A 60,948-nucleotide genomic window follows, 5' to 3' on the forward strand; every position below is an offset into this window, starting at 1 on the left:
TAGTATGGACCTAACAGAAGCAGAAGATATTAAGAAGAGATGGCAAGAATACACAGAAGAACTGTACAAAAAAGATCTTCACGACCCAGATAATCACAATGGTATGATCACTGACCTAGAGCCAGACATCCTGGAATGTGAAGTCAAGTGGGCCTTAGAAAGCATCACTACGAACAAAGCTAGTGGAGGTGATAGAATTCTAGTTGAACTATTCCAAATCCTGAAAGATGATGCTGTGAAAGTGCTGCACTCAATATGCCAGCAAATTTGGAAAACTCAGCAGTGGCCACAGGACTGGAAAAGGTCAGTTTTCATTCCAATCCCAAAGAAAGGCAATGCCAAAGAATGCTCAAACTACACACAATTGCACTCATCTCACACGCTAGTAAAGTAATGCTCAAAATTCGCCAAGTCAGGCTTCAGCCATATGTGAACCGTGAACTTCCTGATGTTCAAGCTGGTTTTAGAACAGGCAGAGGAACCAGAGATCAAATTGCCAACATGCGCTGGATCATGGAAAAAGCAAGAGAGTTCCAGAAAAACATCTATTTCTACTTTATTGACTATGCCAAAGCCTTTGACTGTGTGGATCACAATAAACTGTGGAAAATTCTGAAAGAGATGGGAATACCAGACCACCTGATCTGCCTCTTGAGAAATCTGTATGCAGGTCAGGAAGCAACAGTTAGAACTGGACATGGAACAACAGACTGGTTCCAAATAGGAAAAGGAGTTCATCAAGGCTGTATATTGTCACCCTGTTTATTTAAGTTATATGCAGAGTACATCATGAGAAACGCTGGACTGGAAGAAACACAAGCTGGAATCAAGATTGCCGGGAGAAATATCAATAACCTCAGGTATGCAGGTGACACCACCCTTATGGCAGAAAGTGAAGAGGAACTCAAAAGCCTCTTGATGAAAGTGAAAGTGGATAGTGAAAAAGTTGGCTTAAAGCTCAACATTCAGAAAACGAAGATCATGGCATCCGGTCCCACCACTTCATGGGAAATAGATGGGGAAACAGTGGAAACAGTGTCAGACTTTGTTTTTCTGGGCTCCAAAATCACTACAGATGGTGACTGCAGCCATGAAATTAAAAGACGCTTACTCCTTTGAAGGAAGGTTATGACCAACGTAGATAACATATTTAAAAGCAGAGACATTACTTTGCCAACAAAGGTTCGTCTAGTCAAGGCTATGGTTTTTCCAGTGGTCATATATGGATGTGAGAGTTGGACTGTGAAGAAGGCTGAGTGCCAAAGAATTGATGTTTTTGAACTGTGGTGTTGGAGAAGACTCTTGAGAGTCCCTTGGACTGCAAGGAGATCCAACCAGTCCCTTCTGAAGGAAATCAGCCCTGGGATTTCTTTGGAAGGAATGATGCTGAAGCTGAAACTCCAGTACTTTGGCCACCTCATACGAAGAGTTGACTCATTGGAAAAGACTCTGATGCTGGGAGGGATTGGGGGCAGGAGGAGAAGGGGACGACAGAGGGTGAGATGGCTGGATGGCATCACTGACTCGATGGACGTGAGTCTGAGTGAACTCCGGGAGTTGGTGATGGACAGGGAGGCCTGGCATGCTGCGATTCATGGGGTCGCAAAGAGTCGGACATGACTGAGCGACTGATCTGATCTGATCTGATAGCTATATATAAATATGTATTTGTTGTTGCTGTTCAATCTTCCAGTCATGTCAGACTCTTTGCAACACTATAGACTGCGGCACTCCAGGCATCCCTGTCCCTCACCATCTTCCAGAGTTTGCCCAAGTTCGTGTCCATTGCATCCATGATACCATTCAACCATCTCATCTTCTGATGTCCTCTTCTCCTTCTGCCTTCAATCTTTCCCAGCATCAGGGTCTTTTCTAATGAGTTGGCTGTTTGCATCAGGTGGCCAAAGTATTGGAACTTCAGCTTCAACATCAGTCCTTCCAATGAATATTGAAATATATGCCTTTACATTATATAAAATATATGTTATACATATGTAAAAGTGCCTATGTACATATTATCCTATGATACATATGTATCATAATCTTAAATTTATCTCTGTTTGTAACTATTATTAAAGCCATTTTAGTCCTTTTTTAAAGACATGACCAAACATAGATTCTGGCTCTGTTTAGTTCATAAAAAATGTGCTATTTCTATCAAACATCTAATATTATTTGGCTGATATTTAAATTTCTCTATTAGCTACTAAATATTCTGTTAAATGTTGGGAGGCAATAAGAAAAGAAGAAATGCAGTAATATTCTTCCATATGTAGTTTTTATTTTCTGAATAAAATTTATTATTTTTGTGATGTGCTTATTATTCTCTTTGTAATAAATCCATACTACAAAAAAGTATAAATAATTAAATAAGTCAGACATTATCTGAACTCCTGTCACTGTAAAGAAGCCCATTCTCTCTTCTAATACACATCCAGATATTGCTGACACACATACACACCAACTAGAAATATGCACGTGTGAAATGTTATATGAATATATGGATGCTATCTCTCTTTGTTTCACAAAAATAGAGTTATATTTATACATACATTTATGTACTTATTAAATGCCTGAAAAGCTTGGGATTTCCTCACTGGCGTGGCTCTAAAACATTGTCCTGAGAGACTGCAGCATCACATGGTAAACAGGCGCCCGTGCCTACTATGTTCCAAATGAGAACAGCTTCCCTTTGCTTTGCTAGTGTTGTCTTTTGCAGTATTAAAAAAGCTTTTAATAAACATCCTTGAACAAACACGATTAACCATCATTCTTGGGCACATATTTTTATAAGGCTTCATCACTTTGATGGTTGGCAAAACTAATACAATTATGTAAAGTTTAAAAATAAAATAAATTAAAAAAAAAAAATAAAGTAAAAAAAAAAAAAACTACGTATTTTTTAAATCACTGTTCCCAAAATACAGAATTTATTCCAGATGATTAGAATAAAAACAGCATAATAAAAAGACTGCTTACACAGTGTATTCCTTTCCTAGATCTATTGTAACAAATTATCACAAATTGAGTGGTTTAAGTAACAAAAGTTGAGTTTCTCACATCTTTAAAAACCAGTGTACCAAATCACAGTGTTGACAGGGTTTTCCTCCACAGACTCTAAAGGGATAGTCACTCCTCACTTCTTTCAGCTTTTGGTGGTCCCTGACCTCCTTCGCTTCATGGCTGTGTCATGTGTCACTCCCGGTTGCTTCCTCCATCTTCACGTGATATTCTTCTATGTGTTGCTGCGTCTCTATTTTTAACTTAATCTCTCTTCCCACCTTATAAGAACTAAGAACACTGATCATAGGATATAGTGCCCTTCCCTTAAATTAAGATAATCTTATTCGAAAGTCCTTAACTGAATTACACCTGCAAAGGCTTTTATTTTCCTAATAAGTTCAGGTTTGCAGGTTGTAACCTGACATATATTTAGAGGGATCAACATTCAACCCAATGCAGTTTATAGTTTAAATTCCTAATATTCCTAATACTAAGGAAACACTACAAAAGTGAAACATGAAGCTACAAGCCGGAGGAAATGACGTCACTAAGAACAGTCAGCATTGAGGTAACAGAATCCTTTCAGGGTTTGTACTCTGAAAGGGTTATGGACACTTGCAAAACAGACAAAGAAGGAAAAACTGCAAGAAAGCACTCAGATTCCCCTACTCCCACCAACTTGGATGCGGTTGTTATTTTCTCATCGTCTAAATCCAATCGTAAGTACAGAAAAAGACAGTGAATATTCCTGAAGGAATTGTAAGTTTCAAGCAAATTTCTTACAGTCACGACCATGATCATTGGTTATATTGCAGTTAACTATCATTTTATTGCTCAGGAAATCTCTTAACTCACTCTTTCCCAGTGAGAGGAAAGACAGGTCTTCAGAATAGATCATTGCCATGGAGATAATTTGTGTTTTGATAACGCAGAAACCCTTAACTCTTTGAAACTAAGGTCCTTTCACATAATGTGAGATGGCAGTGATGATACTAACTATCAGTTTATAGGAACATAGAAATAAACTAGATTAATATTTTCTGATGTATTTACATGGGAAACATAGAAACAAATTGCTTCTGTAATTTCAAGCCTTCACGTCAAGTTGATAATTTACTTAGTAGTTTTCTCAGTGCTACAGTGATATCTTTGTTCCTCAGAGTAAATATAATGGGATTCAACATTGGGATCCAAACTGTGTAGAAAAGAGAGATCAACTTCCCAGTTTCTTCAGATTGATTTGGTTTGGGCTGTAAATAAGTGGTAGAGGCTGTGCTGTAGAATAAGACCACCACTGTGAGGTGAGACGAGCAAGTGGAGAAGGCTTTAGCCCTCCCTCTGGCAGATCGCGGTTTCAGAATGTTGGAGATGATTTTGCCATGGGAGACACCAATCAACAGAAATGGAACCATGATGAACACCGCTGCAACTGCATAGACTGCTATCTTGTTCACAAATGTGTCCCCACAAGCAAGCTTGAATACTGGGGGGAGGTCACAGAAAAAAATGATTAATTGTGCTAGACCCACAAAAGGGCAGAGAGGAAACCTGCCATGTTTGCCCCATTACAACAGGAGCTCCACTGACCCAAGAGGCAGTGACCATCTGGACACAGACTAGGGGCTCATGATCAGACCATAGTGAAGAGGGTTACAAATGGCCACGGAGTGGTCATAGGCCATCACGGCCAGGAGACACTCTAAACCTCCAAAAAGAAGGACCAAACACATTTGTGTAGCACAGGCAATGAAAGAAATGTGCCCTTTCTGGTTCAGAAGGTCCATGAGCGTTCTTGGGATAGTGACAGTTACATAACAGATTTCTAAAATGGAAAAGTGGTTGAGGAAAATGTACATGGGGTTCTGGAGAGTAGGGTCAGTTCTTGTTATCAGTACAATGACACTACTGCACATCAGGATGATCAGATAGAGCACTAAAAATATCCCCAAAAGAATCCGTTAGAAATTAGAGATATCGGAAAACCCCAAGAGGATAAAGTCCATCACTGTAGTGATATTTGATTTTTCTGTTCTTAATTTGTACTCCATCTGTAGATATGGCAAATTCAAGATGGTTAATTCATTAATGCTTTTGAGCAACGTTTCCCTTCTGTTAACTGGATCAGATGCGTGAATCTATTTACATAGTCTATGCAAGTACTGCTGCCTTTGCCTTGCTCAGTTTCTAAGAAATGAGATTTGAAAACTTAGCAATGAACTGACGTGCAGTTAAAATCAATTAGAGAAATAAAATCCGTATTTTTTACACTTGGATGTACTGATACAAGAGGGCTTCCCTGGTATCTCAGCAGTAAAATAATTTGCTTGAAATGCAGGAGATACAGGAGATGTAGGTTTGATCCATGGGCAAGGAAGATCCCCTGGAGGAGGGGATGGCAACCCATTCCAGTATTCTTGCCTAGAGAATTCCATGGGCAAAGAGCCAGGTGGGCTACGGTCCATGGGATCACAAGGAGTCAGACATGATGGAAATGACTGAGCAGCAGCAGTAATGATACCAGAAACAATATGATGTATGCATTTTTATTTAGAGCTATTGTGCAGCAATAGTATTAAATTGTTTCACCCCTTTTAAGAGTGAAATTATATATGACACAGCCTTACTATTGTTTTTCTTTGGGTTCATCAATTTCTTTTTCTGTACCTATTGACTTTCAACTCAAAGCTTTTCACTTAAAACTTTTGCCTAATTTTTATTCATAACATTTTAAGCCCTCCCATTTCTACTCCACTGAGAACTGACTTTCTTAAACTCAGTCCTTGTTATTGGGGGAACAGATATGTGTAATCATATTGTTCTCGTCTGTGTACCTCACCCATCAGTTATGCTACACATGGAAAGCATGTTACATCATGGGGTCCAGTAACATTCGCTATTCATACCCACTGTATGCTGCATTACAAATACCAATTAACCTTTAACTCAGTCCATACATATGACTTCATGATATTTGGAGTTCCCTGATAGCTCAGTTGGTAAAGAATCCACTTGCAGTGCAGGAGATCCTGGTTTGATTCCTGGGTAGGGAAGATCCAATGGAGAAGGGACAGACTACCCACTTCAGTATTCTCGGGCTTCCCTTGTGACTCAGCTGGTAAAGAATCTGTCTGCAAGGCGGGAGACCTGAGTTCGATCCCTAGGATGGGAAGATACCCTGGAGAAGGGAAAGGCTACCCACTCCAGTATTCTGGCCTGGAGAATTCTATGGACTGTCCATGTGGTCACAAAGAGTCAGACATGACTGAGTGATTTTCACTTTCATGATATTTTAATATAGTCTGTTCTTAACCTATGTGATTCTCTGATCCATTGTCATCTACTTCTCTTACAACCAAATAAAATACTTCCTATATAATTCCTTTGTAATTTTATCTAATAAATGTAACTTTATTTAAACCCTATGATTATTTATTTTAGGAATGCAAATGGCAAAAGCAATAGATGGGGAAACAGTGGAAACTGTGTCAGACTTTATTTTGGGGGGCTCCAAAATCACTACAGATGGTGACTGCAGCCATGAAATTAAAAGACGCTTACTCCTTTGAAGGAAGGTTATGACCAACCTAGATGGCATATTCAAAAGCAGAGACATTACTTCGCCAACAAAGGTCTGTCTAGTCAAGGCTATGGTTTTTCCTGTGGTCATGTATGGATGTGAGAGCTGGACTGTGAAGAAGGCTGAGCACCAAAGAATTGATGTTTTTGAACTGTGGTGTTGGAGAAGACTCTTGAGAGTCCCTTGGACTGCAAGGAGATCCAACCAGTCCCTTCTGAAGGAAATCAGCCCTGGGATTTCTTTGGAAGGAATGATGCTGAAGCTGAAACTCCAGTACTTTGGCCACCTCATGCGAAGAGTTGACTCATTGGAAAAGACTCTGATGCTGGGAGGGATTGGGGGCAGGAGAAGGGGACGACAGAGGGTGAGATGGCTGGATGGCATCACTGACTCGATGGACGTGAGTCTGAGTGAACTCCGGGAGTTGGTGATGGACAGGGAGGCCTGGCGTGCTGCGATTCATGGGGTCGCAAAGAGTCGGACACGACTGAGCGACTGATCTGATCTGATCTGATCAGTTTAATTTCTAGAAGACTGCTTCTGTTCGGTGATCATCTGGGTTTGTGTTTTAAGACTACTTTTTCTGTAGATGATTTGTCCTCTGAAGCTCCTTCTTGGCATAAAGGTTCCCCTCTGTGGGGGTGGAAAGATGACACTTAATTATCTAGTATCAATAGTGGAAAAATGACACTTAATTATCCAGTATCAATAGTACTTTCTGGAAAAAAATTAAAACTTTCAATTTATTGCATTCCAGACCATTAGTAATTGCTGTAAGTTTGCCTTCCTTAATTTTATTCCCATAATTCATTCCGATCTCATCTTTCACATCTTTAGAAAAGTGTATAACTTACTAATACACAAACGTGATGTTGTTGTTCTTTCCAATATACTGCGGGGAGGATTAGATCCCTTTTCAGAAGTGGAACGCTGTTCCTAGATAAACTTTTGTAGAAATTAAAGCATGTTGTATCTGCTGACAAAAATCTAGGTACTTTTATTCATGTTAGGATATCTAGTTGGTCATCAGTGTAGGTATCTAGCAGATTCAAAATGAAAGGCACCTTAAAAATAACCTAGAGCCTGTTATGCACAGTGAAGTAAGTCAGAAAGAGAAAGATACCTATATTAACACACATGTGCACATAAATATATATGTGTGTGTGTGTGTGTGTGTGTGTGTGTGTGTGTGTGTGTTCGAGAAAAATAATACTGAAAAACCTATTTGCAAGGCAGGAATATAGACGCAGACATAGAGAACAGACTTCTGAGGGAAGGAGAGGGTAGGACAAACTGAAAGATTAACATTGAGACATACACACCACCACAAGTAAAGCAGATAGCTAGTGGGAAGTTTCTAAATATATAAAACAGGGAGCTCAACCTGAAGCTCTGTGACAACCTGTGGGGGGACGGGGTGGGGTGTGGGAGGGAGGTTAAAAACAGAGGGGATGTATGTACACCCATGACTGATTTACTTTGTTGTATGGCAGAACCAACATAACACTGTAAAGCAATTATCCTCCAATTAATAATTTAAAAAAAAATTTAAACCCAATTATTTAAGACAGAAAAAAAAAAAAAACCCTCCTACAAAATGCTTTTTCTATTTCAGCTACTTCCAGGCAGGTATGTAGCTAAAATTATCAGGAATGAGGTTACAAGGCCAATATCCACTTCTGCTCATAAGCACATTTTTTCCGTTTAGAGATTCTTTGACAATTTGAAACACTATTCATGTTTCTAAAATAGTGTTTCTTTTTTGTCTTTGACTTTTTTGTCTTGACTTATGAACTCTTTTTAGGACTGATGTTGTACCCATCATGACAAATGTAAATAAACATGTCATATTTATTTACAAATGAGAATTGCACTGATGACTTGTTTCGACTAAGTTTTACTTACAGGATGGAAAAAACTGCATGTCTGTCACCAATCACCCATGTGAGTAAACTGATCTAATCCTTAAATCTATAGTTAGGATAGTGAATTGAATGTTTCTGTGTTCAATTCAATATCATCACCTGCCGGGGTCCAGCCCCGGTGGATCCAGGGAATTCAAAGCGGGGACGGCGTCGGCGAGGATCAGGAAACAACTGCTTAATTAAATGTTAATTAAGGATATAAAGAGTAATAGAATAAGGATAGCTCAGTAGGAAAATTCAGTGAAGAAAAGAGGCTGAAATAAGGATAGCTCAGTAAGGAAATTCAGTGGAGAAAAGAGGCTGAATAATTCAGCCAGAGGGTGAGAGAAAGAATGACATGGGGAGACCAAGTTTCGGTGAACAAAGCCCGCACTTTATTTTCCAAAGTCGTTTTTATACCTTAAGTTATGCATAGAGGATAATGGGGGAAGGGGTAGAGTCACGCAGCAAGCCAGGCTTTCTTCCTGCAAACTTGTCATATGCAAAAGCTTAGGTGATTTGCATCATCTTCTGGCCCGGAGGCCTGTTAACATTTTAAGACCCTTTCCTCAGAAAACTTATTTTTCTCTAAAGGTGATTGGTCAGGAGCCACCCTCCAAAAGCATTAGATAAAAGTTGCATTCCTACAGAGCAAAGGTATGGTGGGCTCAATCAAGAAAAGAATTAACTCAAGGGTCCAAGGTTACAAACATTAAAGCTACTACTTACACCAATTATATTAATCAATACACTGCCAGGGACACAGCAGGTAAGGGATATGGAGACTTAGCAGCAAACATTGGCCCAATAAGTGAAAAACCCTTCACCAATACAATTTCTAATCAATCTTTTAACTGCTCAAAGGACTCTGTATTCAGACAGTTTAGAACATCTCATGCCTCTCACAGTTGGGAGGCTCTGAGCGATCACATGTGGCCGGAAAAACCTATTCAGGCAGGCTAGAGGACTTCCAAAGGACTTTGTAGGTTGAAACACTATCACACCCAGGAACTTTATTAACTGGAGCTATAAGTTAACTCTTTTTTCAGAGCGAGGTAGTGGGGGACAGCATCCCCCCACCCCCCCACCCCCCGTAAAGTCAGAGGTGTAGGTGAGAGCACAAAGCAGAAAGTAGGCAGACTCTGGTTTGGGGGGTAGATGCTCGAGAATTTCCAGGGGGACTCCTGAGGCTCGATCCCACCTTTGCGTATGCCGAGCCTCCTTCCTCATGACCTTTGCCATGGGCGAAGTTCCTCACACTGGCTCCCAGCAGTGATAGAATCCTAGTTGAGCTATTCCAGATCCTGAAAGATGATGCTGTGGAAAGTGCTGCACTCAATATGCAATATGCACTCAATATGCAATATGCCAGCTCCCGGCAATCACCTGAAAACAAATCTACACTCTGAGACAATACCTCAAATATACCAGTGTAACAAAATAAAGAAACATCTTGCAATCATATTACAGTACAAGTTTGCAGTCAGTGAAGAAGAAACTCTGGTTGTTTCCATCTAGGAGTCCCACTGTTCCTACTTCTTCTTAGTAGTTCCTACTGGATCTTCAGCATGCAGAAACCTGAGACGGCAGACAGACAGAACATAAGGAAACAAATACACTATTCAGAGCCTCTATACGTAATAAACACATCACTTCTACCCATATGTCATTGTAGAAACCAATCACCTGGTCCAATGTAGTTCTGAGAAGGTTAGGGAATGATGTTCATTGTATGTCGATAAAACAGATGTATTTGAAGAGCATAAAGCCAGACTCTGTCAGAGTCCTCACTTTTGGTCACTAAAAATAAGGTGTTATAGCATGCTGCAACATGTATACCTTTGGACTGATGATTTAGCATGACACATAATGGAATAAGTGTTCATGGTACACATTTATGCATATTAATGTTTTATAGATATATTTGAGCCTAACAACACAATGCCATTATTATTTTCATTAGGCTTTGATGCTTAAATTAGCAATAGTGGTGAGGCATAATTTACATAACATAAAGCACAACCTTTAAAATTCAGTGATTAGTTGAGATATACTTGACTTTATAGCATTATATTAACTTCTGAACAACATAAATATATTTTAAATGATCATCACAATGTCTAATGTTATTATCCATCAATGTTAATATCCATCACCACCCAAAGTTATGCATTATTTTCTTGTGATGTGAATTTTTAAAAATTTCTCTTAACAACTTTCAAATATGCAAAATTATTTAACTATAGTCACCATGCTCCATATTATTTTCTTGGGCACCAAAATCAGTGTGGACGGTGAGCAGTCATGAAATCAAAAGGCATTTGTTTCTTGGAAAAAAAGCTATGCCAAAACTAGAGTGGGTATTAAAAAGCAAAGACATCACTTTGCTAACAAAGCTCCGTATAGTTAAAGCTATGGTTTTTCCAGTAGTCATGTATGGATATGAGAGTTAAAATATAAAGAAGGCTGACTGCCAAAGAATTGCTGCTTTCAAACTGTGGTGTTGGAGAAGACTTTTGAGGGTCCTTTGAACAGGAAGGAAATCAAACTGGTTAATCCTAAAGGAAATCAACCCTGAATATTCACTGGGGGGATTGGTGCTGAAGCTGAAGCTTCAATACTTTGGTCACGTCATGCAAAGAGCAGCTCACTGACTAAAGGAGAAGGGGGCGATGGAGGATGAGATGGCGTCACTGACTCAATGGACATGAGTTTGAACAAACTCCAGGAGATAGTGAAGGCCAGGGAAGCCTGACATGCTGCAGTTCATGGGGTTGCAGGGTCAGACGAGACAGCTACTGAACAACATCAGCACCATGCTGTATATTGATTGGATTGCTATACATTTTAATAGTGGTTTTATAAATACGACTGAATTTAAATTTACTGTCTTGCTGTTTGTGTTTGTTTCTCTTATACATATATTTTCTCTTATACATATATATTTTCATTGTTTTTTATTATTTTTGTGATTTTAATATACTTTTAGTATATATGTATCCTTAGACACCATATTAAAAAGGAGAGACATTACTTTGCCAACAAAGGCCCGTCTAGTCAAAGCTATGGTTTTTCCTGTAGCCATGTATGGGTGTGAGAGCTGGACTAAAAGGAAAGCTGAGCACCGAAGAACTGATGCTTTTGAACTGTGGTGTTGGAGAAGACTCTTGAGTGTCCCTGGGACTGCAAGGAGATCCAACTAATCCATCCTAAAGAAGATCAGTCCTGAATATTCATTGGAAGGACTGATGCTGAAGTTGAAACTCTAATATTTTGGCCACTTGATGCAAAGAACTGACTCATTTGAAAAGACCCTGATGCTGGGAAACATTGAAGGCAGGAGGAGAAGGGGACAACAGAGCATGAGCTGGTCGGATGGCATCACCAACTCAATGGACATTAGTTTCGGTAAACTTTGGGAGTCAGTGATGGACAGGGAGGCCTGGTGTGCTTCAGTCCATGGGGTCACAAAGAGTTGGAAATGACTGAGCAACTGAACTGAACCATTTTTTTATCCAATGTTCCTTATTAATTTTTAGCTGTAACTGTAGAGTTTGCAAAATAAATATCTGCTTAATGCAATCTAACATTAAATAAATTATATACTTTAATAAGCAAAATGTTGAGATCCTGAAAATACTCCTCTTTGGACAATCTTATCTTTTGTTTTGTATTATTGCTTTACACTTATTCTTTTTAAATTAATTTTTATGAGAAAACAGTTGATTTCCAATGTTATATAGCTTCTGTTATGCAGCAGAGTGAATCAGTAATACATAAGCATACTTTGACTCTTTTTAAGATTCTATTCCCATATAGATTATTGCAGAGTATTGAGTAGGGTTCCTGTGCTATACAGTAGGTTCTTAGTTAGCGAAGTCACTCAGTTGTGTCCAACTCTTGGTGACCCCATGGACTGTAGCCTACCAGGCTCCTCTGTCCATGGGATTTTCCAGGCAACAATAGTGGAGTGGGTTGCCATTTCATTCTCCACACAGTAGGTCTTACTACCTATCTATTTAGACAGGTTAGTTTGTATATTTCAACCCCAGTCTCTCAGTGTACCCCTCCCCTTCCACCTTTCCCTCTTGGTAACTTTAAGTTTGTTTGCAACGTGGGTGATTCTATTTTTGCTTTGTTCCAGTTCCAGTTCAGTCGCTCAGTCATGTCCGACTCTTTGCAACCCCATGAACCTCAGCACACCAGGCCTCCCTGTCCATCACCAATTCCCAGAGTACACCCAAACCCGTGTCCATTGAATCCATGGCGTCATCCAACCATCTCATCGTCTGTCGTCCCCTTCTCCTCCTGCCCTCAATCTGTCCCAGCATCAGGGTCTTTTCAAATGAGTCAGCTCTTCACATCAGTGGCCAAAGTACTAGGGTTTCAGCTTCAGCATCACTCCTTCCAATGAATACCCAGGACTGATCACCTTTAGGATGGACTGGTTGGATCTCCTTGTAGTCCAAGGGACTCTCAACAGTGTTGGAGAAGCATCAAAAGCATCAATTCTTCAGTGCTCAGCTTTCTTTATAGTCCAACTGGCACATCCATACATGACCACTGGAAAAACCACAGACTTGACTAGATGGACCTTTGTTGGCAAAGTAATGTCTCTGCTTTTCAATATGCTGTCTAGGTTGGTCATACTTTTCTTCCAAGAGTAAGTCTCTTTTAATTTCATGGCTGCAGTCACCATCTGCAGTGATCTTGGAAGCAAAAAAAAAAAAGTCTGCCACTGTTTCGACTGTTTTCCCATCTATTTTCCATGAAGTGATGGAACCAGAAGCCATGATCTTAGCTTTCTGAATGTTGAGCTTTAAGCCAACTTTTTCACTCTCCTCTTTCACCTTCATCAAGAGGCTTTTTAGTTCCTCTTCACTTTCTGCCATAAGGGTGGTGTCAACTGCATATCTGAGGTTATTGATATTTCTCCCGGCAATCTTGATTCCAGCTTGTGCTTCTTCCAGCCCAGCGTTTCTCATGATGTACTCTGCATATAACTTAAATAAGCAGGGTGACAATATACAGCCTTGACGTACTCCTTTTCCTATTTGGAACCAGTGTGTTTTTCCATGTCCAGTTCTAACTGTTGCTTCCCGACCTGCATACAGATATCTCAAGAGGCAGGTCAGGTGGTCTGGTATACTCATCTCTTTCAGAATATTCTAGTTTGTTGTGATCCACACAGTCACAGCCTTTGGCATAATCGATAAATCAAAAATAGATGTTTTTCTGGAACTCTCTTGCTTTCTCGATGATCCAACGGATGTTGGCATTTTGATTTCTGGCTTCTCTGGCTTTTCTAAAAGCAGCTTGAACATCTGGAAGTTCATGGTTCACGTATTATTGAAGCCTGGCTTGGAGAATTTTGAGCATTACTTTACTAGCATGTGAGACATGTGAGATGAGTGCAATTGTGCGGTACTTTGAGCATTCTTTGGCATTGCCTTTCTTTGGGATTGGAATGAAAACTGACCTTTCCAGTCCTGTGGCCACTGAGCTTTCCATATATGTTGGCATACTGAGTGAAGCACTTTCACAGCGTCATCTTTTAGGATTTGAAATAGCTCAAGTGGAATTCCATCACCTCCCCTAGCTTTGTTCGTACTGATGCTTCCTAAGGCCACTTGACTTCGCATTCCAGGATGTCTGGCTCTAGGTGAGTGATCACACCATCGTGATTATCTGGGTGATGAAGATATATTTTTATATTGTTCTGTGTATTCTTGCCACCTTTTCTTAATATCTTCTGCTTCTGTTAGATCCATACCATTTCTGTCCTTTATTGTACCCATCTTTGCATGAAATGTTGCCTTGGTATCTCTAATTTTCTTGAAGAGATTTCTAGTCTTTCCCTTTCTACTCTTTTCCTCTATTTCTTTGCACTGATCACTGAGGAAGGCTTTCATAAGTCTCCTTGCTATTCTTTGGAACTCTGCATTCAAATAGGTATGGCTTTCCTTTTCTCCTTTGCTACTGGCTTCTCTTTTTTTTCACAGCTATTTTTAAGAGCTCTTCAGACAGCCATTTTCCTTTTTTGCATTTCTTTTTCTTGGGGATAGTCTTGATCCCTGTCTCCTATACAATATCATGAACCTTTGTCCACAGTTCATCAGGCACTCTGTCTATCTGATCTAGTCCCTTAAATCTGTTTCTCAGTTCCATTGTATAACTGTAAGGGATTTGATGTAGGTCATATTGGGTCATATCTGAATGGTCTAGTGGTTTTCCCTACTTTCTTCAATTTAAGTCTGAATTTGGCAAAAAGGAGTTCATGATCTGAGCCACAGTCAGCTCTTGGTCTTTTTTTTTTTTTTTTTTTTTTTTGCTGACTGTATAGAGCTTCTCCATCTTTGGCTGCAAAGAATATAATCAGTCTGATTTTGGTGTTGACCATCTGGTGATGTCCATGTGTAGAGTCTTCTCTTGTGTTGTTGGAAGAGGGTGTTTGCTATGACCAGTGTGTTCTCTTGGCAAAACTCTATTAGCCTTTGTCCTGCTTCATTCTGTACTCCAAGGCCAAATTTGCCTGTTACTCCAGGTGTTTCTTGACTTCCCACTTTTGCATTCCAGTCCCCTATAATGAAAAGGACATCTTTTTTAGTGTTAGTTCTAAAAGGTCTTGTAGGTCATCATTGAACCATTCAACTTCAGCTTTTTCAGCATTACCAGTCGGGGCATAGACTTGGATTACCATGATATTGAATGGTTTGCCTTGGAAATGAACAGAGATCATTGTGTTGTTTTTGAAATTGCATCCAAGCACTGCATTTTGGACTCTTTTTTTTTTTTTTTTTTACTATGATGGCTACTCCATTTCTTCAAAGGGATTCTTGCCTACAGTAGTATAAATAATGGTCATCTGAGTTAAATTCACCAATGCGAGAGGAAACCCGAAGTCCCAGTCACCTCTTGAGATGAAGAACGAGTTTCCCACTGCAACTCAAGAGGAGGCTTGACTTCCCTGTTGCAACTTGAAAGAAACCCGGAGTTTCCCACTGGAACTAGAGAGGAACCCCGAATTCCCACTGTAACTTGAGAAAAGACCCAGCTCCCCTGCTGCAACTCAAAAGGAAACCCGAGGTCCACACCTCAACTTTAGAGGAGGCCTGACTATGCTGTCTCAACTCGAGAGGTATGCCCAGAACTGCTTCACAACTCGAGAGGAACACCATGTTTCCCACTTCCACTCTAGATGAGCCCTGATTCCCATGCAGTGACATGAGATGAATTATGAGGTCCCTGTTGCAACTCTAGAGGAATCCCAAGTTCCCCCACAGAAACTTGAGAGGAACCCCGAGGTTTCTGCCATATCTCGAGAGAAACCTCAGTTTCCCACTGCAAATAGAGAAGAGGTCGGATTCCCCTGCATAGTCTCAAGAGAAACACCAAGTTCCCCCTCACAATTCGAGAGGAATCCCGACTCTCCTGTTGCAATTCAAGAGGAACCCCAAGATCTGTCACACAACTCGAGAGGAACCCCGAGATGCCTGCCACAATTTGAGAGGAGGCCCGACTCCCCTGCTGCAACTCAAGAGGAAATCAGAGATCCCAGTTGCCTTGAGAGGAAACCCAAGTTTCCCACCACAAATCCAGAGAAGGCCTGGCATCCCTGTGGCAACTCGAGAGGAACACTGAGTTACCCCCTGCAACTCGAGAAGCCCAACTACCCTGTAGCAACTCGAGAGGAAGGCCGAGTTCCCCAGCTCAGTCCGACAGGGGGCCTGACTACTCTGTTGCAACTTGAGAGGAACCCCAAGATCCCCATGGCAACTTGAGAGGAACACCAAGTTTCCTGTTGCAACTTGAGAAGAACCCCTAGTTCCCCGCTTCCAATCTAGATAGGCCCAATTCCCCTGCAGCAAAATGAGGTGAATCCCAAGTTCCCCATTACAACTTGAGATGAATCCCGAGTTCCCCCATTCCAACTCCAGAGGAAAACCGAGTTCCCTGTCGCACCTCAAGATGAACTATGTGTTTCCCAATGCATCTCGAGAGGAATCCCAAGTTCCCTGCTAGAACTCAAGAGGAGGCCTGACTCCCCTGCTGCAACAAGAGAGGAACCCTGATTTCCACCTCACAACTCGAGAGAAGGACTGACTCCCCTGTTGCAACTTGAGAGGAACCCCAGGTTTCCTGCCACGAGTCAGAAGGAGCCACGAGTTCCTGGTCTCAATTCAAGATGAAACCTGATTGACCTGCATCAACTCGAGAGGAACCCCGAGTTCTCCATCGCAATTTGAGACTCGACGCAAACCACTATTGTAACTCCAGAGGATTCCCAAGAGGGGCCTACCCCAGCACAATTTGAGAGGAGCACTCTACGAAACAAGAGAAGTCCCATGCTATAACTTAAAAGGAGGCCCTCAAGCCACAAGTAGAGAGTAGCCTCCTGCACACCATAAATGGAAAAAATGCCTCTTCTCATCATAAAGAGGAGTCACCCCATCACAGTTTGAGAAGAGCACTTTATCACAACTAAAGAGGAACCCAACTACCACAAATGAAGAGGAGCCCCCAGCCAAAATTAGAGAGGAGACTGCAAATGACAACTAGAGAGGATCTGACCCACCACAAATAAAGAGTGGCCCATCCCTACAATACCAGTGGAGACCCATGACACAACTAGAGAGTAGCCTCCCGTACATTGAAACTAGACTGGGGCCAGCCTGCACATCGCTACGAGAGAGGATCTACCCCACTGCAGCTCAAGAGGAGGCACCATTACAACTCTAAAGGAACACTGAATCACCTGCAGCAACTCAAGAGGCACCGGGAGTTCCCCACTGCAATTTGACAGGAGCCCTAGACTGTAACAAGAAAAGGGGCCACTGGAAAAAATGACGGATGGGCTCACCAGCCAAAGCTGAAGTGGATTCCCCTGGCATAACTAGAGTGAAGGCCCCCAAGAGAGAAGCTCTTAATGCCACAAATAGAGAGGAGATCCCTGAAGTAAGTTGAGTGGAGTCCCTCACAACCGGAGAAAAGCAATCCCACTAATATTAGTAAGGAACACTGAGCACCAAAAGTAGAAAGGACCTCTCCGCTAGAGCCACCCACACCCGAACCAGACAGGACACAGCCCTGTACCTCGAGAGGAGCCCTCCACAACTTGACAGGGGTCCCCTGTATATCACGCATAGAGAAGAGCCACTCTGCTGCTAAAAAAGACTAATCCCACACCACAAGTAGAGATAAAGTTTCACATCACCACTAGAGAATGGAACCCACCACAACTACAGAGTTGAATCTGACCACAAAGTTAGAGTGGTCCCATGAAAATCCTAGTGAGTAGCCTCCAGACATTGCAACAATACAGGAGCCCCCCTTCACATCCCTACTGGAGATGAGTCATCCCAAAACAACTCTAGAGGAGGCCCCACTGCAAGTGAAAAGGAACACTGAGTACCACCCCAACTCGAGAGGAACACCAAGTTCCCTGCAACGGCTTGAGTTGAACACTGAGTGGCACACTGCAAATCAAAGGGAACACTGAGTTCCAAATGAAACGCAAGAGGAGCTCTGAGACACCTCTGGCAACTCAAGAGGAACCCCGAGTTTCCCGGCCCAAGTCGAGAAGAACCCCGAGTTCCCTGCTGCAACTCAAGTGGAGGTCCAACTCTCCACCTGCAACTCGAGAAGATCCTCTAGTTCAATCTTGCAATTCGAGAGCCCCCCACAAAATCCCCTGTTGCAACTCGAGAGGAACCCCAAGATGCCTGTCAGAAGTCGAGAGGAACCCCATATTTCCCACTGCAACTCGAGAAGGACCTCAGTTCCCCACCTGAACTCGAGGTGAAGCTTGATTCCCCTGCAGCCTCTCGAGAGGAAACCCGAGTTTCACCCTGCAACTCAAGAGGAGGCAACTCTCCTGTGACAACTCAAGAGGAAAGCCAAGTTCCCAAACTCTACTCGAGAGGAGGCCTGACAACCCTGTTGCAACTCCAGAAGAACCCCTAGATCCCCATCACAACTCAAGAAGAAAACCGTGTTTACCATCACAACTTGGGAAGAAACCTGAGTTCCCCAATCCATTCTAGATGAGGACGAATTCCCCTGCAATGACATGAGATGAATCCTGAGTACCCCATCACAACTCAAGAGGAACCCTGAGTTCCCCACTGCAACTCTAAAGGAGGCCTGATTGCCCTGTTGCAGCTCAAGAGGAACCCCGAGATCCCCACCACAACTCACCACCCCCGAGATCCCAGCCACATCCCGAGATGTCTGCTGCAACACGAGACAAACACCAAGATCCCCCTCGCAACACCAGAGGATGCCTTACTCCCCTGTTGCAACTCGAGAGGAAACCTGAGCTACCGCCTAATCTCGAAAGGAGCCTGACTCACATGTTGCCACTTGACAGGAACCACAAGATCCATTTGCAACTTGAGAGGAACCCGAGTTTCCTGCCACAACTCTAGAAGAACCCCAGGTTCCCTGTCTCAAATCGAAATGAGTCCCAATTCGCATGAAGTGACTTGAGAAGTACCCCAAGTACCCCACTGAAAGATGAGGGGTACTCATCTCGAGTACCCCTCGAGATGAGGCCCAAGCCCCCTGATGCAACTCCAGAGGCTACACAAGAGGAGCCTACCTCACCACAATTCGAGGGGAGAAATCTACCACAACAAGAGAGGAAATCCCATACAACAACTAAACAGGAGCCCCCTCTCCCTTCCAAAACTAGTGAGTATCTTCCTGCATGTCACAACTAGTAAAAGCTACCCTTCTACCACAATCAGAGAGGAGTCACCACCATCAAATTTCAGAAGAGCACTCTACCGCAACTAAAGAGGAGCCCATCTACCACAAGTCAAGAGGAGCCCCACTGCCAAAGCTAGAGAAGAGTCTGCAAACGACAACTTGAGAGGAGCCGACCCATGACAAATAAAGAGTTGACCTTCACTGCAATTAGAGGTGTGACCCATGCTGCAACTAGAGAGTAGCCTCCTGCACTTTGCAACTAGACAGGGGCAGCCTGCAGATTACTACCATAGAGGATCTGCCCCACTGTAGCTCAAGAGGCTCCACAACAACTCTAAAGAAAACCCGAGTCACCAGCTGCAACTCAAGAGGCACCCCGAGTTCACTGCTGCAATCTGATAGAAACCCTAGGCTGTAACAAGAAAAGGTGCCACTGGCCAAAATGACAGAGGGGCTCCCCGGCCAAAACTGAAGCAGATTCCTCAGGCACAACTAGAGTGAAGCTCCCAGAATATCACACCTAAAGAGAAGCCTTTCTGCCATAAACAGAGACAAGCTCTCTGAAGTAAGTCGAGCAGAGTACCTCACATATAGAAAAAAGCAATCCCACTAATTTTAGTGAATTACCCGTATCAGCCAAAGTAGGATTTCCCCTGTGGAGCCACCCACACCCCAGAGAGGATGCAACTCCACACCCAGAGAGCCCCGCACTTCCAGCACAACTCCAGAGGAGCCTGCTAGACATCACACATAGAGAGAAGCCCTTCTGCTGCTAAGAGATGAATCTCACACCACAAATAGAGAGGATCAAACCCACAACAACTACAGAGTTTACCCTAAGCACAAGGATAGAGAAGTCCCATGCCAAAATTCGTGAGTAGCTTCCCAACATTGCAAAAAGACAGGAACAACCCTGCACATCCCTGCTAGAGATGAGTTGCCCCAAGACAACTTGAGAGGAGGTCTGACACTCCGGTTGCAACTCGAGTGAAAACCCAAGTTTCCCATCACAACTCGAGAGGAAACCCAAGTTCCCCATTGCCACTCGAGAGGAAACCCGAGTTTCCTACCACCACTCGAGAAGAACACCGAGTGCTCCGCCTCAACTCGAGATGAGGCCCAATTCCCCTGCAAGAACTCGAGTGGAACCCCAGGTCCCCCTCGAAATTCAAGAGGAGGCCTGAATCCCCTGTTGGAATTCGAGAGGAAACCTGAGATTCTCGTTGCCTCTTTAGAGGAATCCCGAGTTCCCCATCACAACTTGAGAGGAGGACTGTGTTTCCTGCTGCAACTCGAGAAGAATCCTGAGTTCCCCACCTCCACGCTAGATGAGGCCTGATTCCCCTGCAGTGACTTGAGATGAATCCGGAGTTCCCCATTGCAACTCTAGAAGAATCCCAAGTTCCCCATCACAACTCGAGAGGAACCCTGAATTTCCCATTGTATCTCAAGAGGAACCCTGAGTTCCCCACTGCAACTCGAGAAGAGGCTTGATTCCACTGCAGCATCTCAAGAGGAACCCTGAGTTCCCCACTGCAACTCAAGAGGAGGCCCAATTCCCCTGTTTCAACTTGAGAGGAACCCCAAGTTTTCATCCGCATCAAGAGGAACCTCGAGTTACCCTGCTGCAACTAAAGAGGAAGGCTGACTGCCCTGTGGCAACTTGAGAGGAAACCCGAGTTACCCACCTAAACTCGATAGGAGGCCCGACTACCCTGTTGCAACTCGAGAGGAACACCGAGGTTCCTCTCCCAACTTGAGAAGATCCCCAAGATTCCTGCCTCCATTCTAGATGAGGCCAGATTCCTGTGCAGTGACGTGAGATGAACCCCAATTTCCTCATCACAACTCGAGAGGATTCCCGAGTTCCTCATCGGAACTAGAGAGGAACCCCGTTTCCCACTGCAACTTGAAAGGAACCCTGAGTTTCCTGCCGCATCTCGAGAGGAACTTCGAGTTCCCTGCTGCAACTCGAGATCAGGCTCGATTACCCTGCAACATCTCAAGAGGACCCCTGAGTTCCCCTATGCAACTCAAGAGGAGGCCCAACGACCCTGCTGCAACTTGAGAGGAACCCCAAGATCCCCGTTGCAACTCAAGAGGAAGCATGACTTCTCTGTTGCAACTCAAGAGGAGCCCTGATCCCCATCGCAATTCAAAAGGAACCCCAAGTTTCCTGCTGCAACTCCAGAGGACAGCTGACTCATCTGTTGCAACTTGAGAGGAACACTGAGATCCCCGTTGTAACTCTAGAGGAACCCCGAGTTTCCCACCACAACTCGAGAGGAGCCCTGAGTTGGCTGCTGCAACTTAAGAGGAGGCCCCCCTTCCTTGCTGCAACTTGAGAAGAACCCCAAGTTCCCCCTCGCAACATCAGAGGACACCCTATTCCCCTGTTGCAACTAGAGAGGAAATCCGAGTTTTACACCTCAACTCGAGAGGAGCCTGACTCACCTGCTGCCACTCAGGAAGAACCCTAATTTCCCCCTCGCAACACGCGAGGAACTCCTAGTTACTCAATGCCAAGTCTAGAAGAAACCCAGGTTGCCTGCCTCAACTCGAGATGAGGCCACATTCACATACAGTGACACAAGAACCCTGAGTTCCCCGTTGAAACTCGAGACGAGCCCCAAGCCCCCTGATTCAACTCCAGAGGATACCTAAGAGGAGAGTAACCCACCAAAATTCGAGAGGAGAACTTTACCACAATAAGAGAGGAAGCCCCATAACACAACTTAGGAGGAGGCGCCCCCTTTCACAACTAGAGAGTATCCTCCTGCACATCACAAGTAGAAAAAGCACCCCTTCTCATAACCAGGGAGGAGTCACCCCCATCACAATTTGGAAGAGCACTCTACCACAACTAAAGAGGAGCCCCCCTGCCACAACTAGAGAGGAGTCTGCAAATGACAACTAGAGAGGAGCCCACCCACCACAAATAGAGTGGACAAATAAAGAGATGAACATCACACCACAAATAGAGAGGAGTTTGCACAACACCAGTAGAGAGAACCAAGCCCACCACAACTGCAGAGTTGACCCCAACCACAATGATAGAGAAGTCCCATGCCAAAACTAGTGAGTAGCCACCCAACACTGGAAAAAGACAGGAGGCACCCTGCACATCCCTCCTAGAGATGAGTCACCCCAAGACAACTCAAGAGGAGGCCCCACCACAAGTTGAGAGGAACCCTGAGTAACCTCCAACTCGAGAGGAATCCTGAGTTCCCCACCAGGGCTCAAGTGGAACTGCGAGTCCCACGCTGCAACCCGAGAGGAACACTGAGTTCCCACAACTTGAGAGGAGCTCTAAGTATCCTGCTGCAACTCAAGAGGAACCCGTTTCCCGCCACAACTGGAGAGGAACCCCGCATTACCCACTAAACTCGAGAGGAGGCCTGACTGCCCTGCAGCATCTCGAGAGGAAGCCCAAGTTCCCCCACGTAACTCAAGAGGAGGCTGGAGTCCCCTATTGCAACGTGAGAGGAAATCCGAGTTTTCCCCCTCAACTCGAGAGTAGGCCTGACTACCCTGTTGTAACTCTAGGGGAACTCCGAGTTCCCCACTGCAGCTTGGGAGGAGGCCCCACTCACCTGTTGCAACCCGAGAGGAAACCCAAGACCCCCATCAAAACTCGAGAGGAATCCCAAGTTTTCCACCACAAATCGAGAAGAACCCCCAAATTCCACGCCGCAACTCAAGATGAGGGCTAATTCCCCTGAGGCAACGCGAAAGGAACATCGAGTTACCCGTCACAGCTCGAGATGAGCCACAAGCACCTTGATGCAACTCCAGGGGATTCCCAAGAGGAACTTACCCCAGAAAATTCGAGCAGGGCCCTCTTCTGCAAAGAGTGGAAGCCCCATGCCATAACTAAAAAGGAGGCCCCCCTGCTACAACTAGAGAGTAGCCTCCTGCATATCACAACTAAAAAAGCATCCCTTCTCATCACAACCAAAGAGGAGTAACCCACCTCACAATTTGAGAACAGCACTCTACCACAACTAGAGAGGAGCCAAACTACCACAACTGTAGAGGAGCCCCCTGCCACAACTAGAGAGGAGTCTGCAAATGACAACTAGAGAGGAGCCAACCCACCAAAAATAAAGAGTGAACTCTCCCTGCAATTAGAGTGGAGCCCCATGCCACACATAAAGAGTAGCCCCCTGCACATTGCAACTAGACACAGGCCAGCCTGCACATCACTACTTGAAAGGATCTGCCCCACTACAGCTCAAGAGGAGGCTCCACCATAACTCTAATGGAACCCTGTTGCAACTTGAGAGGAAATCTGAATTCCCTGCCTCAACTCGAGAAGAGGCCTGAATCCCCTGTTGTAACTCGAGAGGAACCCCGAGTTTCATGCAGCAACTCGAGAACCCTGAGTTCCCTGCCTCAACTTGAGATGAGACCTGATTCCCCTGCAGCGTCTTGAGAGGAATACTGAATTCTCCATCGCAACTCAAGAGGAGCTCCAAGCCCCCCGATACAACTCCAGAGGATTCCCAAGAGGAGCCTACCCCACCACAATTCGAGAAGAGCACTCTACCACAACAAGAGAGGAAATGCTATACCACAACTAAAGAGGAGGCCTCCACTGCCACAACCAGAGAGTAGCCTCCTGCACATCGCAACTAGGGGAACCGTCCCTTCTCATCACAACCCGAGAGGAGTCACCCCCTTATAATGTGAGAAGAGCACTCTACTACAACTAGAGAAGAGCCCAAGTACCACAACTAAAGAGGAGAACACGGTCCTAATATGGCAGAGAAACAGCATGGGGAGACAACTTTCTCCCCCACAAATCCATCAAAAGATCATTTGAATGCTGAGCAACTTCCACAGAACAACTTCTGGACGCTGGCAGAGGACACCAGTCACCCAGAAAGGCAGCCCTTTCTCTTGGAAAGTAAGTAGTGAAATGTTGTTGCTGAACCATGAAAGATGCCAGGATTCTTGGCCTCCGGACGAGAAGAAATCAATCCGGGGCCAGAGACAAGGCTTGATCACTCAGAGCTTTTGTGTAGTAAACTTTTATTAAAATATAAAGGAGATAGAGAAAGCTTCTGACACAGACATCAGAAGGGGGCAGAAAGAGTGCCCCTTTTGCTAGTGTTAGCAAGGGAACAACATACTTTTAGTTAGTTATTACAATGAATCAAAAGAATGTCTGGAGGTTGTAAAGATCGTACTAGACCCACTCCAATAATTTACATTTTAAGATAACAGGATTAGCCAGAAGGTTTTCAGGAAGGAGAAACCGTCCTCAAGCAGGATACATTGTTGTTATATAATCCTTCAGTTCAGTTCAGTCGCTCAGTCGTGTCCAACTCTTTGCGACCCCATGAATGACAGCATGAGAAGCCTCGCTGTCCATCACCAACTCCAAGAGTTCACCCAAACTCATGTGCATCGAGTTGGTGATGCTTTCCAGCCATCTCATCCTCTGTCATCCTCTTCTCCTCTTTCCCTCAATCCCTCCCAACATCAGGGTCTTTTCCAATGAGTCAACTCTCCGCATGAGGTGGCCAAAGTATTGGAGTTTCAGCTTCAGCATCAGTCTTTCCAATGAATACCCAGGACTGGTCTCCTTTAGGATGGACTGGTTGGATCTCCTTGTAGTCCAAGGGACTCTCAAGAGTCTTCTCCAACACCACAGTTCAAAAGCATCAGTTGTTCAGCGCTCAGCTTTCTTCACAGTCCACTTCTCACATCCATACATGACCACTGGAAAAACCATAGCCTTGACTAGATGGACCTTTGTTGGCAAAGTAATGTCTCTGCTTTTGAATATGCTATCTAGGTTGGTCATAACTTTCCTTCCGAGGAGTAAGCGTCTTTTAATTTCATGGCTGCAATCATCATCTGCAGTGATTTTGGAGCCCAAAAAAATAAAGTCTAACACTGTTTCCACTGTTTCCCCATCTATTTCCCATGAAGTGATAGGACCAGATGCCATGATCTTCGTTTTCTGAATGTTGAGCTTTAAGCCAACTTTTTCACTCTCCTCTTTCACTTTCATCAGGAGGCTTTTGAGTTCCTCTTCACTTTCTGCCATAAGGGTGGTGTCACCTGCATACCTGAGGTTATTGATATTTCTCCCGGCAATCTTGATTCCAGCTTGTGCTTCTTCCAGCCCAGCATTTTTCATGATGTACTCTGCATAGAAGTTAAATAAGCAGGGTGACAATATACAGCCTTGATGTACTCCTTTTCCTATTTGGAACGAGTCTGTTGTTCCATGTCCAGCTCTAACTGTTGCTTCCTGACCTGCATGTAGGTTTCTCAAGAGGCAGGTCAGGTGGTCTTGTATTTCCATCTCTTTCAGAATTTTTCACAGTTTATTGTGATCCATGCAGTAAAGGCTTTGGCATAGTCAATAAAGCAGAAATAGATGTTTTTTCTGGAACTCTCTTTTTCAATGATCCAGTGGATGTCGGCAATTTGATCTCTGGTTCCTTAGTACAGAGTTTAAACTGAGTTGTTTGTTGTGTAATCATCAGTTCTTAAAGACAAAAATGTTTTATGTGACTAAGACTAAGGAATGTAGAGGGGAAAAAAACCATTTGTCCTTTCCTCCTCCTTGAGAATTACAGACCCCTATCTCTTCCTCCTTGAGAATCCCAGACCCTTCTCTCCTTGGGGACACCCGGACTTCTTATCAACCTGCCTAGGAATTGACTCTCTCAGTAGGACAAAATCTAAAAGACAAAAAGAGAGACAACCATTAGGGATGAAGACCAGTTCAGGGGAGGGAGTCATGAAGGAGGAGAAGTTTCCAAACAGCAGGAACCCCTCTCACTGATGGGTCTGTGGCAAATTCTGTAATCTTAGAGGGCAATATAACCAGGGGTGGCAGGGAACAAAGAATGCATGCCTAACCGCAACTCCCAGCAGAGAAGTAGCCCAGAAGCTAACGTCTGCCACCAGCGAGCTGGGGCTGGACAGGGAGGCGCAGGCAGATGTTTAGGGTAAGGACTGGGGCTGAATGCCCTGAGGACAGTCTGAGAGAGCTAACGTGAGATAGCAACCCAAACTGTGGGTTAGCCAGAGAGAGAAAAAAAAGAGAGAGAAGTTTCTTGCAAATAGCTCTAACCTAAGACACAGCCTGGCCAGATCACAGAACAAAGGATTGAGCCAATACCAATGGAGAACTAGCCAGCTGTGAACAGGCCCCTTCCCCCCGACAAGAGGCAGAGAGACAGGCAGGCAACAGCCAGAGCCAGAAGGCAAGGTGCAATCTTGGCCCCAGAGACAGCATCCTCCTTCAAACTGTGAGCAAGCTCCCAGTTGCTAACCATGTCTTCCTGGGATCCTGGACAACTGACATTTGCCAGGAGGCTTGGAGCCAGAGATCAGCATCCAAGAGGAGACACACAGCACACCTGAGATGGCGCTTTCGTGGCGCACCCAGGAAACCAAGGGGCCGGGATTGGGGAGGTGATTAAGATACACAGCCCACTTGGGACAGTGCGCTCCCCAAGCACCTGGTCACCTGAGCTGCTCAGACCTAGGAAGGGCACAAAACGCACAGCCAACTTATTCTGTACCCTTGCGGAGTACCCAAGAACCTGAACCTGAGCAGCTTAGACCTGGGAAGTGCACGAAATGCAGGGTCTGCTTTGGACAGCACCCCTGCAGAGCAACCTGGAGCCTGAGCAGTGTAGACCAGGAAAGAACACGCTGCCATGAGCTGGGGTAAACCCAGTGTGGTCCAAACACTGCGAGCACTCCCCACACATGCCAGTGATATTTGTTTGCAGTGTTCCTCCCTCCCCATAACACAACTGAACAAGTGAGCCTAAATAAGTGACCACCTTCAGTGGCTCAGAGGTTAAAGAGTCTGCCTACAATGCGGGAGACCCGGGTTTGATCCCTGGGTCGGGAAGATACCCTGGAGAAGGAAATTGCAACCCACTCCAGTATTCTTGCCTGGAGAATCCCATGGATGGAAAAGCTTGGTAGGCTATAGTCCATGGGGTCGCAAAGAGTCGGACACGACTGAGCAACCTCACTTTTCACACCCATGTGTCAGAGAGGAAATTAGACACTGAAGAGACCTGCAAACAGACAAAGCCAAAATAAACAAAGAAGAGGGAACCACTATGGAAATGACAGGTGCAACAGATTAAAACCCTGTAGTTAACATTGACTAAGCACTGGAAGAGGCCTATAGACCTTGAGAAGAAGTATAAGCTGGAACAAGGAACTATCTGAAACAGAAATAACCGCACACTGCCCTCAACAGCTCCAGAGAAATTCCTAGATATATTTTTACTAATATCATTTCTTAATTTTAGCTTTATTATTCTTTTATTTTTACCTTCTTTATTACTCCTTTAATTTTCATTTTTATAACCTACTATTAGCTATTTTTGAAGCAAATTTCATACAGATAAATTTTTTATAATTTTCATGATTGACTTTTTTTTGGTATTTCTAATATTGTATTTTTGAGACTCTAACTTCTAGTCTAGATTTTTAATCTTTGCTTTTTGATATTTGTCATCAGTTTTGTACTTTTAAGAACATAATTTTCAGTACCCATTTTTATTTAGGGGTTTGATTACTGGCTTCATTGCTCTCTCCCACTTTGAACCCTCCCTTTTCTCCCCCAGGTCACTGCTATCTCCTCCCTCCCCGTTCTGTTCTCTGCTTAAGTCTATGAATCTCTCTGGGTGTTCTGGGATGTGGAGGACACTTAGGGAACTGGTTACTGGCTAGATTGGTCTCTCCCCTTTTGACTTCCCCTATTCTCCTCCTGGACACCTTTATCTCCCTCCTCTCTCTTCTCTTCTCTATGTAACTCTGTGAACCTCTCTGGGTGTTCCAGACTGTGGAGAGCACATAGGGAATTGATTACTGGCTAGATTTCTCTCTCCTCTTTTGATTCCCCCTCTTCTCCTGGTCACCTCTATCTCTCGCCTCCCTTTTCTCTTCTAATGTAACTCTGTGAACCTCTCTGGGTGTCCCTCACTATGGAGAATCTTTTCACCATTAACCTAGATGATTTATCATCTGTGCTGTACGGATGGAGAAGTATTGAGGCTACTGTAAGAATAAGACTGAAAGCCAGAGGCAGGAGGATTAAATCCAAAACTTGAGAACACCAGAAAACCCCTGACTCCAGGGAACATTAATTGACAAGTGCTTATCCAAAAACCTCCATACCTACACTGAAACCAAGCTACAACGATTTCAGAGTAAGCCATACAATACCAGAGTAAGACATACCATGCTGTTTCTTCAGCAATGCAGGAACACAGCCCTGAGCATTAAAATACAGGCTGCCCAAAGTCACATCAAGCCCATAGATACCCCAAAATTCACTAATGAACACTTCATTGCACTCCAGAGAGAACAGATCCAGCTCTACCCACAAGAACACAGAGGCAAGCATCCCTAACCAGGAACACTTGAAAAACCACTACTCCAACCCCACCCATAGGGAGCAACCTCCACAATAAAGAGGAACCACAAACTCCCAGCCTATAGAAAGGTGACTCCAAACACTGCCATATAACAAAATGAAAAGGCAGAGAAATATTCAGCAGGTAAAGGAGCATGATAAATGCCCATCAAGCCAAACAAAAGAGGAGGAGATAGGGAGTTTACCTGAAAAAGAATTCAGAATAATGATAGTAAAGATGATCCATAATCTTGAAAACAAAATGCAATTACAGATAAATAGATTAGAGACAAAAATTGAGAAGATGCAAAAAATGTTTAACAAGGACCTAGAAGAAATAAAAAAGAGTCAATCAATAATGAATAATGCAATGAGATCAAAAGCACTCTGGAGGGAACCAACAGTAGAATAACTGAGGCAGAAGATAGGATAAGTGCGGTAGAAGATAGAATGGTGGAAATAAATGAAGCAGAGAGGAAAAAAGAAAAAAGAATTAAAATAAATGAGGATAACCTGGGACAATGTTAAACGCCCCAACATTTGAATCATAGGAGTCCCAGAAGAAGAAGACAAAAAGAAAGGCATGAGAAAATACTTCAGGAGATAATAGTTGAAAACTTTCCTAAAATGGGGAAGTAAATAGCTACCCAAATCCAAGAAACCCAGAGAGTCCCAAACAAGATAAACCCAAGGCAAAACACCCCAAGACACATATTAATGAAGATCAAACACAAAGAGCAAATATTAAAAGCAGCAAGGCAAAGGCAATAAATAACACACAAGAGGATTCTCATAAGGATAACAGCTGATCTTTCAATAGAAACTCTTCAGGCCAGTAGGGAATGGCAGAACATACTTTAAGTGATGAAACAGAAAAACCTACAACCAGATACTATACCCAGCAAGGATCTCATTCAAATATGAAGGAGAAATTAAAAGTCTTACAGACAAGCAAGAGCTGAGAGAATTCAGCACCACCAAACCAGCCCTTCAACAAATGCTAAAGGATCTTCTCTAGACAGAAAACAGAGAAAAGGTTTATAAACTCGAAACAAAGACAACAAAGTAAATGGCAACGGGGGTCATACTTATCAATAATTACCTTAAATGTAAATGGGCTGAATGCCAAAACTAAAAGACAAAGACAGGCTGAATGGATACAAAAACAAAACCCCTATATATGCTGTCTACAAGAGACCCACCTCAAAACAAGGGACACAGACAGACTCAAAGTGAAGGGCTGGAAAAAGATATTTCATGCAAATGGAGAACAAAAGAAAACAGGAGAAGAAATGCTCATATCAGGTAAAATAGACTTTGAAATAAAGGCTGTGAAAAGAGACATAAAGGACACTACATAATGATCAAAGGATCAATCCAAGAAGAAGATATAACAATTATAAATATATACGTACCCAACATAGGAGCACCGCAATATGTAAGGCAAATGCTAACAAGTATGAAAGAAGAGATTAACAGCAACACAAAAATAGTGGGAGACTTTAATACCCAACCAGATAATTAGCAAGGAAACACAAACTTTAAATGATACAATGGACCAGTTGGACCTAATTGATATCTATAGGTATTTCACCCCAAAACAATGAATTTCACTTTTTCTCAATTGCACACGGAACATTCTCCAGGATAGAGCACATCCTCGGCCATAAATCTGCCTTGGTAAATTTAGAAAACATGAAATCATTTCAAGAATCTTTTCTGATCACAATGCAGTAAGATTAGTTGTCAATTACAGGAAAAATAGTATTAAAAATACAAACATATGAAGGCTAAACAACATGCTACTTAATAACCAACAAATCACAGAGGAAATCAAAAAGATATCAAAATATGCATAGAAACAAATGAAAATGAAAACACGACAACCCAAAACCAATGGGATTCAGTAAAAGCAGTGTTCAGGGGAAGGTTAATAGCAATACAAGCTTACTTCAAGACACAAGAGAAAAATCAAATAAATAATCTAACTTTACACCTAAAGCAACTAGAAAAAGAAGAAATAAAGAACCACAGGGTTAGTAGAAGAAAATAAATCATACAAATTAGGGCAGAAATAAATGAAAGAGAAATAAAGGAGACTATAGAAAAATCAACAGAACTAAAAGCTGGTTCTTTGACAAGATAAATAAAAGGGACAAACCATTAGACTCATCAAGAAAAAAAAAGGGAGAAGAATCAAATCAACAAAATTAGAATTAAAATGGAGAAATCACAACAGAGAACATAGAAATACAAAGGATCATAGACTACTCTTGGCAACTATAGGACAAAATAATGGACAACTTGGAAGAAATGGACAATTTCTTAGAAAATTATAACCTTCTAAAACTGAACCAGGAAGAAACAGAAAATCTTAACAGACCTATCACAAACACAGAAATTGAAACTGTAATAAAAAAAATCTTCCAACAACAAAAAAAAAGCCCAGGACCAGATGGCTTCACAGGTGAATTCTACCAAAAACTTACAGAAGAGTTAACACCTACCCTACTCAAACTTTTCCAGAAAACGGCAGAGGAAGGTAAACTGCCAAACTCATTCTATAAGGCCACCATCACCCTAACACCAAAATCAGACAAAGATGCTACAAAAAAAGAAAACTACAGGCCAGTATCACTGATGAACATAGATGCAAAAATTCTCAACAAAATTCTAGCAAACAGAATCCAGCAACATATTAAAAAGATCATACATCATGACCAAGTGGACTTTATCCCAGGGTTGCAAGGATTCTTCAATATTCACAAATCAATCAATGTGATATATCACATTAACAAATTGAAAGATAAAAAGGATAATATTATCTCAATAGATACAGAGAAAGCCTTTGACGAAATTCAACATCAATTTATGATTAAAAAAAAAACCTCCAGAAAGCAAGCATAAAAGGAACATAAATCAACAGAAAAAAAAGCCAAATATGACAAACCCAAAGCAAACATTATCCTCAATGGTGAAAAACTGAAAGCATTTCCCATAAAGTCCGGAACAAGACAAGGGTGCCCACTCTCACCACTACTATTCAACATAGTTTTGGAAATTTTACACCACAGCAATCAGAGAAGAAAAAGAAATAAAAGGAATCCAGATTGGAAAAGGAGAAGTAAAACTCTCACTGTTTGCAGATGACATGATCCTCTAGAGAAAACACCAATACATCACCAGAAAATCACTAGAGTTAATCAATGAATATAGTAAAGTTGCAGGATATAAAATTAACGCTCAGAAATCCCTTGCATTCCTATACACAAACAATGAGAAAACAGAAAGAGAAAGTAAGGAAACAATTCCATTCACCATTGCAATGAAAAGAGAATAAATCTACCTAATGAAAGAAAACACATATATATAGAAAACTATAAAACAATGATGAAAGAAATCAAAGATGACACAAATAGAACAGTCAATACAGTGAAAATGAATATACTACCAAAGCAATCTAGAGACTCAATGCAATCCCTATCAAGCTACCAACGGTATTTTTCAGAGAACTAGAACAAATAATCTCACAATTTGTATGGAAATACAAAAAACCTCAAATAGCCAAAGCAATCTTGAGAAAGAAGAATGGAACTGGAGAAATCAACTCACCTGGCTTCAGACTATACTACAAAGCTACAGTCATCAAGACAATATGCTACTCGCACAAAGACAGAAATATAGATCAATGGAACAAAATAGAAAGCCCAGAGATAAATGCATACACCTATGGATACCTTATCTTTGACAAAAGAGGCAAGAATATACAATGGAGAAAAGACAATCTCTTTAACAAGTGGTGCTGGGAAAACTGGTCAATCACTTGTAAAACAATGAAACTAGAACACTTTCTATCACCATACACAAAAATAAACTCGAAATGGATTAAGGATCTAAACGTAAGACCAGAAACTACAAAACTCCTAGAGGAAAACATAGGCAAAACACTCTCTGACATAAATCACAGCAGGATCCTCTATGACCCACCTCCCAGAGTAATGGAAATAAAAACAAAAATAAACAAATGGGACCTAATTAAACTTAAAAGCTTTTGCACAACGAAGGAAACTATAAGCAAGGTGAAAAGACAGCCTTGAGAATGGGAGAAAATAATAGCAAATAAAGCAACTGACAAAAAATTAATTTCAAAAATATACAAGCAGCTCATGCAGCTCAGTACCAGAGAAAAAAATTACCCAATCAAAAAATGGGCCAAAGAACTAAACAGACATTCCTCCAAAGAAGACATACAGATAGGTATTAATCACACGAAAAGATTTTCAACATCACTCATTATCAGAGAAATGCAAATCAAAAACCACAATGGGGTACCATCTCACAACGGTCAGAATGGTTGCTATCCAAAAGTCTACAAACAATAAATGCTGGAGAGGGTGCAGAGAAAAGGGAACCCTCTTACACTGTTGGTAGGAATGCAAATTAGTACAGCCACTATGGAGAACAGTGTGGAGATTCCTAAAAACAGGAAATAGAACTGCCATACAACCCATTAATCCCACTGCTGGGCATACACACTGAAGAAACCAAAACTGAAAGAGACACGTGTACACCAATGTTCATCGCAGCACTGTTTACAATAGCTAGGACATGGAAGCAACCTAAATGTCCATCAGCAGATGAATGGATAAGAAAGCTGTGGTACATACACACAATGGAATATTCAGTTCAGTTCAGTTTGGCCACTCAGTCTTAAGACTTAAGAGCCACTCAGTCTAAGACTTAAGAGCGGCTCAAGCTCTTAAGACTTTTGGCTTCAGTTTAGTTCAGTCACTCAGTCGTGTCCGACTCTTTGTGACCCCATGAATCGCAGCATGCCAGGCCTCCCTGTCCATCACCATCTCCCAGAGTTCACTCAAATTCACGTCCATCAAGTCAGTGATGCCATCCAGCCATCTCATCCTCTGTCGTCCCCTTCTCCTCCTGCCCCCAATCCCTCCCAGCATCAGAGTCTTTTCCAATGAGTCAACTCTTCACATGAGGTGGCCAAAGTACTGGAGTTTCAGCTTTAACATCATCCCTTCCAAAGAACATCCAGGACTGATCTCCTTTAGAATGGACTGGTTGGATCTCCTTGCAGTCCAAGGGACTCTCAAGAGTCTTCTCCAACACCACAGTTCAAAAGCATCAATATTACTCAGCTATTAAAAAGAATTCATTTGAATCATTTCTAAGGAGGTGGATGAAACTGGAGCCTATTATACAGAGTGAAATAAGTCAGAAAGAAAAACACCAACACAGTATACTAGCACATATACATGGAATTTAGAAAGATGGTAACGATGACCCTGTATGTGAGACAGCAAAAGAGACACAGATGTAAACAACAGACTTTTGGACACTGTGGGAGAAGGCGAGGGTGGGATGATTTGAGAAAATAGCATTGAAACATGTATATTACCATATGTGAAACAGATTGCCAGTCCAAGTTCGATGCATGAAACAGGGTGCTCAGGGATGATGCAATGGGATGACCCTGAGGGTAGTGAGGTGGGAGGGGGGTTCAGAGTGGGGGACACACGTACACCCATGGCTGACTCACGTCAATGTATGGCAAAAAGCACTACAATATTGTGAAGTAATTAGCCCCCAATTAAAATAAATTAATTTTTTTTAATGTCTGACACTTGCAGCCTATTTCCTCCATTTGGAGACCCCTGGCCTTCCTGCCTGTTACCCTCTCACTACCACACAACACAACTCAACAGGAGCCAGTGTGCTAATCGCTACTAGAAAGGAGCTGCCCCACGCAGCTCGAGAGGAGGCCCCATCACAACTCTAAAGGAGTTCCAAGTAACCTGTCGCACCTTGAGAGGAACCCCAAGTCCCCCACCACAACTCGACAGGAGCCCTATGCTGTCACAGGGAAGGAGACCCCGGCGACAAACAGAGGAGCTCCTTGCCAAAACTGGAGAGGATTTCCCTGCCAAAAGTATGGAGGAGCCACCAGCACATTGCGCCTAGAGAGGAGCCACTCTACCGCAAATAGAGAGGAGGCCCATGAAGTAACTCGAGATGAGCCTGTCACAACTAGAGCGGAGCAACCCTGTGAAAACTAGTGACGAGCCCCCAATGCCACAAGTAGAGAGAACAGCCTCCCCACAGAGAACCCCCAGAGGAGGCACCGCCACTACTAGCTAGGAGCCCCGAGTCCCCTTCTGAACTTGAGAGGAGGCCTATGCCACAACTCAAGAGAAGCCCATGGCCACAATGAGAGAGGAGCCCCACCAGTCCAACCTGGAGAGTGTCCCACCATCACAGCTGGAGAGGAGAACCCGACATCGCACCTGAGATGAATTTCTCACAGGAGGTGCGAGCAGCTTCTCTCTTTCAGAAAACTCAAGAATGAGACCTGGAAGTGATCAATCAGAAGCAAAGCAAAGCCACCACAAGGTTTGTCAGTAACTTACAATGTAAAATCTAAGTAGTATTCTGAGGCAGAAAAGAGGCTTTAGAAAGCAAGTTCTGACTTCCTGGTTCACAGCATGATTCGGAAGAATGTGAAAACACAACCTGGGCACTCGGATCCTCCTGTGAGATTACTGGTTTTAAACAGAGAGTTCTGTGAACAGAGAATACTCTAAGTCTACCTAGCCTGCTTAAGTGAAAATGTACCCTGAGATGACCCTCTAATAAGGAGTTACAGACAGCTTGCTTTCATTTCCAAAACGAACAGGATTTGGCTAACAAAGATGTGGAACTGAATAACACACAAGGAAGGAACGTTTTTCCAAGTAACTTTCAGTCTAAAGTCAACCGGGCTTCAGATGCAGAAAATAGAGCTTTAATCCAAAGCTGGGGTTCAAGGATCACACACAGCATGTTTCTGAAGAACATAAAGACACAAAAGGGCTGAGTGGATCCTTCTGGGAGAACCATTGTTTGAGCAGACAGTAAACTATAACATTTTTAGGTGTACTTGACCTCTTAGAAGAACCCCTGCCAAGGCATGACAAGCAGCTTCTTTCTTTCAGAAAGCTCAAGAATTAGACTAGGAACCTGTCAATCTGAATAAAATGAAGGAGATGGCAGTGTTTTTCCAGGAAATGGGTCAAAACCCAACTTGTTTGCTGATTTGCAATGTTACAGCTTGAGCCAAAAGCTCAGTTTGCTATGTCCCCACACAGCATGAGTCTCGGATTCTTCTCTAGGTGTACTGGTTTGAGCAGAGTTCTGTGACTTGCTAGTTCTCTAACTATAACCTGCATACGTGAAAATGTCATCGGAGATGGACCTCCTAACAAGGATTTGCAAGCAGCTTGGTTGTTTTGAAAAACTCCACGATTAGACTAAGGCAGTTGTTGAAGAGAATAAAACAAAAGCAAGCAAGGCATCTCGAGGTTGCTTTCCATCTCAAATTAACTCGTTCTCTGAGCCAGAATGTATGCCTTTGACCAGAGCTCAGCCTCAAGGTTCACATGGAGCATGGTTCCAAAGATTTCAAACACACCCAGGGCCCACAGGATCCTTCTGTGAGAACACTGATGTGGGCGGGGAGGTCTGTGACTAGTTAGTTCCTTAGCTATAATAATGTGGTTAGGTGCAAATGTTCTGAGATGACCTCCAAACCAGGATGTTCATGCAGCTTGTTTGTTTCAGAAAAGTCAAGGTTTAGACTAGGAAGTTGTTGATATGATTAAAACAAAAGTTGACCGAAGCATTTTTCAAGTAACTGACCCAAGGCCTAAGAAAAGACCCAAAGAAAAGCCCTAAGCAAGAGCTTGGTTTTCCAGGTTGACACACAGCATGATTCTGGAGACTGCAAAGACACAGACAGGGCACACAATTCTGTGGAAACCGTGTTTCAAGCAGGGAGTTCTGGGTCTCTTTAGTGCTCTGAACGATAACTCACCAGGCTGGGTGAAAATAGACTCAGAGATGACCCTGGAGCAAAGAGTTGCAAGCAGCTTGCCTGTTTCAGACAACTCAGGGATCAGACTAAGGAAGCTGTTGAATGGATTCACCCAAAGCAACCAAAGTGTTATTCGGGTTACTTTCAGTGGAAAACGACCTCCTTTTCCAAGGCAGATAATACAGCTTGAACCCAAAGCTCGGGTTTCAAGATTCACACACAGCATGATGTGCTTGCTGTGTCTGAACCTCGTAAAATGTCACAACTTATGGATGCCACTGAACTGAATAAAACAATACTTAAGGAATTTGTTGACTGCAATAAAAGAAAAGCACCATTGTGTTTTGGAGGTCAATTTCAGTCTAAAATGGACTAGTTTTCCGAGGCAGGAAATAGAGCTTTCACCAAATGCTCAGTTTCAACATTCACACACAGCACGTGCCTTCCTAAGGTAAAGACACAAACAGGCCCATTAGATCCTTCTCTGGAAACATGCTTTGGGTTGGGAGTTCTGTGACTAGTTAGCACTCTAACTATAGGAAACCTGGACAGATGAAAATGTACTCTGACATGACCTAATGAGGAGTTGCAAGCATCTTTTTCAGTTCTGAAAAGTTGAGGATTAGAGTAGGAAGTTGTCAATTTCCACAAAGCCAAAGTGAGCAGCAAATCGTGTTGCAAGAGGCTAGTTGCCTGAGGCAGGAAATACAGCTTGAACCAAAAACTTGGTTTTCAAGGTTCAGCAGGCACATCATGTTTCCAAATCAGAATGTAAAGACACAAACAGGGCACACTGGATCTTCCTGGGAGAGCGCTGCTTTGAGCCGAGAGTTCTGTGCATAGTTACTTCTGTCACTACTGCTAAGCTGCTGAGGTACACATGTGCTCTGAGATGAATTCCTCATGGGAGGTGCAAGCAGCTTCTCTCTTTCAGAAAACTCAAGAATCAGATCTGGAAGTGATCAATCAGAAACAAAGCAAAGCCACCAAAGGGTTTGTTGATAACTTACACTGTAAAATCTAAGTAGTTTTCTGAGGCAGAGAAGAGGCTTTAGCCAGCAAGCTCTGATTTCCCAGTTCACAGTGTGATTTGGAAGAATGTAAAGACACAACCTGAGCACTCGGATCCTCCTGTGAGAACACTCGTTTTGAACAGAGAGTTCTGGACCAGAGACTACTCTAAGTCTACCTAGCCTGCTTAGGTGAAAATGTACTCTGAGATAACCCTCTAACAAGGAATTGCAAGCAGCTTTCTTTGGTTTCCAAAACCAACAGGATTTGACTAAGGAAGTTGTGGAACTGAATAACACACAAGCAAGCAAAGTTTTCTAAGTAACTTTCAGTCTAAAATATACTAGGTTTCAGATGCAGATAGTTCAGCTTTAAGGAAAATGTCAGTTTTCAAGGTTGACACACAGCATGTTTCTGACCAGTGTAAATGCACCAACAGGGCATACTGGATCCTTCTCTGAGAACACAGGTTTGACCAGAGTTCTGGACTAGTTTGTACTCCAACAGTAACTAACCTGGTTAGGTAAAAATGTACTCTGAGATGATCTCCTAACAAGGAGTTTGCATGCAGCCTGTTTCTTTAAAAAAAAACTCAAGGGTTAGACTATGGAAGTTGTTGAACCTAATAAAATAAAAGCAACTGAAGTGTTTTTCATGTAACTTTCAGTCTAAAACTACCAAGTTTTCAGAGGCAGAAAATACAGCTTTTGTCAAGAGACTCAGAGTTTCAAGTTCACACACCACATGTTCCTCATTAGCTTAGAGACATACACAGTACATGCTGGACACTTCTGTGAGAACACTGGTTTGAGCAGAGAATTCTGTGACTAGTTAGTACTATACCTATAGCCAACGTGGTTATTTGGAACTGTACTCTGAGAAACCTCCTAACAAGGAGTTTCACAATTCATATGGAAACATGAAAGACCCCGAATAGCTAAAGCAGTCTTGAGAAAAAAGAACAGAGCTGAAGGAATCAACCTTCCTGACCAGATTATACTACAAAGCTACAGTCATCAAGGAAGTATGGTACTGGCACAAAAACAGAAATATAGGCCAATGGAACAAGATAGAAAACCCAGAAATAAACCCATGCGCCTATGGGTACCATATTTTTGACAAAGGAGGAAGAATATACAATGGGGCAAATATAGCCTCTTCAATAAGTGGTGCTGGGAAAACTGGACAGCTACACGTAAAAGAATGAAATTAGAACATTCCCTAACACCATACACAAAGATAAGCTCAAAATGGATTAAATATCTAAATGTAAGATCAGAAACTATAAAACTCTTCAAGGAAAACATAGGCAGAACACTGAATTACATAAATAAAAGCAATATCCTCTATGACCCACCTCCTAGAATAATGGAAATAAAAAAAAAAAAAAAACATGTGGGACCTAATTAAACGTGAAAGCTTTTGCACAGCAAAGGAAACTACAAACAAGGTGAAAAGACAACCCTCAGAATGGGAGAAATTAGTATCAAATGAAACAACTAACAAAAGATTAATTTCCAAAATAAACAAGCAGTTCATACAAGTCAATACCAGAAAAACGAACAACCCAATAAAAAAAAGGGGGTGAAGACCTAAACAGACATTTCTCCAAAGAAGACATACAGATGGCTAACAAACACACGAAAAGATGCTCAACATCACTCATTATTAGAGAAATGCAAAAATCAAAACTACAATGAGATACCATCTCACAGCAATCAGAATGGCCATCATAAAAAAAATCTACAAACAATAAGTGCAGGAGAGGCTGTGGAGAAAAAGGAACCCTCTTGCATTGCTGGTGGGAATGTAAATTGATACAGCCACTATGGAAGATGGCATGGAGAGTCCTTAAAAAACTGGGAATAAAACCCTGAGGAAACCAAAATTGAAAAAGACATATGTACTCCAATGTTTATTGAGGCACTATTTACAACAGCTAGAACATGGAAGCAATCTAGATGTCCATTGGCAGGTGAATGGATAAAGAAGCTGTGATATGTATACACAACGCAATATTATTCAGCTATAAAAAGAAATGCATCTGAGTCAGTTCTAATGAGATGGATGAACCTAGAGCCTATTACACAGAGTGAAGTCAGAAAGAGAAAGATAAATATAGTATGCTGCTGCTGCTGCTAAATCACTTCAGTCGTGTCCGACTCTGTGCGACCCCAGAGACGGCAGCCCACCAGGCTGTGCCATCCCTGGGATTCTCCAGGCAAGAACACTGGAGTGGGTTGCCATTTCCTTCTAATGTAAATATATGGAATCTAGAAAGATGCTACCGATGAATTTATTTGCAGGGCAGCAATGGAGAAACAGACTAGAGAACAGACTTATGGACATGGGGAGGGGGAGGAGAGGCTGAGACGTATGACAAGAGCAACATGGGAACTTACATTACCATATGTAAAATAGATAGCCAATGGGGATTTAATGACTCAGTGAACTGATGACTCTGACAGGGGCTCAAACAGGGGCTCTGAATCAACCTGGTGGAGTGGGATGGGGAGGGAGATAGGAGGCAGGCTCAAGAGGGAGAGGACATATGTATACCTATGGCTGATTTATGTTGAGGTTTGACAGAAAACAACAAAATTCTGTAAAGCAATTATCCTTCAATTACAAAATAAATAAATTTTAAAAAGTATAAGATATTTTTGTCCTTCAGTCATAATGTTGTGTCTGACTCTTTGTGACCCTTTGGACTGCAGCACACAAGGCTTCCCTGTCCTTCACTATCTCCCAGAATTTCCTCAAACTCATGTACATTGAGTTGGTGATGCTATCCATCCATCTCCTCCTCTGCTACCACCCGTCTCCTCCTGCACTCAATCTTTCCCAGTATCAGAGTCTTTTCCAATGAGTATGCTCTTCAATTAGGTCACCAAAGTATTGGAGCATCAGCTTCAGCAACAGTCTTTCCAATGAATGCTCAGGGTTGATTTCCTTTAGGATTGACTAGTTTGATATCCTTGCAGTCCAAGGGACTCTCAAGAGTCTTGTCCAGTAACACAATTCAAAAGCATCAATTCTTTGGTGCTCAGCCTTCTTCATGGTCCAACTCTCACATCTATCTGTACATGACTTCTGGAAAAACCATAGCTTTGACTATACAGACCTTTGTGGGCAAAGTGATGTTTCTGCTTTTTAACACACTGCTCAGGGTTGTCATAGCTTTCCTTCCAAGGAGCAAGCGTCTTTTAATTTCATGGCTACAGTCACCATCCACAGTGATTTTGAAGCCCAAGAAAATAAAATCTGTCACTGCTTCCTAAAAGAATAAGATACCTTGAAATAAATTTAACCAAGGAATGAAATACCTCAAACTATAAATTACTAATGAAGGAATTTGAAAGTTATAGAAAGAAATGGAAAGATATCCTGTGTTCTTGGATTGGAAGAAATAATATTGTTAAAATGTCCATACAACCCAAAGCAATCTAGAGATTTAATGCAACCCCTATCAAAATATCCATAACATGTTTCACAGAACTAGAACAAATAATCCTAAAATTTATTGAAACCGCAAAAGATCCCAAAGAGCAAAAGCAATATTGAGAAAACAAGAACAAATGTGGAGGTATCACACGCCCAATTCAGATCATACTATAAAGCTACAGTAATAAAAACAGCACAGTACTGGCATAAAAACAAACCCATATGTCAAGGGAACAGAATAAATAAATGTAATTCCAGAAATAAACTTGCAGACTTATGGTCAATTAATCTACAACAAAGGAGGCAGGAATATACAATGAAAAAAAGCTAGAATATGTACACTATTCAGTAAATAGTGCCAGAGAACTGGACAGCTACAGGTAAAACAATGGAATTAGAATATTTCATCACATCATATACAAAAATAAACTCAAAATGGATTAAAGACTTAAATGTAAGACTAGAAACCATAAAGCTCCTACAAGAGAACATAGGTAGAACACTCTGACATAAATTGCAGCAATATTTTTTGGATCTGTCTTCTAAGTCAAAAAGAAATAAAAGCAAAAATAAACAAATGGGACCTAATTAAACTTAAAAGCTTTTGCACAGCACAGGAAATCATTGACCAAACAAAAAGACAGCCTTTATTTATGACTAATAAAGGATTAACATCAAAAAATATAAACATCTCATACAACTTAATATCAAAAAAACAAATAGCCCAATTTAAAAGTGAGCAGAAGACCTGACTAGACATTTTCCCAAAGAAAAAATACAGATGACCAACAAGCACATGAAAAAATGCTCAGCACTAGTAATTATCAGAGAAATACAAATGAAAACCATGAGATATCACCTCACACCATCAAAAAGTCCAAATATAAATTAATATGTATATATGTGCATACACACACAATAGAATAGTATTTGACCATAAAGAAAAGAAATTCTGCAATTTTCAGTAATGTGGATGGACCCAGGGAGTTTTACACCCAGTGAAATAAGTTACACTGAGAAAGACTAATACTGTATATTATCACTCATATATGGAATCTAAAAACTAAAACAAATAAATGTAGTAACAAAACAGACTCACAGATATAGAGAAAAAACCAGTGGGGAGAGGGAAGGAGGAGCAGCGAGATAGGGGTATGAGATTAAGAGATACAAGGTACTTACACATAAAATAAAGAAGCAACAAGGATATATTGTATGGCACAGGGAAACATAGCCATTACTTTTTAAATGGATTATAACATATAAAAATATTGAATTACTATGTTGTACACCTGTAACTAATATAATATTGTGAATTAACTAAACTTCAACAAAACATAAAGAAAAACTGACAAGAACAATAAGTCTGAGTTAAAATAATTAAGGGACTTGGAAGATTTTATTAAATGGAGATGCATTTCCAACGGCTGAGTGGAAAGACTCAATAGTATATAGATATCAATTTATCCCCAAATTAAGTCTATAAGTTGAAGGAAATTTTAATTTAAAAAATTCAATAAAAATTTTTGGAACTTGAAAAAATAACATCTCTTTTAGTAACTTTTACAACTTATCTTACTAGAAAAAAATGTGTATCTTCAAATATGGACTCTGACAGTGCCATTAATTTAAAATTGCTGCATTTTAGTAAAAGCCATCTCATCCTCTGTCATTCCCTTCTCCTCCTGCCCCCAATTCCTCCCAGCATCAGGGTCTTTTCCAATGAGTCAACTCTTCACATGAGGTGGCCAAAGTATTGGAGTTTCAGCTTCAGCATCAGTCCTTCCAATGAACACCCAGGACTGATCTCCTTTAGAATGGACTGGTTGGGTCTCCTTGCAGTCCAAGGGACTCTCAAGAGTCTTCTCCAACACCACAGTTCAAAAGCATCAATTTTTCGGTGCTCAGCTTTCTTCACAGTCCAACTGTCACATCCATACATCCACTGGAAAAACCATAGCCTTGACTAGACGAAACTTTGTTGGCAAAGTAATGTCTCTGCTTTTCAATATGCTATCTAGGTTGGTCATAACTTTCCTTCCAAGGAGTAAGTGTCTTTTAATTTCATGGCTGCAGTCACCATCTGCAGTGATTTTGGAGCCCAAAAAAATACAGTCTGACACTGTTTCCACTGTTTCCCCATCTATTTCCCATGAAGTGATGGGACCAGATGCCATGATCTTCGTTTTCTAAATGTTGAGCTTTAAGCCAACTTTTTCACTCTCCTCTTTCACTTTCATCAAGAGGCTTTTTAGTTCCTCTTCACTTTCTGCCATAAGGGTGGTGTCATCTGCATATGTGAAGTTAGTGATATTTCTCTCGGCAATCTGGATTCCAGCTTGTGCTTCTTCCAGCCCAGCGTTTCTCATGATATTTCTCATGAAACTCCAATACTTTGGCCACCTCATGTGAAGAGTTGACTCATTGGAAAAAACCCTGATGTTGGGAAGGATTGGGGGCAGGAGGAGAAGGGGATGACAGAGGATGAGATGGCTGGATGGCATCACCGACTCGATGGACACGAGTTTGGGTTAACTCCAGGAGTTGGTGATGGACAGGGAGGCCTGGCATGCTGTGATTCATGGGGTCGCAAAGAGTCGAACACAACTGAGCGACTGAACTGAACTGAGTAAAAGGTGAAATAAAAGATCTACATGTGTTCTGTTCCACTGATGTGACCAAAGGAACTCAAGAAGAGCTTTGCTTAAGATCTTCATATTCTTTTTTTAGTCTTTATTGAATTTGTTATAATATTGCTTCCATTTATTTATTTATTTATTTTGGTATGTGGCATCCTAGGTCCCTGACCAGGGATCCAAATCAACATCCCCTGCAAATTTACTACTGTTGTGAAATGAGAAGGTTTGGAGATTTACCAGCTGCATTTTGACTACGAATATAAATTACATGGAAAATTATTTTAAAAATAAAACAAATTTCTTTTAGTTCAGTCTGTTAGACCCTTGTTCATGTTATTACTTTAGATAAATTAAGTTTGACTATTTCATGACTACAATTATATTTAATTTCTAACACAATTCCTGATTCAACCTTATTAGCACAATCTCTAGTGTTACACAATGTTAGTAAAAGGCCCGTGGTTTGTGCCTAACAAATGTCTATGTTTATGTTTAATTAGATTAAAAACATAAGTTGGATCCTAAACATGTTAGGATGGCACTGTTTGGTGGGTCCTGGTTGGGTTCCTGGTCCCTAAGTACCATGCTTCTCAAGGCAGGGATTAGCACCTTTTGGTAGCTGCAAAGAAGTTAGAAGGACAAAGAACCTCATTTAGGACCCACAATAACTTATTCCTACTGGATACTAGACCAGGATCCTGCTCCGTCACAGTTCTATAACCTTAGTTCCGTGAAGTTTTTCTCACTCAAAACAAAGGAGACACCATTCTTTCCTCATCAACCCTACTAGTATTTATCTTGGTGGTGGTGGTGGTTTAGTCGCTAAGTCGTGTCCGACTCTTGAGACCCCATGGACAGTAGCCTACCAGACTTCTCTGTCCATGGCATTTTCCAGGCAGGGGTACTGGAGTGCGTTGCCATTTCCTTCTCCAATTTATCTTGGAGGATGGTGTAAATCAATAAACTTTTAAGAAACCTTCCCCCAAATTTCAGAATTCAGAAATGTATAGCTTTAGTATAAGAAATTAGAGTGAAGGCTTACCCATGTTAGACTATGCCTTTGTGGCCTGAGAGATGAGCACGAGAATGACAAACGCGCTTTGGGTGTACTGAAGGGAACCTGGCGGATGGACAGAGACAATAGCAGAAAAACTGGGGAGACAAGAAGGTAAACTCAGTTCTAATCGACGGGGTTGTGGGTTTCGGTCTGAGACACAAAATTACCTTATAAGACGTCTGACAAAACCAACACGGCCCATAAAGACACACTCCCAACCACTTAGGAACCCAGACGCAGGGTTATCTGCAGGCGCCAGATGATGACGTACTCCCTAAACCAGAGGGTGATTGGTTTCTGAAGAGGAGAGTTGGCGGCCGATGAGACGCGGAGCCGGGGCCTAAGTCCTCGCGGGAGCTGCGGTCTCTGGAGCGGGATGGCAGCGGAGCCGGCCGGAGTTGGCCCTAGGCTCACAGATCCCGCTCTCTGGCCTGAAACATGGCCCGGGGACCTGGCCCTCTAACCCGGCCTCGCCCCGACACGGTCGCCATGCCCAAGAGAGGGAAGCGACTCAAGTTCCGGGCCCAAGACGCCTGCTCAGGAAGAGGTGGGCGAGGGGCAGGGGCGTTGAAAGACGGGGCTGGAAGCAGGGCTGGAAGCAGGGCTGGAAGGCACCGTGGCGAGTGCTCGCCTGTCTGCAATGGGAGGGCGGCTGGGGCCCTCTGGGAACTTGGAGTGCGCAGGGAATTTTGGTGGGGAGTAAGCTGAGGAGGTACGCCTTTTCCTTTGAGGGTTGGTACTGTGTTTCAGTGACCGTGGCGGATTATGCCAACTCGGATCCGGCAGTCGTGAGGTCTGGAAGGGTCAAGAAAGCTGTCGCCAATGCTGTTCAGCAGGAAGGTAGGCTTCCAACGAGTCTTTTCAGACTCAGACAGTAAACTAGGTTTTTTATTTTCCTGGGGTTCTGCCTCAGTATTTTTCTTACAGTCCTTTGGGGATCTTCCTGTAAACGTGTTTGCTGTCCTCCGTTGTTACTTAATATTCAGAGGAGGGGAAAAATTAGCCAAGAGCAGTAGAAGTTTCTGTAGCGGTAATATTTTGTCTTTCTATTAAAAAATAAGTCCTTGATTACTCTTCTGTGGTTTCCACTGCTTTCTTCCTGCTTATTAATCTTCTTCCTATTGTTCACATATGTTATTCTTCACTTAACTGCTATTTGTGTAATAACCTTGAAGCATTTTTTTTTTCCTTTTTTCATGCTTCTCTTACTTTCAACCTTGAAACTTGTGTTTTTATAATAAGTACTGTCTCTTGCCCAGGATTAAGGTTAAATTGGATTTAATTCCTCTCAACATTCTCCTCAGAAATTATGCAAATGAAAATAGCATTCACTTTTTGCTTTTATCCTGCGGGGTTTATAGTGGAGAATAATTCACTCCCTTATTTCAGGTCTGATGTGTTTCACTCCCTTATTACAGGTCTGATGTGTTTCTGCAATTTTGGAATCAGTTTGCCCATTGCTTTCCAATTTTTTGTATTTAAAATGCCTTTTTTTTTTTTTTTTTTTTTAACATTCTCAGCTTTCTTTAGCAGACTCCCACACTGCTTTTGCTTTTTTGTTTTTCTGTTTTCTTTTCCTCATGTATGCTGACACCGTGCCTAAGCCATAGGCTTAGGCTCTGCTGTCTCATTCTCTTATTTTTTTCTAGTAAAATCTCTCTGTGGCTTGGAAGCCTCCCAGGTTCCTGCAGTGGAAGCTCTTTCTGGGGCTGGTGAGCCCTGTGACATCATCGACAGCAGTGGTGAGACTGATGCCCAGGAGGAAAGCATCCATGAGAGAACTATCTCCAGAAAAAAGAAAAGCAAGAGGCACAGAGGTACAAGGCTTGCTTTCTTTTGGATTATTAGTCCTATCTGTGGTGATAACTTGAAGCTGTCACTTCTCAGTAACACAAGAGGTGATACCAGTAGGGAACCCGAGTTTGAATGTTAGGAGTAGGACAGGACTTTAATATACCAGGGCTTTCCACTTATATCTAAATTTGAGAGGAAAGGAGAGTCGTAACAGTCAGTATATTTCTGGAGCTGTAAACTGTAGTAGCTGTTCATTGAGAACGTATTATGATTGAGAACATTATCAGGTAAAATCCATTTAACAACAGGAGAACAAAAAGCCTTTGCATTTCTGGATTTCTGAATGTGTAAGGAAGAAAACTTTTGACAAAAATGTTCTTGTAAATATTTGGATTTTTATATAACCAGTTTCATTTCAGTTAGATATGTATGTACTCTGCAGTTGTTAATGTCTGCTTTATGTCTACTAGGTACTGTAGTAAATAGAAACATGTGATATTTATGTATTAGTGGTGATAAAACTTACACAAGTGAAACAAAGAAAGTTAGATTAATGGTATATAATGTGCCAATCCATCATTCATTGGTTTGCTCCAGAATTAAAAACTCATACTCTTGGAATGGAGCCCAGAATACCTATTCTTTTTTATTTGTAATTTTTGAAAATTATTTACGTATTGGCTGCACTGGGTCTCTATTGCTTTTTGTGGGGGCTTTCTCTAGTTGCGGTGGGTGAGGGCTACTCTTTGTTTTGGTGTGTGGGCTTCTCATTGTGGTGGCTTCTCTTGTTGTAGAACACATACTCTAGACACGTGAACTTCAGTAGTGGTAGCACACAGGCTCAATAGTTGTGCACAGGCTTAGTTGCTCTATGGCGTGTGGAATCTTCCTGAATTAGGGATTGAACCTGTGTCCCCTGCATTGGCAGGCAGATTCTTATCCACTGCACTACCAGTGAGGTCTCAGGGTACCTTTTGATAAAGCTAAAGTGGTTCTGATGATCGGCTAGAGTCAGGGGGAAGTTAAAATAATAATGTGTAGTTTTGGTCTCAGATCTATGAGAACTTTCACCTATACTTGAGAATCAGATAACAGACTTTTGCATTTGTTAAAATATTTTGAAATAATCAGCAAATTTGGAAAACTCAGCAGTGGCCACAGGGCTGGAAAAAGGTCAGTTTTCATTCTAATCCCAAAGAAAGTAGTGCCAAAGAATGTTCAAACTACAGCACAATTGCACTCATTTCACATGCTAGCAAAGTAATGCTCAAAATTCTCCAAGTTTGACTTCAGAGTACATGAACCAAGAACTTCCAGGTGTTCAAGCTGGATTTAGAAAAGGCAGAGGAACCAGAGATCAAATTGCCAGCATCTGTTGCTTCATAGAAAAAGCAAGAGAATTCCAGAAAAACATCTACTTCTGCTTTGTTGACTATGCTAAAGCCTTCGACTGTGTGGATCACAACAAACTGTGGAAAATTCTTAAAGAGATGGGAATACCAGACCACCTGATCTGCCTCCTGTGAAACCTGTATGCAGGTCAAGAAGCACCAGTTAGAACCAGACATGGAACAATGGACTGGTTCAAACTTGGAGAAGGAGTACGTCAAGGCTGTATATTGTCACCCTGCTTATTTAACTTATATGCAGAGTACATTATGTGAAATACTGGGCTGGAAGAATGATAAGCTGGAATCAAGATTACTGGGAGAAATAGCAATAACCTCAGATATGCAGATGACATTACCCTTATGGCAGAAAGTGAAGGGGAACTAAAGAGACTCTTGATGAAGGTGAAAGAGAAGAGTGAAAAAGCTGGCTTAAAACTCAAAATTCCAAAAATGAAGATCATGGCATCCAGTCCCATCACTTCATTGTAAATAGATGGGGAAACAATAGAAACAGTGACAGACTATTTTCTTGGGTTCCAGAATCACTGTAGATGGTGACTGCAGCCATGAAATTAAAAGACACTTGTTCCTGGGAAGAAAAGCTATGACCAACCTAGATAGCCTATTAAAAAGCAGAGACATTATTTTGTCGACAAAGGTCCATCCAGTCAAAGCTATGGTTTTTCCACGTATCATGGATGGTTGTGAGAGTTGGACCATCACGAAAGCTGAGTACCGAAGAACTGCTGCTTTTGAATTGTGGTGTTGGAGAAGATTCTTGAGAGTCCCCTGGTGACTGCAAGGAGATCCAACCAGTCCATCCTAAAGGAAATCAGTCCTGAATATTCATTGGAAGGACTGATGTTGAAGCGGAAACTCCAGTATTTTGGCCACCTGATGCGAAGAGCTGACTCCTTGGAAAAGACCTTGATGCTGAGAAAGATTGAAGGCAGGAAGAGAAGGGGATGACAGAGGATGAGATGGTTGGATGGCATCACCAACTCAATGGATGTGAGTTTGAGCAAGCTCCAGGAAATGGTGAAGGACAGGGAAGCCTGGAATGCTGCAGTCCATGGGGTTGCAAATAGTTGGACACGACTGAGCAACTGAACAATGACAATTGAAATAATCAGTAATAAATGAACTGACATTGCTTTGCAATTATGCCAGTTATTGTCAGTTATACCACTCTTTTCCAGAACCAAGGATGCTAATAGACATTCTTCTCTCTTTCTTGCTTGAAATCCCTGCCTATTGTCACCATTGTATCAATGTTAGATATTGCTCTTGATTTTCTTCTTTGGTTTTGAGCACGTTCCACAGAAGACCTTACAGATTTTTAAAACATCTTTATTGAGACAAAATACATCCCTTTAAAGTGTGCAATGTATGGTTTTAATATGTTCACACAGAGTTCTGTAGCCATCAACATGATCTAAGTTAGAACATTTCTGTCAACCCAAACCTAATTCCCTCCTAACACTCTTTCCCACCCATCCCTTCCTCCCAGGCAACCACCAAACTACTTTCGGTCTTTATAGATTCGCCTACTCTGGACATTTCATATAAATGAAATCATATATCATATAATATGTGGCCTTTTGCATCTGACTGCTTTGACTTAGCATAGTGTTTTCAAGGTTCATCCGTATTGTAGCGTACATCAGTGTTTCATTCCTTTTTATTTGACTATTATGAATAATGTTACTAACTCATGGACAAATTTTTGTCTGAAGTATTTTCATTTCTGTTGGGTAGGAGTGAAATTGCTAGATGACATGGTAACTGTGTTTAACTTTTTGAGGAATTACCAAGCTTTCTTTATGAAGTTTCCATTTTATGTCCCACTAGCAATTCCACATCCTAGCCAACACTTGTTATTTGTTTAACTTTTTAAACTATAGCCATTCTAGTGAATGTGAAGTGGTATCTCATGGTTTTCATTTGCATACTAATGTTGAATATTTTATGTGCTTATTGGCCTTTTGTATATCATCTGTAGAGAAATATCTAAATCTTTCACTCATTTTTAAATTAGGTTATATTTTTGTTACTGAGTTGTAATAATTCTTATGTATTCAGGAGCCCAGTTACTTATCAGACATATGACTTGTGGTTTACAAACTCTTAGCTATAATTCATCTTTTACTTCCTTGCTCCACTTTACCCTCATTAAGGTCCTTTATTCTCATCAAACCAGTCTCCCACCCCCCTGCCTCTTTTTTCTTTTAAGAAAGGAGCGTATACAAAAGAAGAATGAATAGTATAATGAATCCCATGTGGCTATCACATACCTTCAACAGTTATCAACTCATGGCTGTTTTTGTTTTAGCCACCACCCCCTCACCCCTAATCTCAACACACACACGTGCACAATTAGTTTGAAGGTTTCCAGACATCCCATTATTATATCTGTAAATATTTTGATAATTATCTCCAAAAGATAAATGCTCTTTAAAAAATTATCACATGTAAAAAAGTTAACAGCAGTTTATTAATATCATCAAAATCTTGCTCAACTTATCTGTTTATTGCCTTCACATATGTTTTGTTTTTCTGAATATTCAGGCTTCATGTTAGCTGTTTATTTCACTTGGAATACTTCCTCTTAACCTATGCCTATCAAATTTTCTATGTCCTACATAACTTACCTACATGAAGCTTTCCTTTACTGATTCCATTTATGTTTTGAAATTTCTTAATAATTAGGTATAAAATATTTGCAAAAAAAGAATATTGGCCATTTTTATAATCACTGAATTTTGTCCCTAAAGATAGAAAAATTTTAACAGTACTCTGCTTTGTAAAAGTCATCACGATTCTCAGTGGAGGAATTACTGAAAGTTGTTTGCCTTCTGAGAGAGAGATTTAATGTGGGAGAAGAGGGCCCCAAGGGCTGTAGGCTGAGCCTTAAATGGTTGCTGGAGATTTCAAGAAGCATAGGAACCACAAGAAACAATGTTTTAGAAGCATTGGTCTCCATTATGAAGAACCTAATGCAAGAACCTAATTGACTTATAGAGCTGCAGGAAGCGACTAGAAAAGCAGATGCAGCTTCAGGGCTTTGCCCTGGAAACAAAGAAACCTTGGTTTTGGATAGCTATATGACTAAGTCTCAATTAAAGTTTAGAGTTAGACCAGATTCTGGTGTCTCTATGGAGTGTGGATTTTTACTTGAATCTGACATGTATTATGGACCTCAGGGTCAAGAGAATTAACACTAATAAGGTCTGAAGGAGGAAGAAGTGAGGATATGTCCTCACAGGGTGTCTTTGATTACTGGATGCCCGTGGCCAGAAATGTAGACCAAGCTGATAGTGAAACCAGAAACTAGAAGAAAAAAAAACATATGTGCAAGCAATTATTGAGTAATGAAAATACATTGTAATTTACTTAGTTTTTTATTTTGTACTTTGAGGATTCCTTATACTATATAAAAATCAGTTTTGTTTTTTAAATGACTGAACTGAAGAAAATGATGGATGGGGATTGCAAGGGAAATCAAGGGTAGAATTTATAGTGTAAAGTTGGAATTTGGAGAAAACTGGATTTTGTTTACCTTGACTACATGCACAAAGTAATATGGGCCACAATAATATAGTAAAATGGGCACCGTAATATTTTCCTTATTTTCATATTATTGGAGTTGAGTGGTATAATGTATGCTAAGGTACTTTGAAAACTTCAAAATAGTGTGTAAATACTGGATAAATAAAGGCCTTAAGAACACAACCTATTCACTTGGGCAACAGGAAACCAAAAATTTTAGCAGCTGCAATAAGCAGGAAATGTGAGTTTGAGAGACTTCCTTGGACCTATTTAAACTATTTTCTTAACTATGCAAGCCCTGGGAGAATTGAAATGATTAGGGATCTTTATATGTGCATATAATAGAAGGTCAGAAGTTATAGTTCTTTTTTCTATTTCAGAAGACCTGAACGGGACTGGAGGAGAAGAGTATCCCATGGATATTTGGCTATTGCTGGCCTCCTATATCCGTCCTGAGGACATTGTGAATTTTTCCCTGATTTGTAAGAACGCCTGGACTGTCACTTGCACTGCTGCCTTTTGGACAAGGTTGTACCGAAGGTGCGACCACAGAAAGCTCACTATGTTATCTGTGTGGCTGATTTCATTGTTTTTGATTTGATGCTACTCCCTGGATGGTGACCTCTTCACTTTCTCTAATTCATGCCTGGGCATGAACGTAGCTTTGACTTCCTTGAGCTCCTCTTTAAAATTGATATTAATTCATTCAGGTAATTGTCTTCCCTATGATTACCTCCTTACCCCCAAGCAGAATATTTATTAGGTTGGTACAAAAGTAGTTGCCGTTTCAGGCAGTGAATTTTAAATCATTGTAACTAGGCTCAAACATATCTTTGTTAATCAAAATAGAAACCATTACATTCAAAACATTTTTGCCAACAAGAAATAAGTTTGTTTATCCCTGTAGAATGAAAATCTACGCCTCCGGATTCAGTGAACTCTTGGAACGCATTTCTGCCTCCTGCTGCTTGTGGAAGCGTTTTACCTGCAAAAAGTTGTTGAGATGCTTGAAGAAGTGGTAGTCAGTTGGCAAGAGGTCAGGTTAATATGGCAGATAAGGCAAAACTTCATTGCCCAATCATTCAACTTTTTTTTTTTTCTTGTTCAACTTTTAAAGTGTCAGTTGTGCAATGTGCATTCAGGCATTGTTGTAGAGAATAATTCTTGGGCCCAATCTATTCACCAATGCTGGCTGCAGGCATTGCAGTTTTTGGTGAATTTCATCAATTTACTGAGCATACTTCTCAGGTGTAATGGTTTTGCTGGGATTCAGAAAGCTGTAGTGGATCAGATGGGCAGCAGACTACCAAACAGTGACCATGACCTTTTTTGATACAAGTTTGGCTTTGGGAAGTGCTCTGGAGCTTCTCAGTCCAGCCACTGAGCTGGTCATTGCTGGTTGTTGTATAAAATCCACTTTTTATCGCATATCACAATCCGATTGAGAAATGGTTCATTGTTGTCGCGTAGAATAGTAATGTAAAGTGAAATCACTCCGCTCAGTCATGTCCGACTCTTTGCGACCCCATGGACTGTAACCTACCAGGCTTCTCCGTCCATGGGATTTTCCAGGCAAGAGTACTGGAGTGGGTTGCCATTTCCTTCTTCAGGGGATCTTCCCGACCCAGGGATCGAACCTGGCTTTCCCGCATTGTAGGCAGACACTTTACCCTCTGAGCCACCAGGGAAGCCCTAGAAGACGACAATTCAGAATGACAATTTTTTTTATTTTTGGTCAGGTCATGAGGCAACTACTTATTGAGCTTTTTCACCTTTCCAATTTGCTTCAGATGCCAAATGACCATAGAATGGTCAATGTTGAGTTCTTCAGCAACTTCTCCTATAGCTGTAAGAGGCTCACCTTTGATGATGGTTCTCAATTGGTTGTTGTCAACTTCCACTGGTTGGCTGCTACACTCCTCATCTTCAAGGCTCTCGTCTCCTTTTCAAAACATCTTGAACCACCACTGCACTGTGATTGGTAGCAGTTCTGGGCCAAATGCATTGTTGATGTTGTGAGTTGTCTCTGCTGCTTTATGACCCATTTTGAACTCAAATAAAAACCACTCCAATTTGCTTCTTGTCTAACATCATTTCCATAGTCTAAAGTAAATACAAAATAAACAACAAGTAATGTCATTAGCGAAAAAAAAAAAGTGAGAAATGTACACTAAAATGATGTATAATATATCCACATTTATTTAAGAATGTATTCCAATATGAAGTGGCAAAGTTCAACATTGTAAAATCCCAGTTACTTTTGCACCAACCTAATACTTTCAGCAAAAGTAAGGTCTCAAAAATAACTGTTTTTGACTTTGCTTCAGAGGTTTATCTTAGCTAGAATTCTCAGAAACTATAGATGCCCATCTGTTTATCTTTCCAACTGGGTTGGTTGTTTCTTAGATTTGCTAGTCATCTTGATTGCATAGTCTTTGCATTTATGTGGCTCTGTATAGTTGCAGTGGTGAGGAGAGTGAATGATGTGATTAATAAGAGGGCTAACTTTTGATGCTGGGTTAGAAGTGAAATGAAGATTATAAACTGTCGATAAGAGTATGGTGGAAGGGGATGTTATCAGGGAGTAGAGAACTTTCTGAGACATGTGACAAGAGAACCTGGTGGATCTTCTCCAGTGCAAGTTCTTTTGAGTAACTGAAGTATATTGTACTAGTATCAAGTCAGAGACTTGCCCTTTTTAAAGTGAACTAGGATTTAAAAATGTTAAATGAATAGAGAAGTGCAGGATTATAAGGTATATATGAATTGGGTTTTGCATAACAAAGAAAAGTAGCTGAGAAGTGAAGGAGATGGTGATTTGTGTGTGTGTGTGTGTGTGTGTGTGTGTGTGTGTAAGAGAGAGAGACCACATGAGAGCACTAGGGACAAACTAACTACTGCCAGTGGACTAGAAATGTAAAGTTTGTACAGAGCCCAGGAGTCCTAGGAGACGCCTAGAACAGAAGAGACAGGTCGCTTACTGGTAGGAGTAATGTGTCATGTTTCAGACACTACACACTGGATGCCTCTCTGCCTTTGCGCCTGCGACCAGAGTCAATGGAGAAGCTGCACTGTCTTCGGGCATGTGTGATCCGATCTCTGTACCATATGTATGAGCCATTTGCTGCTCGAATCTCCAAGAATCCAGCCATTCCAGAAAGCACTCCTAGCACATTAAAGAATTCCAAAGTAAGTGGGTATTAGTGGTAGGGTTTAAGAAATGGACTCTTGTATGACGGGCCTGTTATGATGGCTTGTTTCTAGCTTTCTTAATGGGGTGGTCTGGGGCTGTAGATACCAGGCTGCTCGGGGACTAATATAAACTTTCTGGGCTTGGGGGTATCGTTTCTCCAGGACATTCCTGCTGTGCTGGGCTGGCTTATGTTATCTTTACCTTAAAGCTTTCTTGTGCTTTTAGCATATTCCTTATTCTCTTTAATTTATTTTCATGCCTTATACATTGAACCACTTTAAATGGTTTGATGGTTTGAGCAAGGAAGAACACAGTTCTTCCTTGGTAGATGTAAACCATAATTCTCAAAAGGTGCTTTAAATCATGATATGCTAAGTAACTTCAGTCATGTCCGACTCTGTGCAACCCCATAGACTGTAGCCTCCCAGGCTCCTCTGTCCACGGGGTTTCTCCAGCCTAGAATACCGGAGTGGGTAGCCATTTCCTTCTCCATTAAATCATACAAAAATATAAAACAACTTACTAATTTTCTTTTTCTAATGTGACCTTGACATCTAGAATGTCACTTTCTCATTGACCTTCTTAAAAGATTCTGGTGTAGACTTCTTCAGCATTTGCAAAGTGCCTATTGTTGCCAGGCTCTGGGATGGATTGTTTCAGAGACTATAAAGTATTCCCACTCATAGACTTTAGCGCTCTAAAATTCTTCCTGTGTTCTAGGCCATTATTTATATCTCTGGATTTCCCCAGTAGTTTATATTCATTTATACATTGTATTCAAGTTTCATTGTATTTTTCTGATCTGTAAGTAGGTCTGTAAGCCTGTGGTCCATTTTGTCCTTTGTTCCACCATGAGGTATCTGTGAACACACCTTTGCCAAGCTAGACTATTATAGCATATATGATTATTTAGGCAAGTCGATGTCTCCAACTTTTTTCTCATTCAGCTAATACTATTGTCCAAACTTTGTATCTTTTGAGTTTGTGAATTATTTTTTTTTTAATTCTGTTCCTACCCAAAGTCTGATGTTCTTTAGTACTTCGTAATTCTATTTTGTTTTTTATGCTTTGGATGTTAATGATTCTTTTTCCCTAGTTCAGCTCTAGTGTAAGAACATTCTACCTGATACATATTGATTAAAAGAGTACTGTTGATTTCAAGATCATCATGGTTCTTCCCAGGATTGTAAACTGAGGTGATCAGGGTCATTGGCTGAGCTCAATTTAATGTCACACTAGTTGATGGACTTAGGGCAGGGTTAGAATGCTGAGGGGGTAGAAATTTATTCCTTCTCATAATATGAGTAGACAGAGTATCTTTTCACATTTATAGTTTTCCTTCTCCCAAATGACCTTTGATCATCGCAGGTTAACTGTGGTGAGGTGGGATCACCCCAAAGCTGACTGTGGCTGGGTGCTAATCAGTTGCTGGGAGCAGAGCAGCACTGGGCAGACTTCATGCTGGACATCCTTGCGGCTCCAGTGCACAATGCAAGTGCTACTCCTAAATCTAAAATGCCCATGTCTTCATATTTTTATAATTGTATATTAATTTTTTAAGTGGACTACTAACAGTGGTGATAACAAAAATCTTAACCGAGACAGGAAGCCTAGGCCACCTGTCTGCTGTTTTTGTGTCCATTGTTTAGAGATCTGGAGGATGTGGGACCTGCAGTGGCCTATGTCCCATGCATTGCCTTGCTAGTATAACCATAATCGCATGGCATTCAGGAAGTTGCCAGCATGCCTGAAGGAAGTTGTCACATGTTGCTGGACTCCACCTTTTCGTATTTGATTCTCCCTCTCTCTCTTTTCAGTAGCATAGCTTGTGTGGGACACTGGAGCCGTTGTGTTGGCAGCAGAAGTGTTTGCCCCTTAAAGCCAAGCCCATTATTTTTGATGGAACAGCAGGACGTACAGGGCATGTCTGAAGGGCAGGACAGCTGGCACGGCGGACGACCCACCCCTTATCCCCTGGGAGGTACTTAACTTCTTGTGTTAACCCTAGCTGTAGCCTGACTTTCCTTGAGGGGCTTACTCTAGATTGAATTCAGCTCAGCTCTGTAGTTTCCATACTGGCTGTCTGCTCCCAGAAGGTCCTGAGTGGTTTGCTCCTATTACATTCAGGGTTGGCTATCTCTGCCTGTTTTATGGCTTTGTTATCATCTTATCTGATGGCTACTGACTGCCCTTATATTTTAATATAGAGTAGTGGCCTGCTGAATGCCCCAGTCTCTAGAGACCGTGTTTCTGTCTTTAAAGATGAGAACAATAGGGGTTGACCTTAATAGCATCTGAGGTTGACTTTTATCGGTACCTCTTCTCTTTACTGAACAGCCTTGGGGTTATCTCTTCTCATGTTGCACCAATGTCAAATTGGGGGGTGAGGGGGCAGGATATGGGGGTTTCTATCTGTGCCAAAGTAAAATCTCAGCATTGGAGCCATGGCTGTCTTTAGAGCTAGCAACAGAAAGGTTATTTTTATTTTCTTACAGTGCTTACTTTTCTGGTGCAGAAAGATTGTTGGGAACAGACAGGAACCAATGTGGGAATTCAACTTCAAGTTCAAAAAACAGGTATGCGTTTTTATCATCTCTTTGCTTTTCAGATAATACCTTGCTCTGATTTTACTAAACATAAAACTGCCTTTTTAAAATCAGATACTACACATTAAAACTTATAATAATGTCATGAAAAGAAAGAGGGAATTATTTTATATTAAAGAGGCACAAAGATTTAATAGCTCAATGCATAGAGTAAACCTTGAGCAGATCCTGGATTAATGAACAATGAGATACCTCTTTATGTATAAAAGACATTTTTGGTACAATTAAATTTGAAGATTCTGTGGATATTAGATGATATGAAATTATTGTTAATTTTTTTAGGTGCCAATGTTACTTTCAAATGACTTTGCCTCCCCCACCTCAGAGCTGTGATTTTTTTTTTAAACATGTGAATATATATATATTTATAAAATGAGAGATGTGAGAGGAAAGAAAACAAATATGGCAGAATATCCAATGGTAAAGGGTATACAGGAGTTTATTGCATGGTTTTATTAATTTTTCTGTATACTTGAAGACTTAAAAGTAGGGGAAAGGAGAGAACTTGTTAAAACAATGTATTGAGGTTATTTGCCTAGAATTTTTTTTCAAAGAAAATGTATTTGTAAACAATAATAATTCACATGGTTGTATATATCTGAGGCAATTTGAGGAAGCCATGGGGAGAGGGACTGCCAAGAGTGTTTGCAGGAAGAGCAGATACTATTGTACCTTTCTTTCTGCTTTTTGCTTGGACTGTACCTGAGATCTTGGCTACTGAGAGGACCTGTTCTGCATGTGCTTGCATGTGTTTCCTCATCTTTCAAAGGGCTTTCCTTGATCTGTGTAGAAGCTGATATATATATTAAAGAGAGAAGAGATAACAGAAAAATGGATCTCAGCAGCTTTAGTTAAGCATTTTCATTGGTGGAGTCTTAGAGCCATAACATTTCCTCTAATCCATGAGAGTAATTCTTAATTCTTCTCAGTCCCCAAGATTAAAGAGCAAGTGTATGGGAGGATTGCAGCCTCCCATTCAGTACGAAGATGTTCATACCAACCCAGACCAGGACTGCTGCCTACTGCAGGTCACCACCCTCAATTTCATCTTTATTCCAATTGTCATGGGAATGATATTTACCCTGGTAAGTGGAGACAGGATGTCATCCTCGGTTCTTTCGTAGACTGTCACTGTACCTAGAGTTTGAAAGATTTGTATATTTAACCACTGAGGAAGAAATATTTGAAAAAAATTATTGTTTAAAATAATTTTAAATAAAATCTGAAAACTGACTTTTATATTAGGACTAGACTTATTTGTGGAGAAGTTAGTTATGTCTGAGAATATTTTACCTCTGTTTCCTTCTCCATAGTGAATAGAATGGTTTTATATCTCCTGTGTTGTGCTCGTTAATGTTTGAGAAACATTATCCCATTAAGGTTAATGGTAAAGCATGGGCACTATATGTCAGGATCTGAAGTATGCATGTGGTATCATAAATGGAATATTAAAATGTAGGGTTACAGCTCTGTCCTTTGTGTGATTCCCTTGACTATACAAGGTTTAGCTAAGAATTAGATTGGTAAACAACAAATATGCCTCTGGTATATTTTCCATATTTTTAACATTTTTAACTGGATTGGCAACTGGAGAGTTCATGTAATTTATCTTTTCTGTATTTTTGGCTTATTTTCAGAGATACGTTCCCCTCCACATTGAAAATAGCTTTATTCTTTTTTTAATGGTAAAATAAGTAATGCATACTTCATGTGAAGAATTAAATAATACATAAACATGTTGAGACAGTAAAGGTAACTTAGACTTGTATCCTATAACTGCACTTAACTTCTGGGGAATTGTTCTTTAATGTTTCTGTTAATATATACATGTATATACCCACTGTCTTAAATAATTTTGTGTAATTCAAAGTATGTCATATATCTGTTTTTATGGTACGCATCTCATTAAGCCACATTAATGACTTATTTATATACTCATATTCCATATTCTTCCTATTCATACAATTCTCTATCCATCTATATATGTTGATATATAAACACATTTAGAGATTTTGTGGTTTATTTTCCAAAAAAAGTCATCAGATGTATCTCATCAAAATCCCTTCAAATCATCTCTTATAGCTCCAATCCAGTTTTTAAAAATTGTCACTGATGGTACTCTATGTGCACATATCCTAATATGTGCAGCCATTTGAGAGGCTTTCTTTAGCACAGTTTAAATATATGAAGCTAAGAAAAACTTATAAAAACCACTGTTAATTTTTAATATTTTTGCAAAGGTGCTGGTAGTGTAACTTAGAGATTATTTTGTGGCCTAGTCCATATCAATTGTCTAGACTGTTTCATTTCAGAGTGTGTCATAGGAAAACAAGGTTGTTAAATTTGGGTATTGAATTTACTTTTCCCTCCCAGTTTACTATCAGTGTGAGCACGGACATGCGGCATCATCGAGTGAGACTGGTGTTCCAAGATTATCCTGTCCATGGTGGTCAGAAACTGCGCAGTGAACAGGGTGTGCAAGTCATCCTGGACCCAGTACACAGCGTTCGACTTTTTGACTGGTGGCATCCTCAGTATCCGTTTTCCCTGAGAGCATAGATACTGCTTCCTGTCACTGAGGGCAGCCTTGAGCTAGGCCAGTCCATTTGTAATCAGATTCCAGTTTGGAAGGGGCAGCTGGATTGTATATCTAGTCAATAATCACATGCTCTTTAGGTTTCTGGGGTTCCTGGTAGAAGAAAGAGAAGGATTGAATCAGGAGGAAAAACAACTATGATTTTTAAACATATTTTAATGTAAAATTTTGCATTTGAAAGGAGAAACCTGGCCCTATTTTCTGTGTTAAACCCCATTTGGTGCTACTGAGTTTGTTCTTTATTCTTTTACCCCAGCCAAAGTGGATGATCTTGCTTTAGGGGAAAATTAAACTCTTAAGTCTCCAAACAAGGAAATTTTAGCATTCCTTTATGGATCAGAGTAACCTTAGAGGCATAAAATTGTTGCTACTCTTGCTTTCAGTTTAGCTGCCCCTCAAATTCAAGTGAATATTTCCTTGTTTCCCTTTACCCTTATCTAGAAATAAAGCAGGTGACAGGGTTTTCAGAATCTTAATGAGATTGACTTGTGTATCTTTCTTTAAAAATATTTGTTGCATAAATTTTTTTGGCCAGTTTTGAATTTTAGGTTTTTTTTTTTGCATGAAGCTGATAGTGGTGATGATAATGATTTTGTGCTATATTAGGAACTTTTCATAATGTCTCTAGTTCTCACGACCCCACAAGGTGGGTGATACTGTTCCTATTCTGTGGCTGAAAAACGCCATCAGTGACTTACCCAAAGCTATCCTGTGCTGTGGCTTAAGTTGCTCAGTTGTGTCTGACTCTTTGCGACCCCCATGGACTGTAGCCCGCGAGGCTCCTCTGTCCATGGGGATTCTCCAGGCAAGAATACTGGAGAGGGTTGCCGTACCCTCCTCCAGGGGATCTTCCCAACCCAGGGATCAAACCCAGGTCTCCTGCATTGCAAGGAGATTCTTTACCACCTGAGCTACCAGGGAAGCCCACCAAAGCCATAATACCCAATAAATGGCAGAGCCAGGACTCTGACCCTTTGCTATGCCACACTTAAAATGGTCAGTCTCATTATTTTTATGGTAGATGTCAGCAAAGGGAAGCAGGCAAGTGAACACAGATGGAAAAAATAAAAGGATGAATAAAAAGCTGATTGTGGTAAACCTTATTCCTAATCAGCCTAAATAGTATATAAGATCCATGAAAGAATCTTATAAATATATGTTTCTAAGTAAAATGTAAAACCATTTAAGTTACTGC

General features: G+C 41.4%; 1 protein-coding gene, 1 long non-coding RNA gene and 1 pseudogene across 6 annotated transcripts; 1 reads left to right on the plus strand and 2 right to left on the minus strand.

The window, feature by feature from the left end:
- Positions 1 to 4,103: 4,103 nt before the first annotated feature.
- On the minus strand, positions 4,104 to 5,036 carry LOC113906261 (annotated as a pseudogene).
- A 4,746-nt stretch (positions 5,037 to 9,782) lies between these two features.
- On the minus strand, positions 9,783 to 44,881 carry LOC113906267. The gene is made up of 3 exons (XR_003514826.1): positions 44,792 to 44,881; positions 44,610 to 44,719; positions 9,783 to 10,062 (listed from the first exon to the last, which is right to left on the minus strand). It is a non-coding gene; the product is annotated as an uncharacterized LOC113906267 (long non-coding RNA).
- A 33-nt stretch (positions 44,882 to 44,914) lies between these two features.
- On the plus strand, positions 44,915 to 60,295 carry TMEM183A (transmembrane protein 183A). 5 transcript variants are annotated; one of them, XM_027564154.1, is made up of 8 exons: positions 44,915 to 45,171; positions 45,375 to 45,464; positions 46,274 to 46,441; positions 51,742 to 51,898; positions 54,367 to 54,547; positions 57,047 to 57,127; positions 58,087 to 58,242; positions 59,531 to 60,295. In XM_027564154.1, the coding sequence occupies exons 1-8, from the start codon at positions 45,063 to 45,065 to the stop codon at positions 59,714 to 59,716; spliced, it is 1,128 nt and encodes a 375-aa protein (XP_027419955.1). In that variant the 5' UTR covers positions 44,915 to 45,062; the 3' UTR covers positions 59,717 to 60,295. The 5 variants fall into 5 exon arrangements, with proteins under 5 accessions (XP_027419955.1, XP_027419959.1, XP_027419954.1 ...); XM_027564158.1 differs by having other exon boundaries at positions 58,095 to 58,242; XM_027564153.1 differs by having other exon boundaries at positions 44,922 to 45,171; positions 51,739 to 51,898.
- The last annotated feature ends 653 nt before the right edge of the window (positions 60,296 to 60,948 follow it).

This window comes from Bos indicus x Bos taurus, chromosome 16, assembly GCF_003369695.1.
Source record: "Bos indicus x Bos taurus breed Angus x Brahman F1 hybrid chromosome 16, Bos_hybrid_MaternalHap_v2.0, whole genome shotgun sequence".
In the NCBI taxonomy this organism is placed as follows: Eukaryota; Metazoa; Chordata; class Mammalia; order Artiodactyla; family Bovidae; genus Bos; species Bos indicus x Bos taurus.

Excerpts from the sequence above, each read along its gene's own strand:
- TMEM183A (XM_027564153.1), top strand. The coding sequence starts at position 45,063 with ATGGCCCGGGGACCTGGCCCTCTAACCCGGCCTCGCCCCGACACGGTC. Across the intron at positions 51,899-54,366 it reads TGGACAAGGTTGTACCGAAG|ACACTACACACTGGATGCCT; the intron begins GTGCGACCACAG and ends GTCATGTTTCAG. Across the intron at positions 58,243-59,530 it reads TGGGAATGATATTTACCCTG|TTTACTATCAGTGTGAGCAC; the intron begins GTAAGTGGAGAC and ends TTTCCCTCCCAG.